Source organism: Hypanus sabinus, chromosome 30 (genome assembly GCF_030144855.1).
Source record: "Hypanus sabinus isolate sHypSab1 chromosome 30, sHypSab1.hap1, whole genome shotgun sequence".
Lineage (NCBI taxonomy): Eukaryota > Metazoa > Chordata > Chondrichthyes > Myliobatiformes > Dasyatidae > Hypanus > Hypanus sabinus.
Genome location: NC_082735.1, coordinates 33,273,047 through 33,334,335, shown reverse-complemented (window position 1 = coordinate 33,334,335; position 61,289 = coordinate 33,273,047). Strand labels below are relative to the sequence as shown.

Genomic DNA, 61,289 nt, shown 5'->3' with positions numbered 1-61,289 from the left:
TGAAGTTTATAGAAATTTTGTATCTCTGTCTATATATCTGTCAGATGTTTTCAATGAGAGAACTAACAGTTAAATAGAAATTTCTGACTGTTCATTACCGGTACTTTTTGTATAACCACTTCTTGTAACACACGGAAGATTGGAAAAGGTTTTGCTTTTGCCTGTTACCCTCCGATGTAACATTGCCGTGTTGTGCAGGTGGTGCTCCTCCGGGCATCGATCCAGAAGCCTACTCCTGGTTCCAGTCAGTGGACGCAGATGGCAGTGGTTACATAACACTGAAGGAACTCAAGCAAGCGCTTGTCAACAGCAACTGGTCAACGTTTAATGATGACACCTGCTGCATGCTGCTGAGTGAGTGTGGAACACATTTCTGTTCTTGCTTGACTTTTATGAATCAATAGCATACAGATTTTATACCAATGAATGGTTCATTAATGATTGATTAAAATTATGACACTTAAGAGCATTGAACACTACAGCACGGTACAGGGCCTTTGGCCCATGTTGTTGTGCCAGTCTTTTAACCTACTCCAAGATCAATGTAACCCTTCCCTCCCCAATAAGCTTCAATATTTCTTTCATCCGTGTGCCTCTCTAAGAGTTTCTTAAATGTGCCTAATGTATCTGCCTCTATCACCATCCCGCACAGGGCATTTTATGCATCCACCGTTCTAAAAAAAACTTACCTCTGACATCCCCCCCCCCCCCACAAGCTTTCCTCCAATTCCCTTAAAATTATGCCACCTTGTTTTAACCATTTCAAAGTTTAAATTTATTATCAAAGTACATATATCTTACCATATACAATCCTGAGATTCATTTTCTTGTGGGCATACTCAGTAAATCCAAGTGTTATGAACCCCGTAACTGGGTCACTTACCAGCAAAGATGGAGATGTCTGTTGAAGTCTGATGATACTATTTTTAACAGTATTTATTAGTAAAAATACACAAAAATAATATCAACGCAAATATACAGATAGTATACGTCGTCAATACTAAATCTAAAAGTGCGGGTATAATAATAATCAATAAGAAATAAGCTCTATCGTTGTCTAGGGGATAATGAATTGTCCGATGGAAATATACAGTTCACTGCAGTTCCACAAGCTGCTGTCTTTTGGTTGTCAATGTGTTGCACTTTGTTGGAGAGAGAGAGAGAGAAATAGGAATAGAATGGGAACAGTTACCGCTACGGGTTTTTTCCAACCTTTATGATTTCAATCTGTCAGGTGTCTCTTTGTCGTGGCCTTTCACTTGTGGCCTCTCCTTTAGCTGAACCGTTCTTCTGTGATGAGCCCGCACACGAGCCAATGAATAGTACAGTACTCAATACACAATTCTGTCTCCAAGAGACAATAGCCGTTATCAGTGGTTCCGTTTCGCTGAGGCCAGGACACATTCCAAACCCAGTGTATTCTGCGTGTCTCTCTCATTTCCTGGGTCCAAGACCCGAATTAATAGCGATCTTGCGATTCTCAAAAAGGAGGGGGCGACTTTGTATCCTTCGGCCCCTCAGAGTTGCTTCACATTCGTAACACCCCCTTCCTTCTAAGATTTTTGCTGCAGGTAAAAATTAATTAATACAGAGTCTTACAGGATTTCAGAATCTAACACAATACAAAAGAGTTTTTTTTCACTACAGAGTAATACAGTTATACATTCAATTCAGCATCTAAACAGTTAGCGATTAAATTGTCACTTCCTTTAATATCTTAAGATCTTGTACCTTAATAAATTCTTGTAGCATCAGACTCCAATTTAATAACCACCTATTTTTATTCCTTTCCTTCAGCAAACAAAAACTAAAGAGTTGTGATCTTAGCTTACGTGTATACTACAAAAGTTCATGCAAATACTAATCTTTATGTTACTTTCAAACTTAACAGTCAATCTTCCATGGGGGTTGTCTTTATTATTCACATGCTTTGTCGAAATCCCTTAAAACCGGATCCTGTTATTTAAAATGGCATCCTGTCAACCCTCACCCCGTTTCCAGTTAACTCCCACGTGGTTAACTTGTGCACCAGTGTGGAATAGGCTTTCACATGCTCCTTTCATAGGAGTTATTTTATCCACAATGCGTTCCAAACTTAGACCATTTTCCGAATTTCCACACAATTCTTTAATTTTAAGCAAGTTGCTAGTTTTCTCTTCAGGACCCTTCATGCTATTAGTTTTTAGTTTAAACTCTCGGTCCAAACAGCATTTCAAATTCTGCCTCTTCACAGCACACTCTTGAATAACAATAGCGTGTGGGGCACCTTTACATTCGAAATCAACCTGTAATTGATTCGCAGGCACCATGTTACCAAGCCATTGTCTCTGCAGCCTGGTTGCTGCTTCTGACATCAATCCAGACTTTAAATTTTCTTCATTCAATTCAGGAACTACACTTTTCCCTTTTCTTTCAATAATAATATTCACCTCACCACCCTTTATCTCCTCACTAACTTTTAACACACCTTCGAACACAAACAACTGGGAATTCTCACTTCCCACTATTACCAAGGTTAACCCTTTCTTCACTGAACCAAGTCCATCTGACCACAAGGACTGCATTCCTTTTCAACTGAATCAAATACCTCAGACTTTTTCTGAGTTTCAATACTAGGTTCAGTACCACATGCGTCCACATCTTGAACACACTCAAATGGGACATCTGCCTCTTCCAGACTTTCAATACCCCTGGCTTTTCAAATTCTAAATTCCCCTGATCCTCCCAGTTACTCTCTGGGCAACTCCCTTCCGGAGTACACTCAACCCTGCGGGCTGAAACAACCTCATCTGCCAACCCAGCAGACTTCTTCAAGGTAATGGCATCCTTTTCATCTAGGACTGCCCTCGTTTCATTATCGGGAACACGTTTAAAATTTTCAACTTCTTCAAACAGTTCTGTCAAACCAGACAGATCATCCATGTCCAACCCTGGACCTTCTAACAGCCTTATCTGTTTCTCATTTTTACTCCGTGCCTCTATAAATTTCCTCCTGGCTAAGGGCAGGACTACCTCCTCTCCCTTACTCTCTTTCACCTCCCTATTCTCTGTTTTACCACCCTCTAACCCCTCTTGGTACAGGGTCGATAAAAACGTCTCAGCCAAATCGATACTGGCCTCTTTCTCAGCTGCCTTTCTCGACATGCTGCGAGTGGTGGCGCATGTGGGATGGGTCTTGGAATCTAGGGGCGGGTCCTCAACACTTACAGGCTGGCTCATCAGCTCCATGGCCGACCAAACGTCACCACCAGCTAAATCGTTACCCAGAAGGATGTCTACCTCAGTTCTCGGGAATTCTGATCACACCCCTATTTCAACTGATCCAGATACCAGCTCACAATTTATAACGATCCTATGCAAAGGCACGGCTTCTGTCCCTTTTCCTATGCCTCTCAAAGCTACCTCTCCAGTCTCGGGACCGAAATCTAGTACCATACTGCGAATCAATGACAGCTTAGCTCCAGTGTCTCTCCAGATCCACAGTAGAACTGGTGTGCCTCCCTCTTTCACAGACATGGTTCCTTCTGAAATAAACTTCTCAGGCCCCTCTTGTATCTACCTGGGGTTTTCTTGTCTATTTACAGATCACCACAATACATCCTGTAGGGACTGCTGCTTTCCCTTTTCCTGTCTCCTTCCTCAGAGCAAGGCACTTAGATGCAATATGACACACCTTTCCACAATTAAAACAGGATCTCTCTTGCCGTCTTGCCTTTCCTCCTCCTTAATTTTACCACTAGCTCCTGGCTGGATCTCTGCCTCAGCCAGTGGGCTTTCTCTACCGTTCCCATGGTCTTTCTGGTAACTTTTATTCGAGGAAAACTTTGTCTTGTGGGTTAGGGCATATTCATTTGCGAACCTAGCAAATTCGGATATGGACTTTTTCGGCTTCTCTTTCAAATACATCCGGATATCATCCGAAACACAACCTTTAAATTCCTCAATCAGAATTAACTCCCTGAGACGCCAAAAATCCTCTTCCACCATTTCTGCTGCACACCAACGATCCAAGAGCACACCCTTCTCATAGGCAAACTCTGCATACGTCTGATTCCACCCTTTCTTTAAATTTCTGAACTTTTGTCTATAGGCCTCAAGTACCAATTTGTAGGTCCGAAGAATGGCCTCCTTTACTTTCTCATAATTCTCAGACGACCTCCTCCTCCATGGACAACGCCGCATATGCCTGTTGTGCCTTCCCTTTTAACAGACTTTGTAACAACGCCACCCACTGCTCTTTGGGCCACTTCTGATTCACTGCCACCTTTTCAAAAAGCAAGAAATAACTATCAACATCCGTCTCCTTGAACGGAGGTACTAACCTAAACTCCCTACTAACATAAAACCTCTCCTCTCGGTCTGCCCCTTGAGCTCTTTGCTCATGCCTTAACTTCTCCATGTCCAGCTCATGCTGCCTCTGTTTCTCCTTCTCCCTTTCCTCTGCTTCCAGCTCTTTTAACCTAATTTCATTCTCCCTCTGCTTCTCAGCTCTTTCCTGCTCTTTTTCCTTTTCAGCTGCTTCCAGCTGTTTTAACTTAATTTCATGTTCCAACCTTAATTTCTCCAACTCTAGCTGAGCTGGTACCTTTTCAGGGATATTTTCCAATACCTCAGCCGGAAACACATTCTTCACAATATAATACTGAGTTAGGGCCCTCCGCACCTCCCGCTTTTTCATTGACAACCTCACCTCTGCGAGGTTTAACCCCTTCGCAATATTTATCGTCCGACTTTGTGGCAGCCTCTAGCGCCTCCAGAGTCGAGTTTTCTATAAATTCGTCTATGTCCATCTTTGCTGATTTCCCGTCTGGTTACCCGCGCAACCAGATCCAAGTTTGGACTTAAAAGCCCGATTTACTGGCCCTCTAATTTGGTATCAAATCTCGAGACGAGGCCCCACGTTGTTATGAACCCCGTAACTGGGTCACTTACCAGCAAAGATGGAGATGTCCGTTGAAGTCTGATGATACTATTTTTAACAGTGTTTATTAGTAAAAATACACTAAAATAATATCAACGCAAATATACAGATAATATACGTTGTCAATACTAAATCTAAAAGTGCGGGTATAATAATAATCAATAAGAAATAAGCTCTATCGTTGTCTAGGGGATAATGAATTGTCCGATGGAAATATACAGTTCACTGCAGTTCCACAAGCTGCCGTCTTTTGGTTGTTGCTGTGTTGCACTTTGTTGGAGAGAGAGAGAGAAATAGGAATAGAATGGGAACAGTTACCGCTACGGGTTTTTTCCAAATTTTATGATTTCAATCTGTCAGGTGTCTCTTTGTCATGGCCTCTCCTTTAGCTAAACCATTCTTCCGTGATGAGCCCGCCACCCTGGCAAGGGAGGACGCACACGAACTATTAAACGCTGTCACGGGATCTCTAGCATTTCTCCTGGTGTGTCTAAAGGGGTTGTTCCCCAGACCCTCTTTTATCCTTACTCACGGGGTCTCAGATATCAATCAGATTGGGATGATGCAATCCCTCAACCAGACCACTCTGGTTGTCCCCCGAGGGTTTCCAATGAATAGTACAGTACTCAATACACAATTCCAAGAGACAATAGCCGTTATCAGTGGTTCCGTTTCGCTGAGGCCAGGACACATTCCAAACCCAGTGTATTCTGCGTGTCTCTCTCATTTCCTGGGTCCCAGACCCGAATTAATAGTGATCTTGCGATTCTCAAAAAGGAGGGGGCGACTTTGTACCCTTCGGCCCCTCAGAGTTGCTTCACATTCGTAACACAAGAAACAGAATAGAATCAGTGAAAGACTGCTCCAACTAGGCATTCAACTTGTGTGCAAAAGAAAACTGCAAACACAAAAAGAAAGAAATAATAATTAGGCAATAAATATGGAGAACAGGAGATGAAGAGTCCTTGAAACTGAGTCCATGGGTTGTGGGAACAGTACAGTGATGGGAGCGAGTGAATTTTCCCCATTGGTTCAAGAGCTTGATGGTTGAAGGGAAGTAACTATCCCTGAAGCTGGTGGTGCGGTTCCTGAGGCTTCTGTACCTTCTGATAGCAGTGAGAAGAGAGCTTGGTGGTCGGGCTCCTTAATGATGTTGCTTTCCTGCTCAGCATTCGGTGTGGATGTGCTCAGTGGTGGGGAGGGCTGTACTCGTGATGAACTGTACATTTTGTAGGATTTTTGTTCCAGGGTATTGGTGTTTCCATACTAGGCTGTCTTGCAGTGTCAATATACTTTCCATCACACGTTTATAGAAGTTTGTCAAAGTTTTAGATGTCATTCAGAATCTTGGGAAACTCATAAGGAAGTTGAGGCACTGCCATGTTTTCTTTGTAATTGCACTTAACGTGCTGGGCCCAGAACAGATCCTCCGACAAATTTCTGCTCTGGGAAATAGTTTCTGGCTATTCACTTGATTGATGCCTTATCTTTACACCTCTTTCTGGCCTCATTTGCCCCAAAGAGAGAAACCCTTTTGCCGGCTAGGTTTTTGAGCACAGCTTACCAGATATTGGGCTAGATTGTGTTACTAGCTAAATTGTGTTACCTGCTAGCTAGCTTTCCAGTGAGATGCTTGCTAGCCACAGTGTGCACCCATTGGGGTGGAGTATGGGTGGAATCTGAGACCCAGAGACTGGTTTTGGTATCTTGTCTTGTGGGTCAGCCAAGGCCGAGAGATTGCTTGGTCCTGAGGGGCTGCAAATGATACGTGGGGCCACAGTGAAGAGCATGAAGTGGGAGGCTGGTGCTGGAGAAGCTGGAATGAGTACTTTCAGATTCCTCAATTGTTAATATGCTTTCAGTTATCTGTTTAATTGATCTCTGGTGCTTCCCCCCCACCACCCCCCAATTATGACTTGTTCCATACAGATCATTCCATAGTTCAAATACTCGGAGAGAGATTGAGTTTGGAAATGAACGACCTTTCTTCTAGCTCATGCCATGTTGCTGCAACCGGAATGGCTCCATCACTCAATGGAGGAAAAAAAAACTCCTTTTAGCATGGTCACTGCAAACTGCGTAGGAGAGCCTGACAGCCTGACCCAAATCCATGTCTTCCCCTGATGCACTTTATAGATAATTTGAAGTACGAGCCACATTATTTTAGATCCTTCGCCAAGTCTATGTTCAGAGTAAAGTGCAGTGAAATGTGCCTGTGTTTATGGTACACAATTGCAATTGAAATGCTCTCGTAAAGTAATTACCAGGCAATAATTTTATTATTTCCCATTGCTCAGTCCAGTGTCACTGTATAAATAGCCAATCAATCTACATATTATAAGCTATCTTGTGTATATCCCTTTTGTGTTTTTTTTCCTTATTATTATTGTGTTCGTTATCTTTTGTGCTTTATTTTCTTTTGCTGCATCAGACCCAGAGAAACAATTAGATGATAAGACCATACTTAATAGGAGCAGATTTGGGCCATTTGGCCCATCGAGTCTGTTGCACCATTTCCTCATGGCTGATGCATTTCCCCTGTTAGCCCCCCAGTCTCCTGCCTTCTCCCCATATTTCTTTGTGCCCTAGCTTATCAAGAATCTATCAACCTCTGCCTTAAATATATTCAATGACTTGGCCTCCACAGCCGTTGGTGGCAATGAATTCCAAAGATTCACTACCCTCTGGTTAATTATTTTATTCTCCTTACCTTTGAGTACTGGAGATTAAACAATGTTGAATCATGCGTTCTTCAGAAGTGACAGTAGAATTGTCTTATTTTGAGAAATTGACTAAATAGTATATTTTTGCCAATATGTCAGAAACTAAAACTGTTCATTAATACTGTTAATTTCCATGTTTTTAAATAGAGAGTTAAAAATCACTTATTAATCCTATATGTTTGCTTGTACTACAAAGTCTAGGAGCAGACTGCAATCAAGTCACTTATTTAGTGACTTGAAGTTGTAACTTGCACTCCAAAATCAACATGATTTATTTCATTGTGCCAGACCATGATTACTATGGAAAGGATAAGTTTTTTTTAAAAAGAATATCTTTTTTGTAATCATGGTTGGAAAGCAAGGTGACTGATCTATAGTTATGTGCAAAAGTCTTAGGCATATATATAGCTAGGGTACCTAAGACTTTTGCACAGGACTGTATTAATTTTATGTATTGCATTGTACTGCTGCCACAGAGAAAACAAATTTCATGAGATATGTGAGTGATAATAAACCTGATTCTAATATGGGCCTCTGTTATGGACTGAGAGTGGGAAGGGGGCAGGGAGAGGGGAAATCATTTTTGGGGAAAGGAAAGGGAGAGGGGCAGGGAGCAGGAAACACCAGAGAGACATTCTGTAATGATCAATAAACCAATTGTTTGGAATCAAATGACCTTGTCTGGTGTCTCAGGGCTGGGTGTGTCTGCACCTGCGCCAACCCCTGACCCTGGCACGCCTTCTCTGCCACCTGTCCCACACTCCACCATGTCCAACATCCTTTGCCCCGTCAGATTTACAAACGTGCTCTCCACTCCACGTTAACAAACACAGTACTGTGTAAAAGTCTGAGGCACCTGACTCATATACCTACACCTAAGACTTTTGCACACTGCTGTATAATTTTATTTTGTTATTTTATTTATAGATGCAGCACAGAATTGGCCCTTCCGGTCCGTTGAGCTGCACTGTCCAGCAACCCCCGATTTAACTATCGTAATCGTGGGACAATTTACAATGACCAGTTAACCTAATTGGTACATCTTTGGATTGTGGGATGAAGCTGGAGCACCTGGCAGAAATCTACACATTCCACGTGGAGGACGTAGAGACCCCTTATAAATGGTGCCAGAATTAAACTCCAAATTCCCAACGCCCCAAGCTGTAATGTGTCGCACTAACAGCTACTCTACTGTGATGCCCACACTGTGGGTTGTCTCCCACACTTGTTTAGTGCTGGGTGTGGACGGTTAGGCATAGTCCTCAGCCCAAAATGATTGTCAATCAGTCATTTTACCGGGGTGCAATTATTAAGTGTATTTGTGGCAATTCATTTAAGGCTTTTTGACCATTGTTTTTCCAGATATGTTTGATAGAAGTAAAATCGGTAAGATCGATTTGCATGGCTTTTCAGCATTGTGGAGGTTTCTTCAGCAGTGGCGTACCATGTTCCAGCAGTTTGATCGAGACCGATCAGGGACCATAAACCCCCAGGAGCTGCAACAAGGTGAGCTGTTCAGGTTTGCTTTCTCTTCACCTCATTGTGATTCTATCTGCCCGGAAAGAGTAACTGTTACTCTGAATGCTAGTGTATTCAGTAAAGTGGATAGGGAGGTGATAGTTGCTGGAGAGTCAAGAAAGAGATTGATTTCGAAAATGAGAATTGGAATGATGTGGTAGTAATTCTGGCTTGATGACCATCAGAAATAGTCCTACCGGTTGACAAAGTTCAGTTTGGTTCGGATGACGACACTTTGCATTGCCTGAACTGTGATGCCACGGTAGTGCAAGTGGTAGTTTGATGGTGTTACAGCTTGGAGCATCAGTTCAGAGTTCAATTCCAACATCACCTGTAACGAGTCTATGTCCTCCACATGGAATGAGTGGGTTTCCTCCGGTTGCTCCGGTTTCCTCCCACAGTCCAAAGACATCCTGGTTGGTAGGTTAATTAGTCATTGTAAACTCCCGTGATTAGGCTGGGGTTAAATCAGGGGATTGCTGGTTGGTGGGGCTGGAAGGGCCTATCCGTGCTGTATCTCAATGAATAAATAAACCTGTTTTCAGACTGGTCCAGAATTGTAATTGAGTCACTTGGATGAGGTATTAAATGCTATCAGCTTAACTTAATTTGGAGATGAGAGAGAATTTGAATGACTGGAAGGTTTTAGTGATGCTGGTCCCTTCTCAACTCTCTTCTGAACAAACTATTTATTGGATCTCACTGCAAATGGCTTCATAAAAAAATGGCAATGATTATAGCTCAGAACCTTTACTTTTTATAAAGTGCTTGACAGCCTTTGCATTTGATAAGATCCAAGTTCTTTGAATAGTTGATCATTAGTGCTAGGTGGAAACATTATGCAAATTGTTATGTTTCAATTGTGATATTATCTGGTTATGATCATTTGAAGAAATGTTAACTTCTGCAATTCTTATTTATTGAGATACGGCGCAGAGAATGCTTTGGGCAGATGGGGCTCATCAGCCATGGTTAGCAGCTCATCTAGGAGAAGGAAAACTGATTTTAAACCTCTGCTGCCTTGCAGCTGTACCCACTAATGGGGAGGGCCGTGGGAGTAAACCCTGAGGGAAAAAGCTGGACTCCCTAAGGCAGTCCTACATTGAATTCAATGCTGACTGACAACTCCTGCAATGCTGCTGGTACCAAATTGTATCAGTCTCTGCCTTTCCTTTGGGTTCATCAGATGTGTGTAAAGGAAGAGCTTGCTACCTGGACAGCATCTTGCTCTCCGTGTTGTACAGTCCAGGCTTGCATATCTAGACAGCTAGGATGCAACATCCATGTTTAACCCTGACTGACAGAGGCCCTCACCTCTCACCTCACAGCATAGAGTAGGCCCACCTGTCCCTTTGAGCCACACTGCCCAGCAAACCCCGATTTACCCCCATCCTAATCACAGGACAATTTACAATGACCAATTACCATACTGACTAGTACATCTTTGGACTGTGGGAGGAAACTGGAGCACCCAGAGGAAACCCATACAGTCACGGGGAGAACGTACAAACTCGTTACAGACAGTGGGGGGAATTGTACCGGAGTCACTGGTACTGTAAAGCATCGTGCTAACCACTATGCTACCATACTGCAGTTTTGGGGTTATATATTTTGTCCTGCTTGTCCTTAATCGAGTTTATATATTATGTATTTTGTAACTGTCCACTGAAATTACTTTTCTAATTAGGCTTGTGTTTTTATTTTGTAGCTCTCTCTCAGATGGGTTACAACTTAAGTCCACAGTTTGTGCAGTTCCTTACATCCAGGTATGCACGGAAACCAGCTCAAACCATTCAATTAGACAGTTTCATCCAGATCTGTACCCAGTTGCAGAGCATAACTGATGCCTTCAAAGAGAAAGACACCAGCCATACCGGAAATGCCCGCTTCAGCTACGAGGACTTCCTCATCGCTGCTGTATCACGCATGCTATGATTTGGTGTAATGATTGGAATATGATTAACTTTCCTTTCACCTACAATGGATTAAATATAGAAATGTAAAAATATTGGAGTGCAAACAAAAGGGTAATTTAAAGTGGCTGAGTGATCTGCACTCTCCTGAACAACCAGTTATGGACCAATGTACCAAAGCTATACTTTCAAAATATTGCAAAATTAATGTTTGCTGTAAAATAATTCACTTGCATATTACAGAAACCCTCTGCTTGGTACCTATTACAATGTATATGCTAATTTTAAGTGCTGCATATATTAAAATGGTTCAAAATGAAGCCAGGTCCTGCTGTAACACTGACCTGGATAAAGAGAATTCATACAGTGTATTCCAAACTTGAGGCCTGTAGTTTGGAATGCAAATCTTGTTTTTATATTTATATAGAATAGTGTGTAATAGACTACATTTTCTGTGTAATTATCTATAATTATTTTGCCTCCTGACAATTAAAAGAATTTCAAATTCTGTTTTGATTTATTTTGAGAGAAATTATTGAGCATGGGAACATTGATGGAAGAGCTTAGTGCCCCTGGACATTTTTTTAAGATCCCATTAGATTGTGTGCTCATGAAATACTGATCTATAATGTGAAGTATTAAACAGGTATGGATAGAAGCTGATAAAAGCTTCAAATAGCTTAATAATTTTGTATAAATGTTTGTCTCGTCTATTTCCTGAGAAGAGTGGCTTCAGAGAGACCATCCTAAATTTAGGTAAATTCTTTGATGTTTTAAATTCAAAGCATTTGCAAACAATGTGCATCAGTTTGAGCAGCATCTATGGACAAGTAAAATTCTGTCACCCTGTTATAGGAAGGGTGCAGAAGTGGTTTACCAGAATGCTGCCTGGATTAGAAAGTGTGTGCTGTAAGGAGTAATTAAACAAAGCTGGCTTGTTTTCTCTGGTCCGGCAGAGGCGGAAGGGAGACTGGACAGATGTTTGTAACATTTATGAAAGGCAGACAGCTGGTATCTTTATTTCCTAGAGTTTAAATGTTCTAGAGGGCATTTACTTCAGATGAGAGAGGCAGGTTCAAAGGAGATACACAGGGTATTATTTTTACATAGCATTTAAATGTATTTCCTAAAAATTTTAAGTCGGTCAAGAAGATTTTGGGAGTTGGTAGCTTTTGGAGATCAGTAGCTGCTTTTTATTAGTGGTTATATCAAATTTGTACATATAACAGTTGCACATATTTCCTAGTTGTAAGTATGTTGATCCATTTCTCTCTTTTAGTATCTATCCTGTTTCCAAAGTCCCAACAGCATGTTCTGTAACCATGTAGAGTTATCTCAAGTTTATGGAGGGAGGAAAGTGTTGAAGATTTTTACACCATCTTAAATTTTATGGAGAGGAGTGCAAGGATTGGAGACTGGCAGGAAAACTTCAGTTGAATGTAGCATGTCGGATTAAAGGTGGGCAATGTTACAAATGGGATCATTAACTCGGGGCTATGCAGGTATCCAACAGACTGGTCCAATTCTGTTTCAGCAGGACTTAAAGAATTCAATGATGCTTGAATCTTGTTTGTGACAAAAGATGAAGGTGGTGGCTTCAATTCCCTTGTAATATTTGCTTACATGCAATATCAAGTTGTGAGGTAGAAGATGGGTAGTGGAAGGACTGAGGAATAGTGGCAGTGTGACATGGGGTGGGGAGTCATCAACAGTTAAGTGGAAACCAGTCCTATGCTCCTGAGTGATGCTACTAAGGGATGGTGAACAGAATTATATGGTAGAGTAGCGGTTAGCACAGTGGTTTTCAGTACAGGTGACCTGGGTTCAGTTCTCACCCCTGCCTGTAAGGAGGTTGTATGTTCTGTATGGGCTTCCTTGCTGGGCAGTGCACCGTTAAACGGCCTAAAGGACCTCTTTGGTGCTGTATCTCAACAAAACACAAAAATAAAATGTCGGAATATTGCTACACTTGTGAATATCTAATAACTAACAAAAGCTAAGATACTTTTCCTTTATTATCCTTTCAGTCCCCACACCTCCCCATAATTTACCTCAGCTTATTATTTGCATCTGTCAATGATACTAGTGTGCTGATCTCTGTGCTAAAGGATATGGTCTTCATCCCCTGTATAAATTGCCCTGTAATTTTATAAAACCCTTGTCCATTTTTAAATTCCTTTGTTCTGAAAGCATAGCAGTCTAGACAATGTTTCCCGGCAAACTCCTACTACCCTTCTTCTCTATATCCTTTAGGACCAGTAATGTGCCTAGTTCCAATTCCACGATAATAAGATAATTTTATGGGAAATGGACGTGGTGATATTTGTAGTGCAGTGGTCCCCAGCCACTGGGCGATGTGAAACGATGTGAGTCAGCTGCACCTTTCCTCATCCCTGTCACGGCCACGGTTGAACTTTAACCCACGCCAGGTCATCAGTCGCCTAAACGCAGTGACACCCTCGCGCCAGGGGTCACCGGCCGGTGGGAAGTGCCGTCGCTACTGGCCTGAAGCTCGGACAGATGGACAAGTTTACCACACTGAATGTTCGTGGGGAACCCGGTGCTAAAGTATTCGCAGACGACCTAATTCGGGCTCAGGGTTTCGTAAGTAACACAGCAGCTACCGATAGTCATCCCTCGAGACAAACTTTTGTCGGCCAATAGATCCTCCCTACCTACAAAGGTCGCATGGTCGGTCACTCTCTCCGGACTGCGACCCCAGTACGGGGACCTCCGGCCCTCACCTTGTCCTCTCACCGGTGCAATGATTTTATGTGTTCATACGAGGAAAATATGCAGTGTGTGTTTAAGATCCAAACGTTACTTAAAATGTTATGATGCTATTGACAATTGAGTTATCACTATGTTCATGCGAGGAAAATATGCGCTGTGTGTTTAATATTAAATTCGTTAGCTACACCCTTTTAGAAACCAAATTGAGTGTATTAGCCACTTATAAGTGACTTATAGTTGTAGACCTATATTGCGATTGTGATTAACACCCCCCACCCCCTTCGGCAAGAACATTGTCAATATTAAATCGGTCCTTGGTGCAAAAACAGGTTGGTGACCCCTGGGGGTACGGGACTTATTTTGCCACAAGAGGGCAGCCTAACCAACAAACCTCAGTCCAATAACTTAAAAATGCCGGAGGCTGAGCCAGATAATTGGATACCGCTTCCTGTGCTTCGTTGTGTTTACCTGTGGTGCCCTGTCGTGTCTTTGTGGGGGGGGGGGGGGGACAAGAATTTGATCAAAAGCAGTTTGGGAGTTACATTGGGGTTGTTACGTACCCCGTAACTGGGTCACTTACCAGCAAAGATAGAGAGGTCCGTTGAAGTCTGATGGTACTATTTTCAACAGTATTTATTGGTAAAAATACACAAAAATAATATCAATGCAAACATACAGATAATATACGTCGTCAATACTAAATCTAAAAGTGCGGGTATAATAATAATAAGAAATAAGCTCTATCGTTGTCTAGGGGATAATGTATTGTCCGATGGAAATATGAAAGTCACTAGTTCATTCAGGCTGCAGCCTTTTGTTGGAGAGAGACAGATGTTTTAAACTTGCCAGCTTTTCCTTTTTATGATGTTGATCCTTCGAGAGTTCCGTTTTTGTAGTCGGTCCTTTAGCTAAGCCGTTCCGTGGAAAACTCGTCAACTGGGCAAGGATGGACACACACACGAGCCCCCACCGGCTGTCGCTATTAAACGCTGTCATGGGATTTCTAGCGTTTCTCCTGGTGCGTCTAAAGGGGTTGTTCCCCAGACCCTCTTTTATCCTTACGGGGTCTCAGATGTCAATCAGGTTGAGATGATGCAATCCCTCAACCAGCCCCCTCTGTTCATTCCCTGAGGGCTTCAATGAATAGTACAGTACTCGATACACTATTCCATCTCCAAAAGACAATGGCCGTTATCCATGGCTTTGCCTTGCAGAGGCCCAGGCCACATTCCAAAACCTTGAGGATTCTCTCATTTCCTGGGTCCCAGACCTGAATTAATAGCGATTTTGCGATCTCAAAAAGGAAGGGGCTACTTTGTACCCTTCGGCCCCTCAGAGTTGTGGCACATTCGTAACAGGGTGTTTTGCAGAAGTTTTAAATTGTGATCTGCCTAATGAAGACGAAAGAGACTGCAGATGTCTGAACCCAACAAAGCAGAAAGCAGTGTAAAATCTCAGCAGGTCAGTCAACATCTGCAGAGGAAGAAGGTGCAAGTCTGCAACTTGGGTTGAGATTCTGCATTGTGACTGAGAGGGAAGAGATTGCCCATACCTAGCAGGTGGGATGAGGCTGGTTGGTGATGGGTGGAACTAAGTATGGAAGCAGGTGGCTGAAAGGGAGGGGGATGAATTCTGAAATCGGAATGTCCTCTAGTGTTTTCACACACACACACACACACACACACACACACACACACACACACACACACACACACACACACACACACACACACACACACACACACACACCTAGTTTTCTTCTACCTACTATCCTACTATCTGCAAAATCATTGACAGGATTCGCCGCAGCTGCTGACAGTTTCTGCTGGAGGAATTCGGCAGGTCATGCGGCACCTATGGAGCCAGTCAACCTTCCTCGGGTTTTAGCCTGAAATGTCGACTGTTTGTTCCTCTGCACGGATGCTGCCTGACTTGGTATTTCCAGCATTTTGAGTGCGTTGCTTAGGATTTCCAGCGTTTGCAGGTTCCCTTGTGTGGCTGGTATTTTCCTTTCCCATTCAGTTGATGGAAGGCCCAGGTCGTTAATGAGAGACACTGTTGACGCAGAAGTGCAGACAGTGGCAGCTTGGGTTGAGGTGGGAAAAGTGGAAAATACCAACACGAGGTACCTCAGTAAAACCAAAATTCTGAAATCTCTGTGAGTGGAGGGCCTCATGGACCTCCGTTGGAAGCAAAATAATTGAGAGATGGGACTTCGATTTAAAAATATATATTTAGATATGCAGCACAGTACAGGCCCAACAACACACCTATTTAACTTTAGCCTAATCACAGGACAATTTACAATTACCAATTAACCTACTAACCGGTAGGCCTTCGGACTGTGGGAGGAGCGCGGAGCACCAGAAGGAAACTCATATGCACACAAAAAGAATGTGCAAACTTTCTTAATAGGGGACGCTGAAATTTAACTCCAAACTCCCTCCAATATTGCCCGGATTAGGGAGCATGCCTTATGATAACAGGCTGAGTGAACTCAGCCTTTTCTCCTTGGATCGACAGAGGATGAGAGGTGACCTAGTAGAGGTGTATAAGATGATGAGAGGCACTGATCGTGTGGGTAGCAAGAGGCTTTTTCCCAGGGCTGAAATGGCTAACATGAGGGGGCATAGTTTTAAGAAGCTTGGAAGTAGGTACGAGGGGGATGTCAGAGGTAAGTTTTTAAACATATAAAGTCAAGTCACTTTTTATTGTCATTTCGACCATAACTGCTAGTGTAGTACACAGTAAAAACGAGATGATGTTTTTCAGGATCATGGTGCTACATGAAACAGTACAAAAACTACACTGAACTATGTAAAAATAACACAGAAAAAAGCTACACTAGACTACAGACCTACCCAGGACTGCATAAAGTGCACAAAACAGTGCAGGCATTACATAAATAATAAACAAGACAATAGGCACAGTAGAGGGCAGTAGGTTGGTGTCGGTCCAGGCTCTGGGTATTGAGGAGTCTGATAGCTTGGGGGAAGAAACTGTTACATAGTCTGGTCGTGAGAGCTTGAATGCTTTGGTACCTTTTCCCAGATGGCAGGAGGGAGAAGAGATTGTATGAGGGGTGCATGGGGTCCTTCATAATGCTGTTTGCTTTGCAGATGCAGTGCATAGTGTAAATGTCTGTAATGGCAGGCAGAGAGACCCCAATGATCTTCTCAGCTGACCTCACTATCCGCTGCAGGGTCTTGTGATCCGAGATGGTGCAATTTCCAAACCAGGCAGTGATGCGGCTGCTCAAGACGCTCTCAATACAACCCCTGTAGAATGTGGTGAGGATGGGGGGTGGGAGATGGACTTTACTCAGCCTTTGCTGAAAGAGAGTGGTGGGTGTGTGGAATGCACTGCTGGTGACGGTGGTAGAGGTGGATACAATAGGGTCCTTTAAGACACTCTTAGATAGGTATATGGAGCTTAGAAAAATAGAGGGCTATGCAGTAGGAAAATTTGAGGCAGCTTCTAGGGTAGGTTACATGGTCAGCACAACATTGTGGGCTGAAGGGCCTGTAATGTGCTGTAGATCTCTATGTTTCAATGACCCAAGCGGTAATAACGTCGCACTATGCTGCTGAAGTGCCCTTATCTGCTGCTGCTGTTGCCAGGAATAATGCAAAAATGCACAGAGAGGCAACAAGGAGAGAGCAGTCCGAGTGTATGAACATGGCTGAAGATTTTGCTGCAGAAAACCCAAGTCTGTAATTGCATTGTGCATCATACGGATCCAGAAAGGCTGTGACAACTGAACACATTACTTATGAGCAGAGATTGGAGAAGCTGGGCTTGTTTTCCTTGGAGTGAAGGGGGCTGAACAGGAATGGTTTGAAGAACACCATGTTATGAGGGGTACTGACGGTGAGAAACCATTCTTCGTGGCCGGGCTATGAAAGACCAGACGGTATGAGCTTCACAGCAATAATAAGTTTAGAGGAGATCTTTTATTTTTATTTATTGTGATATAGTGTGGAATCAGCCCTTCGAGCTGGGTCACCCTGGAACTGATTTAACCCCAGCCTAATCAGTTTATAATGACAAATTAACCTGCCAACGAGTATGTCTTTGGACTGTGGGAGGAAACCAGAGCACCTGGAGAAAACCCAGGCAGTCACAGAGAGAATGTACAAACTCCTTACAGGCAGCAGTGGGAATTGAACCCCAATTGCCTGTACTGTAAAGCATTTTGCTAACCACTACACCACGGGAAAGGACTTCTTTTTCACCCAGTGAGTGGTTACAATCTGGTGCTTTCACAATTTTTAAAGAAGGCTAGTGTTTGAATCACCAAGGCATTGCAATCTATGAACATAGATTATGTAAATAGGATTAGTGTAGATGGGTGCTTGATGGGTTAGTATGAACATGATGGACTGAAGAGCCTGTTTGTGTGCTGTGTGACTTTGAAATAGAAACTCCAGCTTTTGTCATTTACCAGATTCAGAATCAGGTTTAACATCACTGCCATATGTCATAGAGTTATAGAAAAGTACAGCATAGAAACAAGCCCTTTGGTCCATCAAGTCCATGCTGAGCCATTTAAACTGCCTATTCCCATCAACCTGCACCAGGATCATAGCCCTCCATACTCCTACCACCTATGTATCTATATACCTATCTAGACTTTTCTTAAACGTTGAAATCATGCTCACATGCAGCTCCATCACCCTCTGAGTGAAGAAGTTTTTCCTCATGTTCCCCTTAAACTTTTCACCTTTCACCCTTAACCCATGACCCCTCGTTGTAGTCCCACCCAACCTCAGTGGAAAGAGCGTGCTTCCATTTACCCTTTCTATACCCCTTTGCAATTTTGTTGGTCTCTATCAAATCTTCTGTCAATCTTCTACGTTCCAAGGAATAAGGTCCTCATCCATTCAATCCTTCCTTATAACTCAGGTCTTGGCATTTATTGTTTTGTGGCAGTAGTATATTGCAATACATAGTAACAAAAACTAATAATCACAATAAAAAGTATATCTAAAATTAAATAAGTACAGTAGTGCAAAAAGAGAGGGAATAAAGAGTGAGGTCGTGTTCGTGGGTTCATTGTCCATTCAGAACTCTGATGGCAGAGGGGAAGAAGCTGTCCATGAAATGTTGAGTGCATTTTGATGACCTCCAGATAAGTAAATGACACATAGGCAATGCTACCTTGGGAATGTAATCAGGAACTATTTCATTTATGTCGATAAAGAGCCATGTGGGAACCGCTACCGAGATAAAAATACCAATATTGCTCAGAGTTTCACATGGAATTGACGTGTTAATTGTAACAATGACAACTGCTGATCATTAAATGCTCTCTCACACATCACTCATGAATTACTGACACTCCATAAGATCATCATTCTATTTATTTAGAGATACACTGCAAACACTTCCTTCCGGTCCAATGAGTCGCATCATTCATTGATTCAATTATTTAACCCAAGCCTAATTAATCATAGGCAAAGTTACAATGACCAATTAACCTACTAACCCATGCGTCTTTGGATTGTGGGAGGAAACTGGAGCACCTGGTGGAAACTTGCAGTCATGGGGAGAACGTATAATCTCCTTACAGATAGTGCCAGAGTTGAACTCTGACCTTTGATGCCCTGAGCTTTATTAACATTGCGCTAAGTTCTATGTGACTGCAGTACCCTTGCTACTGTGGTGCTAATAACTGATTACACTGGTGATTCCTTTCGTCTTTACGATGCAGTATAGTATTTAATTACTTTTTGCTCAATGCCCTTACAACCTACCCTATCAGTCACTTTCTATTTATAGTAAGTTACCACTTTATTAGGTACACCTGTGCACCTGCTCACTATTGTAAATATCTAATCAGCCAATCATGTGGCAGCATGATTATTGACTGTGTATTGATTGGCTGCATCACAGCCTGGTTTTGGAAACACTGATGCCTTTGAACAGGAAGTCCTACAAACGGTAGTGGATTTGGTCCAGTACATCACGGGTAAAGCCCTCCCAGAGGGCAGATTCTGAATGAAACACTGTCACAGGAAAGCAGCATCCATCATTAAAGATCCTCACCACCCAGGTCACGCTCTCTTTTCACTGCTGCCATCAGGTAGAAGGTACAAAAGCTTCAGGACTTGTACCTCCAGGTACTACCCCTCAACCATCGAGTTCTTGAACAAAAGGGGATAACCACACTCACTTGCCTATCCATTGAGATCTTCCCACAACCAATGATCTCACTTTAAGAAATCTTTAATCTTGTTATCTCATGTTCTCATTGTTTATTGCTATTTATTTATATTTGCATTTGCACAGTTTGTTGTCTTCTGCACTCTGGTTGATTTTTCATTGATCCTGTTATAGTTACTATTCTGCTGAGTGTGCCCGCAGGGAAATGAATCTCAGGGTTGTAGATGGTGACATGTATGTACTTTCAGCTTTGAACTCGATGCATAAAAGCATGCAGACATGGTCAAGAGGTTCAGTTGTTGTTCAGACTAAACATCAGAATGGGAAGAACTGTGATCAAAGTGACTTTGACCGTGGAATGATTGTTGGTGCCAGATGATCTCAGAAACTGCTGATCTCCTGGGATTTTCATGCGCGACAGTCTCTAGAGTTTAAAGAGAATGGTGTGGGAAGCAAAAAGCATCCAGTGAACAGCAGTTCTGTGGGTGAGAGCACCTTGTTAATGAGAGGGGTCGGAGGAGAATGGCCAGACCGGTTCAAGTTGGAAGGCCACTGTGACTCAGATAACCAGATGTTACAATAGTAAGGAGAAGAGCGTCTCTGAACACACTACGTATTGAACCTTGAAGTGGATGGGCTACAGCAGTAGAAGACCATGAACATACACTCAGAGTAATTCACCTACTCTCTGTGTAACTGCTTTACTGTGACATTCTGGTGCTGCTGTAACTTATTTTCTGCTATTTATCTATTTAATACCGTTTTTCTATTAGTGTCTTGTTTTTATCTACCGCTTTGTTTGATTGCCTGAGAGGAAGCCAAACAGAGTTTCATTGTACCTATGTATAATGACAATAAAGATCATTCAATTCAATTCAAACATGGAACAATCTCTTTCGGGCGACAGAAATCTGGAAACCAATGTGTTCTTCAAAATTAGCTACATTATTTAGTTTAAAAAATCTTTCACTAAAGATTTATGTGAGATGTGGGAGTTCAGGGTAGCTGACAGTCTCCCCAATGACTACACCTCCAGGAAGTGCACCCAACTTCAGCTCCTAACAAGGTGGAGGAACTGGGAGTGGTGCTGGATGACCTCCAGGGTCACCTGGGAGGCTGAAACCCTTATAGATGAGACTTTTACTAAGGTGGTCACACCCAAAGTGCGGGATACAGATAATAGATGGGTGACCGTGAGGAGAAGTAAAGGGAATGAGCAGTCACTGCCATTCCCCTCAGCAACATACCCCTTTGGATATTGCTGGGGTTGGGGGGAATTACCTATCAGGGTACAGCCTGACCATCAGGTCAGTGGCACTGTGGTCAGCGCTGAGGCTCAGCAGCGAAGGATAAAGTCAGGAAGAGTGATAGTGATAGGAGACTTGATAGCCGGGGGTACAGACAGGAGATCCTGTGGGTGTGAAAGGGAAGGTAGGATGGTGTGTTGCCTCTCAGGTCCTGGGATGCAGGGCACCTCAGAGCTGCTGCACTGGATTCTTAAGAGGGAGGTTATGGGGCACATTGGCACTCATGACACAGGTGCAACAGGGGAAGAGATCCTGCGCAGTGAGTTTAGGGAGTCAGGGAGAAGCCTGAAGAATGGGACCTTCAAAAGAGTCATCTCCGGATTTCTTCCAGTGCCAGGTGCTGGTCAGGGCAGGAATACAACGACAGTACAGGTGAATGTGTGGCTGAGGAACTGGTGCTGAGGAGCAGGGTTTCAGATCATTGGGATCTCTTCTGGGAAGGCATGACTTGTACAAAAAGGATGAGTTGCACATGAACCTGAGGGGGACCAATATGGCTGGGTTGGGTTGATCTCCGATCTTGGCAATTTACTTGCAAAGGTTTCGCCGGCACGGAAGGGAGACATTGTCAGCGCGCTTGTTGATTGGCCTTAATATTCTCTTCAGTCGTCATTTTGGAAACCCGGTTGTGATGTGAGGAGGAAATCTTGGCTGCGTGGCAAACTTCATGCATTGTGGTTTGGAATTTTGCCCACATTTGGCTCACAGATAGGATCGAGGTCTACGTGCTTGCTTAAAGCTTGTTGACAAAAAACTGCGCTTCTAGGAGTTCCCTTCCATGCCGCATATTTGATTGCGACGTGACTTTCACTGACACCCAGTGGAATTTGTGCACTCTCGATCTTCGTGGGTGGAGACCGGCGAAAGTTTCCAGCCAGTTGATGCCGATGCAGCCGTGTGGATAATTTTCTCCCAGCCTGGTCATTTGCTACAGTCCCTGACAATGGACTTTGTAGACAACATTGGTCTTGGGCCCTATAGCTTAGTTTGTTCTTTTGGTCTGCAAAGTATCCTCCTCAACATTGCTATCGGTTTATATGTGACTGTAATTCTATGTTCTTGGAGCAGTTGGACCCGGCCATTTCTGAGATAATTCGAATGTATGGAAGTTCAACCCGGACAATTCCTTCTTGGTTGGTACGCTGTCGACCTTGTAGGCATCTTGGTGTGAAGTTCCACGGGGATACGCTTCGTGCGAATACTTTAAAGAGATGTTTCTCCTCTTCATCCTTTAGTTCGGTGGTGCTACAGTGCGTCTCTGCTCTTTGGAACAAACTTCTGATACAGCTCTTCTAGTGTGCATTCCGACCAATATCTGTACAAGAGCTGCGGGGGAGGGTTTAAACTAAGTGGACAGGGAGAGGGGAACCTGAGTGATAGGGCTGAGGACGGGGCAGTTGGTATACAAGTCAACGCAGTGTTTGGTGAGACTGTGAGGAAGGACAGGCAGATGACGGCAACATTGCAGTCAGTAGGGTGAGGTGAGATGCATCCTGGGGGCAAAATTAAAAACATGACAGAAGGTGTTATACTTAAATGCATGTAGCACATGGAATGAAGCAGATGATCTTGTAACACATTTAGTCTGGCAGGTATGACTCAGGCATTACTGAGACACGGCTGAAAGAAGAACATTGTCTTAATGTCCACGGATGGATACACCTTGTATCAAAAGGACAGGCAGGTAGGCAGAAGGGGTGGGGAGGCTGTATTTGTAATAATAAGATCAAATCCTTACAAAGAGGTGACATAGGACTGGAAGATGTAGAATCCTTGTGGGTAGAGTTAGGAAACTGCAAGGGTTAAAAGACCCTGATAGGAGTTGTATACAGGCCCCCAAACAGTAGCAAGGATGAGGGATATAAATTTCAAAGGGACATAGAAAAGGCATGTAATGGGAGAGCCTAGGACCAGAGGGCGCAGCCTCAGTATGGAGGGGTGCCATTTGGAACAGAGATGGGAAGGCATTTCTTTAGCCAGAGGTTAGAGAGTCTGTGGAATTCATTGCCACGGGCAGCTATGCAGGCCAAGTCATCGAGCGTATTTAAAGCAGAGTTTGATAGGTTCTTGATATAGGCATCAGGATATGGGGAGATGGCAGGCGAATGAGGTTGAGAGAGATCACAAATCAGCCATGATGTCATGGCAGTGCAGACTCAATGAACCAAGTGTCTTCATTCTGCTCCTATGTCTTATGGTCTAAAGAAGTTCACCTAACAGCCAAATTTCATTCACCGGCACTAGTAGGAATGGTGTACTTTGCAGGGATATTACAGAATGAGAAAATGGATAAACCTTAAATTCTTTCATTTTTCATTACACTTAAAGTGAATATTGTACAGTCAAGAGTGAGCATGTAAATTTAAAGCAGAGGTTAATAGACTCTTGATGGGTCAGGGCACGATGGGATGCAGGGAGAAAGCAGGAGACTGGGGCTGAGAGAAAATTGGATCAGCCATGATGAAATGGCGGAGTAAACTCGATGGGCCAAATGGTCTTATTCTGTTCCTATATCTTTTGGTCTTGTAGTCGAAGATTTAATCACTGCGGCGGACTTCTTACTTTTGTGGGATAATGTCTTCCCTGACGGGGGTGGGGGATCACTCTGCTTGGCAGATGAGACTTGCGGCTGTGAAACAATCTCAGGTTCTAGGGCCTCCTCTGTGGTGGTTGTAGGAGTTGACTCTGGGACTGCGGGAAGTGGTTTTGACAGCTTGGACACCTTTCTTCCCTAACAATTAAGTCTTCTCTCCTCAACTGATTGATGTGTTGTCTCCGGATGAACATCAAATACAACCTCTGCTGTGTAGGGGAGTGGTCCAGTTCTGTCCCTGCTCTTGTCAAGTACCCACTTTTGATCACCTCTGTAGTCCCTCACCAGGGCGGCTTGTCCAGGAGCGAAACATCAAAGCTCCTTGTTTGAGGAGCCCTCAATTTGCCTCAGCTGTTTGTCCTGCGTACTCCAAGATTGGGTTTGAGGAGATCCAAGTGTGAAGGCAAAAGATGACCCAGGAACAGCGCCGCTGGTGAGTTGTTGGCTGTGGAGAGTGCTGCGTTGCGATGCGCGAAGAGGAAATTGGCGAGCTTCTGGTTCAGTGTCAGTGTAGTGTGTTCTGCTGACACTGCTCACAGTGTGTTCTTTAGACTCCAGACAAACCTTTCCGCCAAACCATTTGTAACTGGATGGTAATAAGTCCTATTCCATTCATCTTCAGGAATAATTGAAACTGTTCCACAGCAAACGGTGGCCCATTGTCACCAAATAAGTGTTCTGGTACACCAATCCCTGAGAAGGGGCTTCTCAATACACTAGTTGTGTGTGAGGCCGTGGGGGAGGCTACTGGGAATATGTCTAGCCACTTTGTAGCTGCATCCACTGCTGTCATTCCTGTGTCCACATACACAATGTATTTCTTAGATATAACTCATAATGAATTATGTAACCAACAAAGAATGCTTATTCAACAATATATTTGCAATATTACTCAAATATTAAATACACACTCTATCTAGGCCTTTCATTATTTGATAGGTTTCATAGAAACATAGAAAATAGGTGCAGGAGTAGGCCATTCGGCCCTTCGAGCCTGCACCGCCATTCAGTATGATCAGGGCTGATCATCCAACTCAGAACCCTGTACCTGCTTTCTCTCCATACCCCCTGATCCCTTTAGTCACAAGGGCCATATCTAACTTCCTCTTAAATATAGCCAATGAACTGGCCTCAACTGTTTTCTGTGGCAGAGAATTCCACAGATTCACCACTCTCTGTGTGAAGGAGTTTTTCCACATCTCGGTCCCAAAAGGCTTCCCCTTTATCTTTAAACTGTGACCCCTCGTTCTGGACTTCCCCAACATCGGAAACAATCTTCCTGCATCTAGCCTGTCCAATCCCTTCAGAATTTTATACGTTTCAATAAGATTCCCCCTCAATCTTCTAAATTCCAGTGAGTATAAGCCTAATCGATCCAGTCTTTCTTCATATGAAAGTCTTGTCATCCCAGCAATCAATCTGGTGAACCTTCTCTGTACTCCCTCTATGGCAAGGATGTCTTTCCTCAGATTAGGGGACCAAAACTGCACACAATATTCTAGGTGCAGTCTCACCAAGGCCTTGTACAACTGCAGTAGAACCTCCCTGCTCCTGTACTCAAAACCTTTTGCTATGAATGCCAACATACCATTTGCCTTTTTCACCGCCTGCTGTACCTGCATACCCACCTTCAATGACTGGTGTACAATGACACCCAGGTCTCGTTGCATCTCCCCTTTTCCTAATCGGCCACCGTTCAGATAATAATCTGTTTTCCTGTTCTTGCAACCAAAGTGGATAACCTCACATTTATCCACATTAAATTGCATCTGCCATGAATTTGCTCACTCACCTAACCTATCCAAGTCACCCTGCATCCTCTTAGCATCCTCCTCACAGCTAACACTGCCGCCCAGCTTCATGTCATCCGCAAACTTGGAGATGCTGCATTTAATTCCCTCGTCTAAATCATTAATATATATTGTAAACAACTGGGGTCCCAGCACTGAGCCTTGCGGTACCCCACTAGTCACTGCCTGCCATTCTGAAAAGGTCCCGTTTACTCCCACTCTTTGCCTCTTGTCTGCCAACCAATTCTCTATCCACATCAATACCATACCCCCAATACCGTGTGCTTTAAGTTTGCACACTAATTTCCTGTGTGGGACCTTGTCAAAAGCCTTTTGGAAATCTAAATATACCACATCCACTGGCTCATCTATCCACTCGACTAGTTACATCTTCAAAAAATTCTATAAGATTCGTCAGACATGATTTTCCTTTCATAAATCCGTGCTGACTTTGTCCGATGATTTCACCTCTTTCCAAATGTGCTGTTATCACATCTTTGATAACCGACTCTAGCATTTTCCCCACCACCAATGTCAGACTAACTGGTCTATAATTCCCCGGTTTCTCTCTCCGTCCTTTTTTAAAAAAGTGGGGTTACATTAGCCACCCTCCAATCCTCAGGAACTAATCTAGAATCTAAGGAGTTTTGAAAAATTATCACTAATGCATCCACTATTTCTTGGGCTACTTCCTTAAGCACTCTGGGATGCAGACCATTTGGCCCTGGGGATTTATCTGCCTTTAATCCGTTCAATTTACCTAACACCACTTCCCTACTAACATGTATTTCCCTCAGTTCCTCCATCTCACTAGACCCTCAGTCCCTTACTATTTCCGGAAGATTATTTATGTCCTCCTTAGTGAAGACAGAACCAAAGTAGTTATTCAATTGGTCTGCCATGTCTTTGTTCCCTATGATCAATTTTCCTGTTTCTGACTGTAAAGGACCTACATTTGTCTTGACCAATCTTTTTCTTTTCACGTTTCTATAAAAGCTTTTACAGTCAGTTTCAATGACATCACCCTCATTCTTCTAAACTCCAGTGCGTGCAGGCCCAGAGCCATTAAATGCTCCTCATATGTTAACTCTTTCATTCTCGGAATGATTTTCCTGAACTTTCTGTGAACCCTCTCCAATGCCAGCATATCTTTTCTTAGATAAGGAACCCAAAACTACTCACAATACTCCAAGGGTGGTCTGACCAATGCCTGAGAAAGCCCCAGCATTGCATCCTTGCTCTTATATTCCAGTCCTCTTGACATTACATTTGCCTTCCTCACCAGACCATTAGTACTCTGACCGGTATCTCGGTCCAGTTATATACTGACCAATCTCCCAGTTCAGATGGACTTTGAGCAATATCTCAGCCCAGCAACCAGAACTGCACAGAGAACCCCAAATGTGGCCCAAGCAAAGTTCTATATAGCTACAATGCAACTGGCCTCCTTTCATAACCAGTGCTCTGTGCAATGAAGACAAATAAGCTATGTGTCTTTTGCATCAGCCAATCTGATTATATTGTGAGCTGTTGGATCTGGAGATGATATTGTCCAGAAAGTTCTTTGGAAGCCAAGATTCAGGCACAGTTTCTATGGTTACAGCAAATTTATTAGATGTTCAACATACTATGTCAGATAGAGTCAGACTGTCCCAACAAGGCAAGGCAAGTAACGAAGGACTGGAATCTTTGTGTTCCTCATTTGCACTGCACACAAGTTTATATTGGTTAGATAAGGGGCTGCTATCACATCTTAGGCTTACAGGTAAAGAAACTGAAAAATCTACTGAAAATTTTCAGACAAACAGGTGATCATAAGCAAACATAAAGGAAGTTAAACTGCAAAAAAGGTAACCATTTAAACAGCAACTCAGACCCTAATCCAATAGAGCTATGGAACCGCGCCGTGGTAGTGTCATGATGAGCATGAGGCTCTCTCAGCTCAGGGCGTCGGAGTTCAATTCTGACATCGTTTGTAAGGAGTTTGTACGTCCTTCCTGTGGAGTGTGTGGGTTTTCACCGGGTGCTCCCGTCTCCCCCCACAGTCCGAAGACATATCAGCCGGTCATTGTAAGTTGTCCTGTAATTAGGCTAGGGTTGAATTAGGGTTGCTGGGGCAGTGGGGTTTGAAGTGCTGGAAGAACCTATTCTGCGCTGTTTCTAACAAATAAAGATCTCTTTGTATATCAGTGCTCCTCCAAGAGGACCACAGCCCTGTCATGGTTTGGAGGCTTGCGTGCCTCAATGACCTGGAGAGTTACGTTGGCCGGAGTCAGGGCTTTAAGCTTTGGCTCTTAGTAGGGTCAGCCATGCCAAACAGGTCAAAGGTTAGAGGCCAGACTAAGAGTGGTCCACCGGTCCACCAGGTGTAGGGGCTCAGGCATGACTGGTCAAAAGAAAACAATTGCAGAAGCAGCAATGTGGAATGCTTCTACATCTGAGTGCGACGGTATTCTTGAATCTCCACCCAGGGCTAACAGTAGGGAAAACTGAGAGGAAGCTACTGACACGATGAAGGAATCCCTGAACATCACCAGAGATGAAGGACCTTCACTGCTGCCCTAAACGGCAGCGGCATAATGAGCGATAAGTAACTATATCAATGCTGTTAAGGATACTACCATTTACTCTACAACTTTCCTTTTGCACTTGACCTTCCAAAATGCACCACCCCTACACTTGACCATGTTAAGTTCCATCTGCCGCTCCTGCACCCAAATCTCCAATCTATCTATACACCCTGCTGTATCCCATGACAACATTCCTTACAATTCCACTAATTTTAGTGATCATCAGCAAACTTATTAATCAGATCATTTTACCTCAAGCATTCAAAGAATTAATTTCTGCTTGTAATACTTTCTGGTTGTTTACTTTTTTAAAAAGATAGAAGCTTCATTCACAATACATTAAATTTCCATTTCTGGTCTCATAGACAATATGTAATCTATTAAAGATGCCAGTCCATATAAATAATCTGTCTCATTAGTCTTCCAGCAAACTCAAATCAAAGATAACATCAACTAAATCGTGACACAAGGCCACAAACATTTGCCATACTCAGCAGGACTTTTGACATGTTTAGTAAATAGATCTACAATTCAGATACAATATTTCATTGAGTGATTTCAAAGCTCTCCACTCAATGGTAATCAGCTTCTGCCTCAAGTAAACCAGTTTTGATTACTCCTTTTAGCTGTAACTAAGGAAATGGTCTGAGTCTTGTTATTGCAACCGCAGATACAAAATAATTCAAAGCAGCTGATTCTTGGAACTGGCATTGTTTGATATCAATAGTAATCTTACACTTAACTGCTGAACAATAAGTTCTGTGCAACTACTACAGTGGTGGTTGTTGCTCTGGCTGTGAATGAGCTTTGAAATTGGAGCAGGATAGCCCCGGGGTTGAAAGATGAAACGACTTAATAAGAAAGAGAACAGCACACCGAAAGTTAAGGTTCTTTGATGCAGTTGGGAAGGATTTCCCATTACCAGTTTATGCTTCATCTTGGCTATGTAGTCCACGCGAGTCTCACTGAATTCCCAGCCTTTCCGAAATTCCAAGAACCTCCAGGACCTGATGAAAAAGGGAACAAATAATTTATTTTTATTTAGCGATACAACAAGGTTCTGTTAAAGTTGAATCTGAATAAAACTTGGGAGACCAGTTACCGCAGTTTATTGCGCACCCTCCTGCAGGAGTTTGAGACCCAGTTGTCAGAGGGAAGGCATTTAAGTACTATCACCATCCGACAAGTGGGCCCACTCTCTCCGGTTACAGCCGTATATTTATACATAGTAAGCCCCATACATTACTGTTGCGAGATGTCATTTGAACTGGTACTGCCACCAAGTCTGTTGGTGAGAAACTTAGTCACAGATAAGAGAGTCTGCTAGATCAAGGCTTAATTACAGATGGATGTGCTGTCCACTCCTTATCAGTTATTCCCTTTGCTAGGCCCTGACTTAATTACCGATGATGTTCATTCCTATCCTTATTGGTGAGTCCTCCTCCTCTTACTCAAATGAGGGTACAATGTATAATGTTATCAACTCTCGATGTCTCTCTCTGCATACCAAAGGAGAACTAGTATAAGCCAGTCTTTTTTTTAGCTAACTGCTGAAGACAGAGTTTACTTCAGTTCAAAAATTCCTATTCAGTCCCAATTATTCTTTTAGCCAGAGGTTCCATAGGTTCAAAATGTTTTTTTTATATATCCTCAATCCCTCAGTTCAGCCCTTCCAGCCTTCTGATCCATGCTGCCCCACCCTCCGATTAGCCCAAACCTAATCACGGGACAATTGACAATGACCAATTCACCCACCTGGTATGGCTTTGGACTGTGGGAGGAAGCTGGAGCACCCGGAGAAAACGCACACATTCCACAGGGAGGACGTACCGAGACTCCTTACAGCGAACTCCGTGGGTGAACTCAGAGCTGTAATAGCTTTGAAAGTTCAAGGTAACATGTATTATCAGTGTACATTCATGTCACCATATACAACCCCGAGATTCTTTTTCTACGGGCAAACTTAGCAAATTTATAGAACAGTAACTGTAAGCAGGGTCAATGGACAACAAACTGTGCAAATGCAGCAATGAATAAATAACAATAAATAACAAGCATGAAATAACAAGATAAAGAGTCCATCGGTTGTGGGAACACCAGCAGTAGAATGAGTGTAGTTATCCCCTTTTGTTCAAGAGCCTGATGGTTGAGGGGTAGTAAGTGTTCTTGAACCTGGTGGTGTGAGTCCTGAGGCTCCTCTACCTTCTACCCGATGGCAGCAGCAAGAAAAGATCATGCAATGGATAATGAAGGTCTTTGATAATGGATGCTGCTTTTCTATGGCAACGTTTCATGTGGATGTGCTCAGTGGTTCGGAGGGCTTTGCCCATGATGTACTGGGCCAAATCAGCTACTTTTTGTCGGATTTCCAGCTCAAAGGCATTGGTGTTCCCATACCAGGCCAAAATGCAGCCGGTCAGCACACTTTCCACCAGACATCTATAGAAGTTTGTCAAGCTTTTTAATGACATACCGAATTTCCACAGACTCCTGAGGAAGTAGAAGTGCTGTTGAGCTTTCTTTGCAATTACATTTATATGATGGGTCCAGGACAGGTTCTCTGAGATAGAGACACCAGGAATTGAAAGTTACTGACCTTCTCCACCTCTGATTCTCCAATGATTACTGGCTCATGGACCTTGGGCATCCATCTCCTGAAGTCTACTATCAGTTCCTTGCTCCTATTGGCATTGTGTGAGAGGCTGTGTTAACCACTACGTTACTGTGGAGATCCCTTCGTTGGATCAGCTGCATCAATTGCCAAAGAACATGGCCTTCCTCTTGCTGGGAATCGCTCTGCGCTCCCCCAATCCCTAAAGTCAGATGAAGCAGATGTTCATCAGTCCATGTATGGACAACAACTCCGAGCAGAAGATAGCAACATTTGTAATGTTATGCCTGCAGCCCCCTCCTTTGTGAGAATCGTAAGATCACTATTGATTTGGGTCAGGAGACTCAGGAAATGAGAGAGAGAGACGTGCGGAATGTCTCGTTCCCCTGGCGATATAAAGCTACGGGACACGGCCATTGTCTCTTGGAGACGAATTTGTGGATTGAGATACTATGCTACGTGAACGCCCTCAGGCAAAGTGGGCTGGTTGAGGGAGGGATTGCATCACCCCCAACCTGATTGACATCTGCGACCCTGCGAGTCAGGATAAAAGAGGGTTTGTGGGAACAGCCCCTCAGACGCACCAGAAGAAACGCTAGCAATCCCGTAAGAGCGGGAAGCCATTTGAAGGAGGCCAAGTGTGTTCAGTTCCGTTGCCTGGGACTGGTGGCTGGTACCACGGAAAATGGCTTTTAGCTAACAACGGGGGAACCAACTCCCCCGACTCAAAGGATTGGCATCATAAAAGACCTGGGCAAGTTTAAACCATCTCTCTCTTAAACCCAAAACGCTGCAGCTTGAACGAACTAACAGTGACTTTTATATTTCCATCGGACAATACATTATCCCCTAGACAACGATAGAGCTATTTCTTATTATTATACCCGCGCTTTTAGATTTAGTATTGACGACATATATTATCTGCATATTTGCATTAATCTTATTTTTGTGCACATTTATCAATAAATACTTTCAAAAATAGTACCATCAGACTTCAACGGACCTCTCTATCTTTGCTGGTAAGTGATGCAGTTACGGGGTTCGTAACAATTGGGGTTCTCGTCTCGAGATTTGACACCAAATTGGGAGGCCAGTGAATCGGGCTTGTAAGTCCAAACTTGGATCTGGTTACGCGGGTAGCCAGATGCAAAACCAGCAATGATGGATGTGGGTGAATTTATAGAAAACCCGACTCTGGAGGCGCTAGAGGCGGCCACCAAATCAGATTTGATAAGTTTGGTGAAGGGGTTAAACCTCGTAGAGGTAAGGTTGTCAATGAAAAAGTGGGAGGTGCGAAGGGCAATAACACAGTATTATATTGGGAAGAATGTGTCTGCAGCTGAGGTATTGGAAAATATCCCTGAAAAGGTACCAGCCAGTGGGACGGCTCAGTTAGGGTTGGAGAAATTAAAGTTGGAACATGCAATTAAGGTAAAGCAGCTGAGAAGGAGAATGAATGAGCCGAGAAAGAGAGAGAGAAAGAGAGGGAAAAAGCCGAGAGAGAGAGGGAGTATGCGCTCCAGCTAAAGGAGTTAGAGGTGAAATGGGAGCAGGAAAGAGCTGAGAAACAAAGAGAGCATGAAATGTGGTTAAAACAGCTGGAAGCAGCTGAGAAAGAGAAACAGAGGAAACATGACTTGGAGATGGAGAAGTTACAGCAGGAGCCACGAGTTCCAGGGTCAGACCGAGAGTAGTGGTTCGATGTTAAGTCGAGAGTTGAGGTTAGTACCTCCGTTCGAGGAGATGGATGTTGATAGTTATTTCTTGCTTTTTGAAAAGGTGGTAGTGAATCAGAAGTGGCCCAGAGGTCAGTGGGTGGCGTTGTTACAAAGTGTGTTAAAGGGGAAGGCACAGCGGGCGTATACGGCGTTGGCTATGGAAGAGGGGGAGAGTTATGACAAAGTAAAGGCGGCCATTCTCCGGAGTTATGAGCTAGTACCGGAAGCGTATCGACAAAAGTTCAGAAATTTAAAGAAAGGGTGGAATCAGACGTATACCAAGTTTGCCCATGAGAGGGGTGTGCTCTTGGACCGTTGGTGCACAGCAGAGATAGTGGAAGAGGATTATTGGCGTCTCAGGGAGTTAATTCTGATTGAGGAATTTAAAGGTTGTGTTTCGGAGGATATCCGGATGTATTTGAATGAGAAGCCGAATAAGTCCATCTCAGAATTTGCTAGGTTCGCAGATGAATATGCCCTAACACACAAGACAAAGTTTTCCTCGAATAAAAGTTCCCAGAGAGACCGTGGAAACGATCGAGAAAGTCCGCCGGCTGAGGCAGAGGTCCCGCCGGGAGCTAGTGGTAAGGTTGAGGGGTAAAGGCTAGACGGCCAGAGATTTCCAGGCTTGACCTGTTTTAATTGTGGAAAAGTGGGACATATTGCATCGTGGTGCTTTGCTCTGAGGAAAGAAACAGGAAAGGGGAAAGCAGCAGTCCCTATCGGATGTGCCATGGTAATCAGTAGATCGACAAGAGAGCCCTGGGTAGACAGAGTACGAGAAGGGTCTGAGACTTGTCTGTCACACGGAACCGTGTCTGTGAGGGAGGGAGACACACCAGTTCCCGTACGGATCTGGAGAGATACGGGGGCTGAGCTATCGTTGATCAGCAGTAAAGTACTAGAGTTTGGTCGCAAGACGAAAGTGGTAGCTGTGAAAGGAATAAGCAAAGGGACAGAAATGGTGTCCTTACATAAGGTCATTATGGATTGTGATCTGGTATCTGGACCAGTTGAAATAGGGGTGCGATCAGAATTCCTGAGGAAGGACGCGGACGTCCTTCTCGGTAACGATTTAGCAGGTGGTAAGGTTTGGGCAGCCATGACGATGGCAAGCCGACCGGTGAGTGCGGTGGTCCCGCCCCTAGATTCCCAGATCTACCCCGCATGCACGGTCACTCGCAGCATGTCGAGAGAGGCAGCTGAGAACGGGAGCAGTTTAAATCCGGCCAGTTCCGATTTGGCCGAGACGTTTTTACCGACCCTGTACCACGAGGGTTTAGAGGGTGGTAACAACAAAGAGTAGTAAAGTGAAAGAGGTTAAGGGAGAGGAGGTAGATCTGCCCTTAGCGAGGCGAAAGGTTCTAGCGACAGAAAATAAAGATGAGGAACCGATAGAGCGGTTAAGAGGTCCAGAGTTGGACAGGGATGATCTGTCTGGTTTGGCAGAATTGTTTGAAGAAGTTGAAAATTCTAAATTCTAAATTCTAAAGGTGTTCCCGATAATGAAATGAGGGCAGTCCTAGATGAAAAGGGTGCCCTTGCCTTGAAGAAGTCTGCAGATGAGGTTGTTTCAGCCCGCGGGGTTGAGTTTACTCCGGAAGGGAGTTGCCCAGAGAGTAACTGGGAGGATCCGGGGAATTTAGAATTTGAAAAGGGTACGGGTATTGAAAGCCTGGAAGAGGCCAATGTCCTGTTTGAGTGTGTCCAAGATGGGGATGCACGTGGGACTGAACCTAGTAACGGAGCTCAGAAAAAGTCTGGGGTATTTGATTCAGTTGAAGGGGACGGCCATTCTTGTGGGTCAGATAGACTTGGTTCAGTGAAGAAAGGGTTAACCTTGGTAATAGTGGGAAGTGAGAGTTCCCAGGTGTTTGTGCTCGAAGGTGTGTTAAAAGTTAATGCGGAGCTCAAAAATGGGGAGATAAATATTATTATTGAAGGAAACAGGAAATATGTAGTTCCCAAATCGAATGAAGAAATTTTAAACCATGCGGATCGCTTACTGATTAAGCTGGGAGATGGCGCCCCCCCCCCCCCCCCGTGCTATTGTTATTCCAGAGTGTGGTGTGAAAAGGCAGAATTTGAAATGCTGCTTGAACAAAGAGTTCGAACTGAAAACACATAGCCTGAAGGGTCCTGATGAGAGGGCTAGCAACCTGTGTAAAATTAAAGAGTTGGGTGGAAACTCAGAAGATGGTCTAAGTATGGGACACGGGGTTGATAAAATAACCCCTATGGAAAAAGCGGGTGAGAGTTTATTTCGCCAAAGTACCCAAGCTCCCCACGTGGGAACTAACCGGAAAAGAGGCGATGGTTAATGGGGACGCCATTTTTAAATAGCAAAGCCGGTTGTATGGGACTTCGACAAAGCATGTGAATAATAAAGACAACCCCATGGAAGCCTGCCTGTTAAGTTTGAAAACGACTGAAAGATTAGTATTTACATAAACTTTTTTAGATGCACGTAAGCTAAGATCACAATTCCTTAGTTTTGTTGCTGAAGGGAGGAAATAAAAATAGGTGGTTATTAAATTGAAGTCTGATGCTATAAGACTTTAGTAAGGTACAAGATGTTAAGATATTAAAGGAAGTGACACTGTAATCGTTAACTGTTTGGATGCTGAAATGGATGTATAACTGTATTACTCTGTAGTGAAAAGTTAAAGCTTTTGTATTGTGTTAGATTCCACAATCCTGTAAGACTCTGTACTACTTCGTTTTAACCGCTGGTAAAAACGCGTTGAAGAAAGGGGGTGTTATACCTGCAGCCCCCTCCTTTGTGAGAATCGCAAGATCACTATTGGGTTGAGTCAGGAGACCCAGGAAATGAGAGAGAGACGTGCAGAATGTCTCGTTCCCCCCGGCGACATAAAGCTACGGGACATGGCCATTGTCTCTTGGAGACGAATTTGTGGATTGAGATACTATGCTACGTGAACACCCTCAGGCAAAGTGGGCTGGTTGAGGGAGGGATTGCATCACCCCCAACCTGATTGACATTTGCGACCCTGTGAGTCAGGATAAAAGAGGGTTTGTGGGAACAGCCCCTCAGACGCACCAGAAGAAACGTTAGCACTCCCGTAAGAGCGGGAAGCCATTTGAAGGAGGCCAAGTGCGTTCAGTTCCGTTGCCTGGGACTGGTGGCTGGTACCACGGAAAATGGCTTTTAGCTAACAACGGGGGAACCAACTCCCCCGACTCAAAGGATTGGCATCATAAAAGACCTGGGCAAGTTTAAACCGTCTCTCTCTTAAACCCAAAATGCTGCAGCTTGAACGAACTAACAGTGACTTTTATATTTCCATCGGACAATACATTATCCCCTAGACAACGATAGAGCTATTTCTTATTGATTATTATTAAACCCGCGCTTTTAGATTTAGTATTGACGATGTATATTATCTGTATGTTTGCATTCAGTGCCCAGTTACGGGGTTCATAACATTAAACACTGGAAAGACTGCAGATGCTGGAAATCCAAAGCAACACACACAAAATACTGGAGGAACTCAGCAAGTCAGGCAGCATCTATGGAAAAGAATCAACAGTCGACCCTTCTTCAGGACTGGTTGCATTGTCTGTGCACTGGTAGGCTTTGATCTACGTGCCTTCTTTATCTGAGATCATTATCTTCATGATGGTTTTGGTGAAGATTTCTGAAACCCACAGACAAGGCAGAGATGAAACTAGGAGAGTGAGGAATGGCAGATAGAACTGTTTGAAGGAACAAAATAGTAACTGTTAGTTGGCATCTTTCTCTCATTGTCTGTGCATAGTTCTAGGAGTATTTGAGACAGTCTATAGACATGGACCCTCCCCACCACAAGCTGATGCACTTGATCTTTTAACCTCTTGTCTGGTGGTCTTCTTCTCTGCAGTTTCTGGAAGGGTAGGGGTGCTCCGTCACAGCTCCAGGGTCACTGCAGGTGCAGCATGTTCTTGGCTTTTCTGTGCTCCCCATATGGCCACAATTACTTCCCATGATAAAGGTTCTCTGTCCGAGTAGACTGCAGGGTCATGACGCCATCAGTTCTCCCCTGGGGAGAGATCACTGATTCACCAGTGCAGCTCGTTTCTAATTGAGGCAGTCACCTAAAACTTTTCTTCAGCCATGATCAAACAGACTCCCTGCTCCAATGTCTTTCTTTCTTTTTAAATCTTTTTATTAGTTTTTAAACAAACATAAATGAAACATGAATATAAAGTGTTTGAGAAAAAATAATTGATAGTTTAAGTAGACATTCAAATATATAATAATCAATATATATGGCCTCCCAAACTCACAGTATTTATGAACAAAAGAAACAAAAAGAAAAAAAAACAAAAAAAAAAGAGGAAAAAAAAACACTAACCAACATGGGCCATTGCATAATGTTAAATACATACAGTAGCACCAATAACTCTGAACCTCCATCCAAATAATTAAGGATAATAAAATTAAGGTTTAGGAAAAGACAATTTAACTCATATGAAAATGTTGAATAAATGGTCTCCAAGTTTCTTCAAATTTAACTGAAGGATCAAAAACAACACTTCTAATTTTTTCTAAGCTCAAACAAGAGATAGTTTGAGAAAGCCACTGAAATATAGTTGGAGGATTAATTTCTTTCCAATTCAATAAAATAGATCTTCTAGCCATTAATGTAACAAATGCAATCATTCGTCGAGATGAAGCGGATAAACGACTATTATCCACCATTGGTAAACCAAAAATTGCAGTAAAAGGATGCGGTTGGAAATTGATATTCAGAACTCTTGAAATAATACTGAAATTATCCTTCCAGTAATTTTGTAAACAAGGACAAGACCAAAACATATGGGTCAATGAAGCGACATCAGAATGACATGTGTCCCAGGTTGGATTAACATGAGAATAAAATCGAGCAAGTTTATCCTTAGACATATAAGCTCTATGTACAACCTTAAATTGTATTAGGGCATGTTTAGCACAAACAGAGGACGAATTGACTAATAGTAAAATTTTCTCCCACTGCTCAGTGGATATAAGATTTTTCCCATTCCTTCTTAATTTTTTCTGATACATCTGGCTGTATTTTCATGATCATATTATAAATGACAGCTACTAAACCCTTTTGACAAGGATTCAGAGCTAGAATTCTTTCCGTAATGTCCAATGGACATAATTTCGGAAAAAACTGTAACTCCTTATACAAAAAATTTCTAACTTGCAAATATCTAAAAAAATGGGTTTTAGGTAAATTATATTTATTAGATAGCTGTTCAAAGGACATAACGCTATCATCCAAAAACAAATCATGAAAACATGTTATACCTTTTGTTTTCCATAAAAGAAAAGCTTGATCCATATAAGAGGGCCGAAAGAAATAGTTAGATATTATAGGGCATGATAAAATAAACTTATTCAAACCAAAAAATTTACAAAATTGAAACCAAATTCGCAATGTGTATTTGACTATAGGATTAGTTATTTGTTTATTCAATTTAGATAAAGAAAAAGGAAGTGAAAATCCTAAGATTGAAAACAGTGAAAAGACTTGTACAGATTTACATTCCAAATTTACCCATTGTGGGCAAGCAGCTGTAATCAATTCTTGTGTCCAAAATATTAAATATCGTATATTAACTGCCCAATAGTAAAATCTCAAGTTTGGCAAAGCCAAACCGCCCTCCTTCTTAGGCTTCTGTAAATATTTTTTACCTAGTCTAGGATTTTTATTCTGCCATAGATAGGAAGATGTTTTGGAGTCAATAATATCAAAAAAAGATTTAGGAATAAAAATTGGTAATGCTTGAAATAAATATAAGAATTTAGGTAATACCATCATCTTAATAGCATTAACTCTATCAACCAATGACAAAGATAGTGGAGACCACCTAATAGCAAGTTGCTTAATTTGGTCAATTAAGGGTAAAAAGTTAGCTTTAAATAAATCTTCATGTTTTTTAGTAATTTTAATACCTAAATAAGTAAAATAATCTGTAACAACTTTAAATGGTAAATCTTTATAATTGGAACTTGCATATTTAATGGAAATAATTTGCTCTTATTAAAATTCAATTTATAACCAGAAAAGTTACTAAACTGAGCAAGCAAGGACAAAATAGCAGGAATAGATCTTTCAGGGTCAGATATGTATAATAACAAATCATCAGCATATAATGATATAATGATATATGTCCCCCCCCCCCCGAAGTAATACCCAAAATATTAGGTGATTTACGAATGGCTATCCTGCTCCTATTGTTACGTATTCAGGCAACAATAAATATATGAGTTAGGCAAGGGTTTGTATAACAAATGACACGTTTATTAATCACTGAAAACAAACCCCCTAAAAGTAAACAAACACCAACGTAACCGGAAACAGCTGCTGTGCGGCAGCCTAAACAGTTCTTAAAGTGATGCAGCTCAAATAGTTCTTAAAGCGATGTTGCAAAAACAGTTCTTTAAAGTAGTATTGCCAAAAGTTCGAAATGCTCACAGTCCATTTAAGGGAGAGACTTTTTAAGACGATTTAAATTCTCTTTCACGTCGTTTTTCTTCAGTCCCCGATGTCGAACTTTTCCCACGAAGAATTTTATGAAACGGAACGGCTTAAAGGCACTGACCTTTCCTTCCACACTATCCTCAATCCTTTCTGCTATTCTCAGGGATTAACACGAGAATAGTCAACGAAATCCTTTCAAATAAGGATCAAACAAAGGTCGAACCCATTTCACCATAGAAATCGATTCTCCTCGATCTTTAACTCCCGAACTCCGATCTTCACTCTCCACTGATTCTCAAACTAGCAGTATTGTAAAGAACCTGCTGGCAATGACCTTTTAAACTTTAGGCATTAGATAAAACTTCATCTTTCAACTAAATGACGCAGTGGCATTAAGTCAACTTGGCAAATCCAGCCACGAACTGCCCCTCCTCACAGGGTGGGGTCTTCCTTTTATAACCTGTAAAAAAAACCTGTCACATGATCTCTACTGGCGGGAAAATGACGTCACTCCACCATCACAAGACCATTACCTCAAGTCCAGTATAGCTTCAACCTCAGTCACGTGACAAGGGTACCACTGTCATGTCACAAATACCTAACACTATGTCTTATGGTCTTCTCCTCACTCCTTCCAGAAGAAGGTAGATCCACTGACTTTTTCTTTGGAAAGCAAAACACCACAGATACTGGAAGTCTGAGATGAAAGCTTCTGGAAATACTCAGCAGGTTAGACAGCATCTGTGGAGAGAAACACAGTTAAAATGTTACAGTGTGAAGGACTTTCATCAGAATGTGGAGAGGCTGATGATGTCAAGTAATTGCATTGTAGAGATTTGATGTGATTGTGAATGAAGTCACCAGAGAGACATGGAAGCTGGTGGATGTAGAAGTCTTTATTTAGCAAAATGAACAGCAGGCATCATATCTGAGACACTCTTGTAAGAAGAGGTCTGCCTGACCCAATATTAAATGACATTTTTATATGCTAAGGATCAAAGGAAACAGCAGGACAATTCTATAGTTACAATGTATCTACAGTGCTTCCTTTGAATTACATATAGCTTTCAAACACCTCGTTCTTCACGCCCATACACCAGACATCCAAATGAATGTTCATTCCCACTGACTCTTGGTCACAATCATGCATATGCAGGCATCTGAGGTCAAGTGGAATGTTTGTCTGTTTGGAATCAACCCCAGTCTGAAGCTCCAGGAAGACCATTGTTCAGAGCTGCATTTGAAATTCATTCTGCAATCCACATTCAGGTCTGAAGACTGGCTGCTGTTGAAATTAGTATTTGCTATATACCATAACTCCAGAATATGTCCTAATATGCAAGTGCGATAATACAAAAGGTAAGTTTAGTGGGAAGATGAAATATATTTCTTTGAGGTTACATTGGGCTTCAGAGGAACAGTAACAGAGGCTAAAGACAGAGGGCTCAGAGTGGGAGTGATATGGAGAATGAAAGTGCAGTTGCCAGCGGCTCAGAGTCGCAGTTATAGACTACAGATAACAGTTACCCAATTTGTGTTTGGTTTCTCTTTAATTGACCATTGTGTGCATTTCAGAGTCACATCATTATAGGAAGCATGGGAACACTTTCGAGAGGGAGAGGGAGCAGAGGAGATTTACCAGGATGCTGCCTGGATTACAGAGATGAGGATAGGTGAGCAAGCTAGTGCATTTCTCTTTGGAGCAAAGGAGGGTGAAAGGTGACTTGATAAAGGAGTACAAGAAATAATAGAAAACCTGGAAATCCAAACACCACACAATGCTGGAGGATCTCAGTCGGCCAGGCAGCAGGTATGGAAAAAAGTAGTCAATGTTTTGGGCCAAGACCCTTTGGCAGGATTGGAGAAAAAAAAAGCTGAGTAGAGATAAAAGGTGGAGGAGTGGAGAGAGAAAAACACAAGGTGATAGGTGAAACCGGGAGGAAGAGGGATGAAGTAAAGAGCTGGGAAGTTGATTAGTGAAAGAGATGCAGGGCTAGAGCAGGGGGAATCTGATAGGAGAGGACAGAAAGCCATGGAAGGAAGAAAAGGGAGGAGGTATATAAAATGATGAGAAGCATAGACAGAGTGGACAGCCAGTGTCTTTTCTTCCCAGGGTGGAAATGGTTACTATGGGAGCGCATAATTCTAAGGTGATTGAAGTAACATATGTGGGTTGTGAGAGGCAGGGTGTTTTACAGAGTGGTGGGTGGGTAGAACACTCTGCCAGGGGTGGTGGTAGAGGCAGATACATTAGAGATTTTTTAGAGGCTCTTAGATAGGGATACGGATGATAGAGGGCTCTGTGGGAGGGAAGGGTTAGACTGATCGTGGAGTAGGACAAAAGGTTGCACAACATCATGAGCCAAAGGCCTGTTCTGCACTGTACTCTTCTTCATTCTACCAGGCACTGCAAATGCAGGGCAATTGCGAGTTCTCCTGCAGTGACAGTTTGGGACCCTGGTTGGTTCAAGAGGATGAGGTTAAAGAGCAGCCGATGAATTTCCTGTGTCCGATCAGAAATGATGTCATGTTGAGGGAGACAGATAGTTGTATGGATAGAAACAGCCCTTTGGCCCATCACATACGCTAGCTATCATGCTTATCTAGACTCATCCCAATTGCCTACATTAATTCCAGTTCTTCTAAGCTTTGCTCACTCAAGTATCTGCCAAGACTTGTCTTAAATGCACCTGCTTCCACCATCTCCTCTGGCCGCTCCTTCTAGATACCAACTACACCTTATATGAAAGATTTACTCCTCAGATCCCCTGGTCCTGATGGGATGCATCCCAGGGTACTGAAAGAAATGGCAGAGGTTATAGTTGAGGCTTTGGTGATAATTTACCAAAACTCTCTGGACTCTGGGCAGGTCCTGGCGGATTGGATGACAGCGAATGTCATGCCACTGTTCAGAGAAGGATGTAGGCAAAAGGCAGGTAACTATAAGGTCAGTTTAGTATATCATCTGTAGTTGGGAAAATGCTTGAAGCTATCATTAGAGAAGAAATAGCAAGGCAGCTGGAAAGAAGTGGATCCATCAGGCAGATGCAGCATGGATTCAGCAAAGGCAGGTCCTGTTTGACAAACTTACTGGAGTTCTTAGAGGATATACAAGCACAGTGGATAATGGGGAATAGATGGACGTTATTTACTTGGTTTTCCAGAAGGCATTCGATTGGGTGCCACATAAAAGACTTATCCATAAGATAAGGATGCATAGAGTTGGGGATAATATATTCGTATGGATAGTGAATTTGGTTAACTAATAGAAAGCAGAGAGTTGGGATACATGGGTGTTTCTCTGGTTGGCAATCAGTGATGAGCGGTGTACCGCAGGGGTCGGTGCTGGGCCCACAACTGTTTACGATATACATTAATGATCTGGAAGAGGGGACTGAGTGTAGTGTATCTAAGTTTGCTGATGACACTAAATTGAGTGGAAAAGCAAATTGTGCAGACGATATGGAGAGTCTGAAAAGAGATATAGATAGGTTCAGTGAGTGGGTCTGGCAGATGGAGTACAATGTTGGTAAATGCGAGGTCATCCACTTTGGAAGGAAAATTGGAAGATCAGATTATTATTTAAATAGTAAAAGATTTCAGCATGCTGATATGCAGAGGGACTTGGGAGTGCCTGTGTATGAATTGCAAAAGGTTGGTTTGCAGGTGCAGCAGGCTGTCAACAAGGCAAATGGGATGTTGGTCTTCATTGCTGGAAGGTTTGAATTTAAGTGCAGGGAGGTTACGCTGCAACTGTATAGGGTACTGGTGAGGCCACACCTAGAGCACTGCATGCAGTTCTGGTCTCCTTATTTGAGGAAGGATATACTGGATTTGGAGGCGGTGCTGAGGAGGTTCAGCAGGTTGATTCCAGAGATGAAGAGGTTAGACTATGAGGAGAGATTGAGTCACCTGGGACTGTACTTGCTGGAATTCAGAAGGATGAGAGGAGATTGTATAAAAACATATAAAATTATGAAAGGGATCAATAAGATAGAGGCAGGAAAGTTGTTTCCGCTGATAGGTGAGACTAGAATTAGAGGATATAGCCTCAAGATTCGGGGGAGTAGATTTAGGAGGGAGATGAGGAGGGATTTGCTTTTCCCAAAGAGTGGTGAATCTGTAGAATTCTCTGCCCAATGAAGCAGTGGAGGTTACCGCAGTAAATATATTTAAAACAAGGTTGGATAGATTTTTGCATAGTAAGGGAATTAAGGGTTATGGGGAAAGGCAGGTAGGTGGAGTCCACAGCCACCTCAGCCATGATCTTATTGAATGGTGGAGCAGGCGCAATGGGCCAGTGGCCTACTCCTGCTTCTATTTCTTATGTTCTTATACTTCCTTCCTTTCATCTTAAACCTATGCCTTCTAGTTTTGGACCCCCTTAACATGGGAAACAGTCACCGACTATCTATGCCTCTTATCGTGTCACTCCTCAACCTTCTTCACTCCAGGGAAAACTCTCCAATTTCTCCTAAGTAATCTAGCCCTGCAACCCAGGCAACATCCTTGTGAGTATGTTTCTGTACCCTTTCTAGTTTAATTATGTCTTCCTATAGTGTAGTTACCAGAACTACACACGGATACTCTAACATGCAGCCTAACCAACATCTTGTACAGCTGTAACATGGTATCTCGACATTCATTCAACACACACAAAATGCTGGAGGATCTCAGCAGGCCAGGCAGCATTTATGGAAAAGAGTGAACGGTCGACGTTTCGGGCTGCAACCCTTCAGCAGGACTGGAGAAGAAAAGCTGAGGAGTAGATTTAAAAGTTGGGGGGAGGAGAGAGAGAAACACCAAACGATAGGTGAACCAGGGAGGGAGAGGGATGAAGTGAAGAGCCGGGAAGGTGATTGGTGAAAGGGACAGAAGGCCATGGAAGAAAGAAAAGGGGGGAGGAGCACCAGAGGGAGGCGATGGGTGGGGCAAGGAGATAAGGTGCTCAGGGCCTCGGCTGGTGAAGGTAATCGTGCCATTTGCCTTCCCTACTACTCTGTCTGTCTATCCTCATTTTCAGAGAAGATTGCACAAGGTCTCTGTTCTACACACTCCCCATCTCATTATCATTGACTGCAATTTAATTTCACAAAATGCATCACTTTCCAATTGTTTGAGTTAAGTTCCACCTGCCATCCCTTTGCTGACTTCTCCCGCTGATCCAGATCCCATTGTAACCTCGGACAAACTTATTCATTGTCCACTGCACGAGGGTCTTTGGTGACATCAGCAAACTTACTAATCAGGCACCTTACTCATTGTCCACCACACCAGGAACTTTGGTGTCATCAGCAAACTTACTAATCCAGTGTCTTAGATCCCTATCCAAATTGTTAATACCTATGACAAATAACAGAGAGCCCAGTGCCAATCTCTGTGGCACACTGCTAGTCACAGGCCTCCACTCTGAAAACTGCCATCCTCTGCCTCCCAACACCAAGTTAATTCTGTACTCAGTTTGCTAACTCACCCTGGATCACAATCTTCTAGATCAGCCTCACATGCGGGACATTGTCAAAGGTCTTTCTGAGATCTGTGTAGACAACCTCTCCCACCCTGCCCTCGGACACCTCCTCGAAAAAAACACTACCAGGTTCACGTGATTGCCCACCACAAGGTTCAGGTATCCCTAATCAGTCCTTGCTTTTTCCCAATGCAAGTAATCCCCGTCCCCTCAGAATCCTTTCCAAAAACTTTTTGCCACTTAAGGCTCCCTGGTACAGTTTCCTAGCTGCCCTTCCAAATAGAAGACACAATAGCTAATTTCTAATCCTCCTGTCCTTCACACAGGGCTGATGAAGAAACAGAGATCTCTGCCAATGTCCCAGCAATTTGCTTTCTTGCTTCCCTTTACATCTTACACCATCAGACAGTGACCACAAGACAGGAACAGAATTAGTTCATTCAGCTCATTGTGTCTGCGCTTATGATATAACTGATCAGATTCTGGGCATTTATCCACCTTTACATGTCTCCAGAACTATGCCCGTTTGGCCCCATGCCTGGCTGTGAAAGGAGGAGGGTTGGGCACGGGGCCAGCAACCCCAACCTGTAAGACCCAGAGCTACAGAAACACCAACATAAGCTCCAAGGACCTCATCCCTGGGAGAGGAAGGATCTTCCAAGAAGAGTAAGATACTCGAGCAAGATACTGTCAGCAGACTATGCCCTGGTAGGGGAGCTGGGCTTAAAAGAGTAGTATGTTTGCAGACCACAGCACCTCCTTCCTAAGGTGGTGGATGAGACACAGTGTTTTTGAGCTATCTGTCTCCTGCCCATTGTGTGTCGCTGAGTGAGCTATGGCAGTGTCAGTGTATCAGATTTTCTGAGCAACACTCACTCCTGTGGCCATTTGGGTTTCCTGGTACCCAGCTCCACATTATGGAGTGGAGGCTGCCCGTGTGTGATTAACAGGCGCGTGGGTTTGTTGTTGGCCAGGTCTCAATCGGGAGCTGGAGAGGTCCAAGAGAGCAGGAGACCAGGCTCTGACTCAGAGATGAAAGTCAATCTGTATAGATTGGCAGTGTACTGGAATGAAAATGCTCGATGCAACCAGTATAGATAGGTTAAATCGGAGAAGTTAGTGATGTGCTCATTCTTGTGAGAAATTTAATTTAGTTTTGCCCATGGTTCTACTGCATGCTCATAGATGTGCGCTAACCACAAACACACGCATGCAAACACAACACACACACACACACGTCCACGCACATGCGAATACACACACAAACATGCACCCACATGCAAATGCACACACACAAACATGTACACGCACATGCAAATGCGCACACAGACACAGACACACACACACACTCTCCCCCCCCCCCCATCTTCCTACCTATTACACATTCCTTCCCCTCTCACGGTTCCTACAGACAGCCATCCATTTCTGTAACGCTCATACAACTCCCCCCCCCCCCCCACCCTGCACCATCAGTCCCACCCATGCTGACCCTGCACCCTCCCTCACTCTCCAGCCCTGAGAAACCCATGTCCTTGCAGATCAGTGTTACACCGGCCTGGGCTACAGCATGGTTGATGTTGTTAAACTGAGTTCAGGAGCCTCACATAGAGCTCCAGGCACCCCTGTTTCCGGCTGGGCTCCTGCCAAATCGTCTGAGCACCCGCCTATCACTCCCCTTACTCGTGCTCACATTCCCGTCCAACGCTTCCCTGACTGCTGGTTACACGGACCCCTGCTGTGTGATAAATAAGAATGGATGCCATAGGCATTTCTAGTATACCAAATTACTTTACTTTATTACATTATTTATTGTAATATAAGGGCATAAAATGACAACAGGAAGATTAAATACAGAAGTCACAGTTGCACTTTCAAAATACAATAGGAACAGAATCCAACAAACTTTGATCACAGTTGCTGCTTTTCCTTGGGTTAAACTGCTTTTCAAATGTTTAAAGACAGTTTTTGAACACTATTCCCCTTATCCTCACATTGTTATAAATAATCCTCTCAATCCTCTCACCTCGCAATCTACAACTCTTATCACACTCGTGTGGATCTTTCAGTGCCATCGCACCCAGGTTCCGCACATCTATCAGCTCTCCGTCACTCATCAAGAGTAAAGTTAACAACTTCCATGATCATAGGTGAACGCAATTTCATGAATACAGAGCAACCTTTATTTATTTATTATTTATTTAGGGGTACCACGTGGAATAGGCCCACCGGCTCTTGGGGCCGCGCTGCTGACTTAACTCTAGCCTAATCATGGGGCAATTTCCAATGACCAATTAACTTACTAACCGGTGTATCTTTGGATTGCGGGACGAAACCGGAGCACCCGGAGAAACCCAAGCACTCCGGGATTGAACCATGGCATTCCGAGCGGTAAGCCTGGCGCCCAGATAATCAATAAACATGGGTTTCTCAGCATACAGGAAGCTAGAATCAGGTTTACTGTCACTGACACATGTCATGGACTTTGTTGTTTTGTGACAGTTGTACAGTGGAAGATATTAAAAAATAGATGGACACCCCAATAAGAGTGGGCACTCATCATGTCCGGGCAGACCTTTTGATTCCATTACGCATGGAATATTTAGTCACAGAAAGGTACAGCTCAGAAAAAGACTCTTTGGCTCATCTACTCCTTGACAAACCATTTAAACTGCCTGGTCCCACTGACCTGCACTGGGACCACAGCCCTCCATACCCCTACTATCCATGTACCAATCCAAACTTCTCTTAAATGTTAAAATTGAACTCACATCTACTGATCACTTGTGCTGGCAGCTCGTTCTACAGTCTCTCGACCCTCTGAGTGAAGAGGTTTCCCCTTAAACTTGTCACCCCTTTCACCCTTAACCCATGATCCTAATACAACGGAGGGACCTGCCTGCATGATTGTACCTATTTCTAGGTCTCTCAGTATGGACCATTCCACTGTGCATGCAACGCATGATAATGGGCAGATCTACCAAGCCCACTGTACGTTTCTGTAAACAGACACCTCAATCTCATGCTAGTGGACTTGCCAGTCTAGTTCTACGTGGATCTCTCAATCCCATTACTGTATGTGGGGAGCACTTAATAAGGTTGTTGGTGGATTCCTCAATCCCTTGTAACTCTTTGTTTTCTGAGTAGATCTTACAGCTCCGTTATACATGGAGCCGTTAACACGATCGTTGACAGATCTGTCTCTTTGGGTGTAGAACAGTCATCCTGAGACTGCCCGTGGAGCAAACAGTTTGAGATCCAAATCCCAAAGCCACGTGAAACCATACAACCACAGAATCACAGTCACTCAGTCAGAATGCAGATGTTTTCCACGATTCCATTACATCCTTATCACTCAGACCAGTTCCGGCTTGTTGTCAGCTCACTCATCGACATACCAACCATTCAGATACTCTGCCAGATTTAAGTTCACTCGAAACATACATATTGTCAATGAGAACATTCCACCATCATACATCATCAGCAAGACCATTTAACTCAATATGATCTTTCCGTATTTTCCCTAATTTAGTACAGGTGTAACTAAATAAGAAAATAAATAAAAGTCCCAGCAAAAGAATGCAACTTATGAAGAAAGCATGATTTCTGGTAAATTCATTGGCTCCCGTGGGATTTTCTGAAAGAAACAGGAGAGAAAGTTTTTAATTAATTAAAGAAAAAAAGCTTAAAAATATACAGCCACATTAAAAATGTAGACAGAAGTTCTGTTCAGTGGCTATTGGAGATGGGTCAATTGGCATATCGGAGGGCGACTGGAAATCTGGCTGTGTGATGCCACAACAACCACCTCTCACTTAACGTCAGCAAAATCAAAGAGCTGATTATTGACCTCAGCATGTAGAAGCCAGTACTCATTAGGGGATCAGAGGTAGGACAGCGTTAGTAGTTTTAAAATCCTTATCATCTCCTCACAGTGATAATGATCTAGTTAGCTAAGAAAGAAAATGAAATTGAAGAATAGAACCAGGCTTACCTGAAGTAAAACTTAGTGTCCTCAAAATGGTTTGATTGAGAGCAACATTTCTTAGCACAAATGTATAGTTTGTTTTTTCTCTGATATCAACTTGCGTTGAGCTTTGGATTGTGTATAGGCCGTCGTCAGATGTCCAGAACACATGTTTAGCTGAAATGGAACGATTCAGACTATCTCCGTTGTACCACGAAACATCTGCAACTGGGAGACCATGCGACTCGAACGTTAGAATACAGCTGGAAAACTTCTGCTTGATTGACAAAACTGGCTCATCGTAATATGCTGTAAATGTAAAACAGTCATCAGTTCCAGCTTCTTAGCTCATGAACTTCACAATGCTATTGCTGACAGCTTTTGGCACAAATTTGATTGACCAGAATTCCACATAATCCAAGACAGCCTCTTTCTGTACATCAGTCGGGTTATTTTTCTACAGGTTTCTCTACAAGTCAAAAGTAAACTAAAAACACAATATGTTGCCAAATCTCTACTAGTGTAAAATGAATAACATCAAATTCACATAAGGTTGATAAAGAAAGAATTATTAGAAGTGCAGAGAGGGGAAACACTTCTGGTGTTCACAGGAATTAACATATAGTACCATGCAAATGTCTTAAGACATTCAGACAGAATTAGGCCATTTGGCCCATCGAGTCTGTTTTGTCATTCAATCAAGGCTCCCCAACATCAGCCCCACTCCCTGAGCTTCACCCCGTAAAACTTTGTTGCCTTGGACAATCAAGAACCTATCAATCACCGGCTTAAATATACCCAATGGCCTGCCCTCCACAGCTGCCTGTGGTAACAAATTACACAAATTCATCACCTTCTGGCTAAAGAAATTTCTCTGCGTCTCTGTTTTAAATGGATGCCCCTCTATCCTGAGCAGTACAGTGCCATACATAAAATTACTAGTTTTTGTGCAAAAGTCTTATGCTCCATAGCTATATATACCTAAGACAGGAAACCATCTCCACATCCACTCTCTCAAGGCCTTTCACCATTCTATAGGTTTCAATGAGATCACCCCTCATTCTTCTGAATTCTAGTGAATACAGACCCAGAGGCATCAGACGCTCTTCATATGACAAGCCATTCAATCCTGGAATCATTTTTATGAACCTCCTTTGAACCCTCTCCAGTTTCATCACATCCTTTCTAAGATAAGGGGCCCAAAACTGCTCACAGTACTCCAAGTGAGGCCTCACCAAGACTTTATAAAGTTTTAACATTACATCTTGGCTTTTATATTCTAGTCCTCTTGAAATGAATGCTAATGTTCCATTTGCCTTCCTTACCACAGACTCAACCTGCAAATTAACCTTCAGGAAAACCTGCACAAGGACTCCCAAGTCCCATTGCACCCTAAGTTTTTTGTATTTTCTTTCCATTTAAAAAAATAGAGAACCCTTTCATTCTTCTTCTAAAGTGCATGACCATACATTTCCCAGCACTGTAATCCACTTGCCATTTCTTTGCCCATTCTATTAATCTGTCTATCCATCTACATACAGCCTCTCTACTTCTCTGCCCCTCCACCCATCTCCATATTGCCTGCAACAAAGTCATCAATTCCGCCATCCAAATCATTGACATATAATGTAAAAAGAATCAGTCCTAACCCCTGTGAAACACCACCAGTCACTAGCAGCCAGTCAGAAAAGGCTCCCTTTATTCCCACTCTTTGCCTCCTGCCAATCAACCACTGCTTTATCTATGCTAGAATCTTTCCTGTAATACCATGAGCTCATTGCTTGTTAAGCAGCCTCATAAGTGGTATCTTGTCAAAGGGCTTCTGAAAATCCAAGTACACAACATCAACCAATTCTCTTTTGTCTATCCTGCTTGTTACTTCTTCTAAGAATTCCAACAGATTTGTCAGGCAAGATTTTCCCTTGAGGAAACCACACTGACTACAGCCTATTTTATCATGTGCCTCCAAGTACCCCCAAACCACATCCTCAACAATCAACTCCAACATCTTCCCAACCACTGAGGTCAGACCAACTGGCCTATAGTTTCCTTTCTTCTGCCTCTCTCCCTTCTCGAAGAGTGGAGCAACGTCTGCAATTTTCCAGTCTTCTGGAATGATTTGAGAATCTAGTGATCCTTGAAAGATCATTACCAACGCCTTCATGATCCTCTTTGGCCACCTCTTTCGGAACTCTGGGGTGTACACCAATAGTGCAATCAAGCAATACTCCTGCTCAATATACATTCCTGACAATGTGAATTAGGTGTGAGGGGACATCTTTGAAGAAGAGTGAAAGATGTAACCATAAAAATATACCTGCAACAGTAACATTCAGAAGACTTTCATGACTGCTGTTGCAAGTAGTGTAACACTGATATAATCCAGAATCCAGTGAATTCACTCTGTTGAGTTTCAGGGAAGCATTCCCATTTTTAAACTCTTCAGGGAATAGTGTCGTCCTGCCTGTATATTGTGAATCCTGAAATTTATGCTGATTTTGGTTATAATAGTAGCTGTGGACAACCTGATGAGTCTTCTTCCGTTGCCAGTTGATGAAGCAATGCTCTAGCGATGTCTTGACACTGCATTCCAGCGTGACAGACTGGCCAAGGATGGCTATAACATTTTTAGTTACCATGTTGGGTTTAGAATGACCTGGAAGTTAAAAAGGGAAAAATAAAATATCAGCGATCTAAAGCAAAGATAGAAAAATGTTTCAATAACTCATGCGCTTCAGTAACTGCTGAAAAAGCCAAATGTAAACCTTGTTTGCACACAACTTTACTAGGTACCTCCTATACCAAACAACCTTCAAGAGGACCACAACATTGTCGTACTTTGGAGGCTTGTGCGTCTTACTGAGCCCAGAGAGCTACATGCTGGCTGGCGTTGGGGTGTTATGCTCTGGCTCATGGTAGGGTCACCAGTACCAAAAAAGTCAAAGTAGGGTGGTCCACCAGCCATCCAGGTTCGGGTGTTCACCTCGGGGCTAACAACCCTGACTGGTAAAACAAAACTGCTACGGAGACAGCAATTAAGAATCCTTCTATCTCTGAATTTGCTGCCCTTAATGCCAGTGGCGTATTGGGCAGCAGGTAAGTATACCTAATAAACAGGCCATGTAGCCCATCCATTTTAAGGTTTAACATGTTGTGCATTTAGAGATACTCTTCTGCACACTACTGTTGTAACATGTGGTTGAATTACTGTGGCCTTCCTGTCAGCTTAAACCAGTCTGGCTATTCTCCTCTGACCTCTCCCATTAACAAGATGTTTTCACCCACAGAACTGCTGCTCTCTGGATTTTCTCTGCTTTCTTTTTCCCACTGTTCTCTGTAAACTCTATAGACCGTTGTGCACAAAAATCCCAGGAGATCAGCAGCTTCTAAGACAGACAGACATACTTTATTGATCCCGAGGGAAATTGGGTTTCGTTACAGCCGCACCAACCAAGAATAGTGAAGAAATATTGCAATACAAAACCATAAATAATAAGTTAATCATGCCAAGTGGAAATAAGCCCAGGACCAGCCTATTGACTCAGGGTGTCTGACACTCCAAGGGAGGAGTTGTAAAGTTTGATGGCCACAGGTAGGAATGACTTCCTATGACGCTCAGTGTTACATCTCGGTGGAATGAGCCTCTGGCTTCTGTGACTAAACAAAAAATTATGGAGTGGATGGGAGTCATTGTCCAAGATGGCATGCAACTTGGACAGCATCCTCTTTTCAGACACCACCGTCAGAGAAATACTCAAACCACCCCATCTGGCACCAACAACCATTCTACAGTCAAACTCACTTAGTTTGCATTCCTTCCCCATTCTGATGTCTGGTCTGAATGACAAATGAACCTCTTGGCCACGTCTGCATGCTTTTATGCATTGAGTTGCTGTCCACATGATTGAGAGGTGAGGTGATGCAGATTTAAGAAACTATATCCTAGCATTGGAAGCAGTCTGAAAATAATGCTCGAGGCCAGAGAGTTCTTATTGGTTTAGAAGAACAAGGGACAATCTTATTAAAAAGGACACTGCAGGGTAGATATTGAAGCATTTTCAAGAGTGGAGCAGTCTTGTACTGAGAAACATTCTACATGATAAGTTGCAGCCATTCAGAAACACTCAGTTAGTAACTTACCACCAGCTCCAAGGTGTATCAATACAGCAATAAGATGACAGATTATTTTCATCATTGTTCTTCAAAATAAGCCTGAAAGGAAGAAGACAGACGATGAATAACGAGCAGCATGCAATCAATCAGCACACAGAAATGGGGGAACTCACCAGGCCAGGCAGCAGCTATGGAGGGAGACAAACAGACGACCTTTGGGGCCAAGACCCTCCCATCAGGACTGGAAAGGATGAGGGCAAAAGCCAGAATAAAAGGGAGTGGGTAAGGGAAAGGAGCACACAAGCTTGTGGGTGATAGGTGAATCCAACGGGGCTAACGTGAGAAGCTGGGAAGTGATAGGTAGGAAATGCAAAGGGCTGATAGGGGAAGACAGGAGACAGTGGAATAAAGGACAGGTGGAGAACCTGAAGGAGGAAGGTGACGGTGTTATGGGCAGGTTGTGAGGACAGAGGAGCAGAAAAATAGGATAATGGGGTCACAGGGATTTGGGAAATGGGGGGTGGGGTGGGAATGAGAATGGGGTGAAGTTTCATGAAATTTCTTGCACTTTAGTAAACAAATACTTGCACTAGATGGCACTTTATATGATTGAGGATGTGCTGTCTTTGAGGGGTCGCAGAGGAGGTTCACGAGAAAGATCTGGGAATGGAAGGGTTAACATGTGAGGAGCATTTCATGCCTCTAGGCTTGTACTTGCTGGGGTTTAGAAGAATGGGGGGGGGGAAATCTCACTGAAACCTATTAAATATTGAAAGGCTTAGATAGGCTTAGGGAGGAATTTTCTCACAGCAGGAGAGTCTAGGGCCAGATGGCACCTCCTCAGAATACAAGGATACCACTTTAGAACGGAGGTGAGCAATTTCTTCAGCCAGAGAATAATGAATCTGTGGAATTCATTGCCACAGACGGCTGTGGAAGCCAAGTCCCTTAAAGCAGAGGTTCATGGGTTTTTAATTAGCAAGGTTGTCAAAAGTTATGGGGACAGCGCAGGAGAATGGGGTTGAGAATAACTCACCCACAATAGAATGGTGAAAGACTCAATGGGCGAAATAGCCTAATTCTGCTCCAGCATCTTATGGTTTTAGTTGTACTCGTTGGTACAATGGAGGACATTCTACCAATGAGAGGCACCACATCCTAGTACGCAGCCCTTCCCCAAGAGCCCAATTTTCCTTTGAAACAATAACCTGACATCTTTTACACCAGTTTCGGATTAAATTGTGACCAATGCTTTTCAGCTCCTCCAGCCGACCAGTGGGTGCTGCCCCAGCAGGCATCTGGGAGCAGATGTATCTCTGACAAAAGCCCTGCAAAAGACACTTGGACCAATGGACGGCAACCCTGGCCAAGCCCAGGAAAAGAGATTCTCCAACCAACCCCCACCCCTGAACACCAGGTACCCGAGGATTTGGACTGTTGGCGGCTCAATACAAAGCTGCCCAAGACTGGTAAAATGATTTTCAGGGCTGTACTTCGAACTTTGGTCTGTGCAGCACACTCATAGAAACACAGAAAACCTACAGCACAATACAGGCCCTTCGGCCCACAAAGCTGTGCCGAACATGTCCCTACCTTAGAAATTACTAGGCTTACCTATAGCCCTCCATGTACCTATCCAAAAGTCTCTTTAAAGACCCTATCGTATCTGACTCCACCACCGTTGCTGGCAGCCCATTCCATGCACTCAGCACTCTCTGAGTAAAAAACTTACTCCTGACATCTCCTCTGTACCTGCTCCCCAGCACCTTAAACCTGTGTCCTCTTGTGGCAACCATTTCAGCCCTAAGGCATGCTCCCCAATCCAGGCAACATCCTTGTAAATCTCTTCTGCACCCTTTCTATGGTTTCCACGTCCTTCCTGTAGTGAGGCAACCAGAACTGAGCACAGTACTCCAAGTGGGGTCTGACCAGCATCCTATATAGCTGCAACATTACCCCTCGGCTCCTAAATTCAATTCCACGATTGATGAAGGCCAATACACCATATGTCTTCTTAACCACAGAGTTAACCTGCGCAGTTGCTTTGAGTGCCCTATGGACTCGGACCCCAAGATCCCTCTGATCCTCCACACTGCCAAGAGTCTTACCATTAATACAATATTCTGCCATCATATTTGACCTAACAAAATGAACCATTTCACACTTATCTGGGTTGAACTCTATCTGCCACTTCTTAGCCTAGTTTTGCATCCTATCATTGTCCCTCTGTAACCTCTGACAGCCCTCCACACTATCCACAACACCTCCAACCTTTGTGTCATTAGCAAACTTACAAACCCATCCCTCTACTTCCTCATCCAGGTCATTTATAAAAATCACGAAGAGTAAGGGTCCCAAAACAGATCCCTGAGGCACTCCACTGGTCACCAACCTCCATGCAGAATATGACCCGCTTACAACCACTCTTTGCCTTCTGTGGGGAAGCCAGTTCTGGATCCACAAAGCAAGGTCCCCTTGGATCCCATGCCTCCTTACTTTCTCAATAAGCCTTGCATGGGGTACCTTATCAAATGCCTTGCTAAAATCCATATACACTACATCTACTGCTCTTTCTTCATCAATGTGTTTAGTCACATCCTCAAAATATTCAATCAGGCTCGCAAGGCACGACCTGCCCTTGACAAAGCCATGCTGACTATTGCTAATCATATTATACCTCTCCAAATGTTCATAAATTCTGCCTTTCAGGATCGTCTCTATCAACTTACCAACCACTGAGGTAAGACTCACTGTCTATAATTTCCTGGGTTATCTCTTCTCCCTTTCTTGAATAAAGGAACAACATCCGCAACCCTCCAATTCTCTGGAATCTCTCCCGTCCCCATTGATGATGCAAAGATCATTGCCAGAGGGTCAGCAATCTCCTCCCTCACCTCCCACAGTAGTCCAGGGTACATCTCATCCAGTCCTGGTGACTTATCCAGCTTGATGCTTTCCAAAAGCTCCAGCACATCCTCTTTCTTAATATCTACATGCTCAAGCTTTTCAGTCTGTTGCAAGTCATCACTACAATCATCAAGATCCTTTTCCATAGTGAATACTGAAGTATTCATTAAGTATCTCTGCTATTTCCACCAGTTCCATACACACTTTCCCACTGTCACACTTGATAGGTCCTATTCTTTCATGTCTTATCCTCTTGCTCTTCACATACTTGTAGAATGTCTTTGGGTTTTCCTTAATCCTGCCTGCCAAGGCCTTCTCATGGACCCTTCTGTCTCTTCTAATTTCCTTCTTAAGCTCTTTCCTTTTAGCCTTATAATCTTCCAGGTCTCTAACATTACCTAGCTCTCTGAAGCTTTTGTAAGCTTTTCTTTTCTTCTTGACTAGATTTATGCCAGCCTTTGTACACCATGGTTCCTGTGCCCTAACATAACTTCCCTGTCTCAGTGGAACGTACCTACACAGAACTCCACACAAATATCCCTTGAACATTTGCCACATTTCTTCCATACTTTTCCTTGAGAACATTCGTTTCCAATTTAAGCTTCCAATTTCCTGCCCGATAGCCTCATAATTCCCCTTATTTCAATTAAACACTTTTCTAACTTGTCTGTTCATATCTCTCTCCAATGCTGTTGTAAATGAGATAGAATTATGATCACTATCTCCAAAATGCTCTCCCAATGAGAGATCTGACACCTGACCAGGTTCATTTCCCAAAACCAAATCAAGTACATACAGCCTCTCCTCTTGTAGGCTTACCTACATATTGTGTCAAGAAACTTTCCTGAACACCTTAACAAACTCCACCCCATCTAAACCCCTCGCTCAAAGGAGATACCAATCAATATTTGGGAAATTAAAATCTCCCATCAGGACTGCTCTGTTATTATTACACCTTTCCAGGATCTGTTTCCCTATCTGCTCCTCGATATCCCTGTTATTATTGGGCGGCCTATAAAAACACCCAGTAAAGTTATTGACCCATTCCTGTTCCTAACCTTCACCCACAGAGACTCCGTAGACAATCCCTCCATGACATCCACCTTTTCTGCAGCCGTGACCCTATCTCTGATCAACAGTGCCACCCCCCACCTCTTTTGCCCCCTTCCCTGTCCTTTCTGAAACATCTAAAACCCAGCACTTGAAGTAACCATTCCTGTCCCTGAGCCATCCAAGTCTCTGTAATGGCCACCACATCATATCTCCAAGTACTGATCCACGCTCGAAGCTCATCCGCTTTGTTCACAATACTCCTTGCGTTAAAAAGAACTGTCGGTCTGAGCGCATCCCTTCTCTATCACCTGCCTATTCTCCCTCACACACCGTCTCCAAGCTTTCTCTATTTGTGAGCCAACATCTTCTTCCCCAGTCTCTTCATTTCAGTTCCCACCCCAACAATTCTATTTTAAACTCTCCCCAGTAGCCTTAGCAAACCTCCCGGCCAGGATATTGGTCACCTTAGAATTCAAGTGCAACCCGTCCTTTTTGTACAGGTCACACCCGCCCCAAAAGAGGTCCCAATGATCCAGAAATCTGAATCCCTGCCCCCTGTTCCAATCCCTCAGCCACGTATTTATCCTCCACTCTATTCCTATACTCACTGACTCGTGGCACAGGAAGTAATCCCGAGATTACTACCTTTGAGATCCTGCTTCTCAACTTCCTTCCTAACTCCCTGTAGTCTGTTTTCAGGACCTCCTCCCCTTTCCTGCCTATGTCATTGGTACCAATATGCACCACGACCTCCGGCTGTTCTCCCTCCCACTGCAGGATATCTTGGGTGCGATCAGAAACATCCCGGACCCTGGCACCTGGGAGGTAAACTACCAGCTGGGTTCCTGCGTCCGCAGAATCGCCTGTCTGATCCCCTGACTATAGAGTCCCCTATCGCTACTGCCTTCCTCTTCCCTTCCCTACCCTCTGAGCCAGAGGGCCGGACTCTGTGCCAGAGGCATGGCCACTGTTGCTTCCCCCAGGTAGGCTGTCTTCCCCCTAACAGTACTCAAACAGGAGTATTTATTGTCAAGGGGTACAGCCACCGGGGTACTCTCTGGTACCCTTCCCCCTCCTGACCGTGACCCACTTGACGACTCCGATGCGGAGGAAGAGGAAATCCCGTGCAGAGAGACCTCCACTGGGACGATGGACACTGTGGTGTGTCTGCATGGGAAGTGTACAGGACATAATGGCCGCGCAACGTGAGGCATTGCCCGCCGCCACCACCACCCGATCGGCCCCCGGAGACAGCCGTGTAAAATAAAATCCCAGCATCCCGGGAATTAAGACCATAACCCTCCCATCTCCCACCGCTCTTTTGTTTTTGGTGTTGGATCGGGTCTGTTAACCTGAAAAAGCCCAACTCCTGAACGTTCCGTGTCCAACTCTCCACGCTTCCAACTCAGGAATACTTGTGCAAAGTTGCAAGCCTGAGGGGTCCCATCTCCCTCCCCACCCTCCTGTACTTGCAGCACACCGAGGAGTCCAGGCACCGAAGAAAAAGACAAAAAGTGATTTGGTTACCTGCTGCCGACCGATTCAGATCCAGGACAGACTGACTCGGCAGAGGAACGTCTTAACGTTTTAAAGTATTGGATACGTAGTTCGTGTTGTCAGGACGAAAAATAAACACAACATGCAGCTGTCAGCACCCTCCCATTATCCCGAAATCTAGTGGCTCACCGGAAATTCCGACTTAAGTTTCTCTCCGATTGCCGCGCTTTAATGTCGGTGTGTAACTAATTGAGTATCGATCCTGAAATCCACTAGAAGACCCGAAACCACCAAATGAACATATAATCAATATTCCACCCAGCTAGCTAAATTATTGCCTACAATTGCGCAAACTTCATTCGTTAAGCATGGATTATCCTGGGAGGTGTGCAACGCCCCCCTCAGTTCCGGAAAGCAGGGGTCTTTGACTGCCAAATTGCAATCTCCGCTCCCCAGAGACGTTTGTGATGCACTGTGCGGTTGTTGTAAAATGAAGACAATTTTCATGACGATTGCACTCTGTCTGTATCAACAAACTGCAACAGATCCACTGGGCAATGGCAGACTCCTTTTGTGGGCAAGTTTGCCGAGAACAATCATGGTCACAGGAAGACCATGATCGACACACAATGTGATGATGGTGATTTGAACAAATCCTTATTATTGATTAATACACAAAGCTGTATTAAAACATAAAACAACACATCACAGGCACAGACTAATTAGCCATTGACATCTAATCCCATCGTTCACCTGTCTATCCATTAAGCTTGGAGGTGAGCCAACAGATCAAGAATCAAAAGGCCCTTCGACATTTTACCTTTAACCTTACAAAATGAGTGATAAATCATAGAGTTACTAAACAAGAAATTATCTGTCACTTCTTTTTTCGTTACCCGTCACATTGCTGGAGATTAGGGCAGCAATGAAGGTCCTCCATCTCTGACAGTGTTTACGGCGCTCTTCATTGCCGCTATTGGAGTATAAAAATATTATGGAGTATAAAACTTGTATCATTTGCTGTGTAACCAAAACTATGTAGTCAGCTTGCTATGCATGTACCCAAGAAGAAATCCTAGGAATGTAGAAGACAATGGTATGTTAATGAGAGGTAGCTAAAGAGCTAAAGAAATGTAGATTAGAACATTGCTCAGTTCTGGTGAATTTATTATCTGCTATTTAGTAGACTGAAGTCTTACGAATGTAGAAGACAATGGTATGTTAATGAGAAGGTAGCTAAGAGATGTAGATTAGAACATGATTAAGCCAATTGATAGGAACAATAGTACATGTAGTACGTGTAATAAGCAACTATAGATCGATTACGTATGCTAATACAACTGGACAAATACTATAAAAAATGCTGTGTCCAGAGATCGGTGGGCAATCAGCGACTAGCTCAATGACCGTCTCAGCTTTGATTTGCAAATTAAAGTTTAACCCTTCTTGAAGAATCTTCTGCGTCTCTTGGTCATTTGCGAGGCACAAAAACCACAACACTGCCAACAGCTTCCCCTCAGCTTTCGCCACTGTCGGTCATGCAGGTCCCGGGTGGAGACTCAGGAATAGCATCACACTCGGATCTAGAGGAATTCTTCATTGCTGGTCCCATAACAATATTTTTTTGACCAGTCAGCGTGGCTGAACCCCCGAACCCTGAGGACCAGTGGACCACTCTTAGCCTGGCCTCTACCCTTTGACCTGTTTGGCATGGGTGACCCTACCAAGAGTCAAAACAGAAAACCCCAACTCTAGCCAATATAGCTCTCCCTCATGCAAGCCTCCAAATCCTATAAACAAGGTCGTGGTCCTCTTGGAGGATTGTGGTCATCACTCTAATATAACTGGCTGTGAATGATGTTGCAATAGATGGGGATATTCTGGGAAGCACAATATCCAAGTCTTGCTAAGCTTCTAGAAACAAAACTCCAGCAAGATTACTACACAGACAACGGAATTTGCTACATTATTTAATATAGAGAAGTTTCACATCTATAATGTAGCAAGAAACTTCTAAACAAATCATTTTCAAGGACATTGGCCACTCCTAATTGCCCTTTAGAAGATGCAAGCAAGCCATTTTCTTGAATGGCTGCAGTTTTTTGGTGAAGACCATGTGCTGTTGGGAAGGGAGATCCAGTATTGAGGCCTGGTGACAATGATGGATCAGTGATACCTTTGCAAGTCTGACCTTGAAGGGTATCTGCAGCTGGCGGTGGTATTCCCATGGTCGTTCTCGGTGGTGGAGGCCATGGGTTTGGGGAGTGCTGTTAGAGTAGTCTAGATGAATAACCAATGTGAGTTTTGTAGGTGGTGCACACTTCAGTTACTGGTCACCAGTGATGGATGGGTGGACGATGTAGTTGTTGGGTGAAGTCATGTAGGCTCCTTTACCCTGCCTGATGCAGGGTGTCTTGAGAGATTTTGGTGCTGCATTCACCCAAAGAAGGGGAGAAGATGTCATTGTGCTCCAGATTGGTGCCTTGTAGATGAGCAATTGACCCTGGGGAGTCTGGAGGTCAGACATTTTCTGCATGATACCCAGTGACTGAACTGCTCTTGGAGCCACAGTATTAATGTGGTTGATTCTTTTGGTCCACAAACGTACATTCAGTGGCCATTTTATTAGACATAGGAGGTACCTAATAAAGTGGCCACTGAGAGTAGGTGTAAAGTTAGGAAGCTGGAGTGGGGGGAAGTGGAGAGGGTGAGAGTAAGAGAGAGAGAGAGAGAGAGAGAGATCACAAGAAGAAAATCTGTGGTTAGTTGAACAAAGGACAAGGAACAGAGAGTGCAGACAATGAGCTTCTGAGGTTTGAGGGGGAAAAACTGTAACTAATTTGATTCCAAACAATTGATTTATTGATCATTACAGAATGTCTCTCTGGTGCCTCCTGCTCCCTCCCCTCTCCCGTCCCCTTTTCCCAACCATGATTCCCCTTTCTCTGCCCCCTTCCCACTCTCAGTCCACAATAGAGACCCATATCAGAATCAGGTTTATCATCATTCACACGTCATGAAATGCATAAAGTTTCTGTAGGACTGTGCAAAAGTCATAGTCACCCTAGTGATATACATATGTGCCTAAAACCTTGGCAGAGTGCTGTGCCTAGAACCAACATACCTGTAGCTTGAGCATTTGTCATAGTTGCAAATAAACCTCTTGAGTTAGGTGAAGTTCAATACAAATTAGCAACTCTTAATTAAAACAGTACATCACAGGAAAAGACCTTCCAACCCACCGTGCTTTGCC

At 43.5% G+C, this 61,289-nt stretch overlaps 2 protein-coding genes across 4 annotated transcripts in view; one reads left to right on the top strand and one right to left on the bottom strand.

The window, feature by feature from the left end:
- The window catches only part of pef1 (penta-EF-hand domain containing 1), a 20,531-nt gene extending 8,936 nt beyond the window's left edge, over positions 1–11,595 (top strand). Inside the window, exons 3-5 of the mRNA XM_059954618.1 lie at positions 199–354; positions 9,007–9,150; positions 10,871–11,595. Of these exons, the coding sequence (XP_059810601.1) occupies positions 199–354; positions 9,007–9,150; positions 10,871–11,097 (527 nt within the window). The 3' untranslated portion in view covers positions 11,098–11,595. The remainder of the gene's footprint in view (positions 1–198; positions 355–9,006; positions 9,151–10,870) is intronic.
- Positions 11,596–36,789: 25,194 nt separating this feature from the next.
- On the bottom strand, positions 36,790–57,162 carry LOC132383524 (CD276 antigen-like). Of its 3 annotated transcripts, none has more exons than XM_059954617.1 (5): positions 53,616–57,122; positions 52,607–52,678; positions 50,784–51,122; positions 48,494–48,775; positions 36,790–39,776 (listed from the first exon to the last, which is right to left on the bottom strand). In XM_059954617.1, exons 2-5 carry the CDS (start codon positions 52,659–52,661, stop codon positions 39,766–39,768), a joined length of 687 nt encoding a protein of 228 aa, XP_059810600.1. In that variant the 5' UTR covers positions 52,662–52,678; positions 53,616–57,122; the 3' UTR covers positions 36,790–39,765. The 3 variants fall into 3 exon arrangements, with proteins under 3 accessions (XP_059810600.1, XP_059810599.1, XP_059810598.1); XM_059954616.1 differs by lacking the exons at positions 36,790–39,776; positions 53,616–57,122 and adding exons at positions 46,335–48,136; positions 57,148–57,162; XM_059954615.1 differs by lacking the exon at positions 36,790–39,776 and adding an exon at positions 46,335–48,136.
- Positions 57,163–61,289: the final 4,127 nt, after the last annotated feature.

Bases quoted from the DNA above. Each gene is read 5' to 3' on its own strand.
- LOC132383524 (XM_059954616.1), bottom strand. From the start codon at position 52,661: ATGATGAAAATAATCTGTCATCTTATTGCTGTATTGATACACCTTGGA. The intron at 51,123-52,606 runs GTAAGTTACTAA...TTTAACTTCCAG, and splicing joins GATACACCTTGGAGCTGGTG to GTCATTCTAAACCCAACATG. The intron at 48,776-50,783 runs GTATATTTTTAT...TTACATTTACAG, and splicing joins TCTGAATGTTACTGTTGCAG to CATATTACGATGAGCCAGTT.